Source organism: Brienomyrus brachyistius, chromosome 6, assembly GCF_023856365.1.
Source record: "Brienomyrus brachyistius isolate T26 chromosome 6, BBRACH_0.4, whole genome shotgun sequence".
In the NCBI taxonomy this organism is placed as follows: Eukaryota; Metazoa; Chordata; class Actinopteri; order Osteoglossiformes; family Mormyridae; genus Brienomyrus; species Brienomyrus brachyistius.
The window spans coordinates 29,721,009-29,793,097 of NC_064538.1; the positions used below are offsets into that span (position 1 = coordinate 29,721,009).

At 40.7% G+C, this 72,089-nt stretch overlaps 1 protein-coding gene across 3 annotated transcripts; it reads right to left on the reverse strand.

Annotated features, from left to right (window-relative positions):
• Nucleotides 1-1,290: 1,290 nt before the first annotated feature.
• On the reverse strand, nt 1,291-56,732 carry LOC125744405 (neural cell adhesion molecule L1-like protein). 3 transcript variants are annotated; one of them, XM_049016172.1, is made up of 28 exons: nt 56,586-56,667; nt 41,638-41,729; nt 41,369-41,424; nt 23,120-23,275; nt 22,114-22,222; nt 21,728-21,918; nt 21,095-21,217; nt 20,368-20,538; nt 20,146-20,184; nt 19,757-19,868; nt 19,456-19,637; nt 18,875-19,006; nt 18,623-18,763; nt 17,391-17,502; nt 16,049-16,218; nt 15,702-15,861; nt 15,375-15,499; nt 14,302-14,403; nt 13,967-14,164; nt 11,727-11,797; nt 11,041-11,263; nt 10,462-10,577; nt 10,146-10,350; nt 9,925-10,047; nt 8,996-9,175; nt 5,320-5,451; nt 4,194-4,260; nt 1,291-2,407 (listed from the first exon to the last, which is right to left on the reverse strand). In XM_049016172.1, the coding sequence occupies exons 4-28, from the start codon at nt 23,259-23,261 to the stop codon at nt 2,131-2,133; spliced, it is 3,603 nt and encodes a 1,200-aa protein (XP_048872129.1). In that variant the 5' UTR covers nt 23,262-23,275; nt 41,369-41,424; nt 41,638-41,729; nt 56,586-56,667; the 3' UTR covers nt 1,291-2,130. The 3 variants fall into 3 exon arrangements, with proteins under 3 accessions (XP_048872129.1, XP_048872128.1, XP_048872127.1); XM_049016171.1 differs by lacking the exon at nt 41,638-41,729 and having other exon boundaries at nt 56,586-56,664; XM_049016170.1 differs by lacking the exons at nt 41,369-41,424; nt 41,638-41,729 and having other exon boundaries at nt 56,586-56,732.
• Between the last annotated feature and the right edge of the window lie 15,357 nt (nt 56,733-72,089).

Sequence of the window (72,089 nt, forward strand, 5' to 3'; positions counted from 1 at the left end):
GATGTTAAATGTTCAATACAGTTAAACCTATTATCCTGTTGTATTTCAATTATGTTAATCTGAAATTTATCTTTTAAATCTAAAATTTATCTTCATTAAAAAGTACAAATTCATTCTGAAAAGGCACAAATAACCAACATTTTATTTGGCTTCTTACTGAAATCTTTTTATATCTTAATTTTATTTTATTTATTGCATTGCGTTGTTTGCATCAATTAATGTTTTGTAAAAGTAAAGGATCATAATTTTCAAGTGTTTTGTCATTTGCACATTAGCAAAGGTGTAAAGTTAAGATTGCATTCCAAATGGGTTATGTTGTCTGAGCACATAGATTCACCGATATCCGTCGCTGTAGCCCCATTGCCAATGTCCTCTTTGTGATATCATTTTAGAGGACAAAATTTTTTAAAAACCCATTAGGCCAGAAAGTAGATAGATGAAGCTGAGCTGATTACTGGTCTCTGGGTATCTGAATGTTACAACATTGCCGAGAGGCTGTCCCATATCAAAAGGTCTCTGCATATTAATGGTCGGCTCAGAATACACCCATAACATTATTACCTTCGTAGGAATGTCTTGCTTTGAGGTAATATTTGACCACCTTTAATAAAGTCTTTTCCCCCGATAAAAGGATCATATTATTAAGACGCTGAGCATCTGAAGCAGCTTCTCGGTTGCGACAGCATCAGAGATTTATGACGTGGATAGATTCTCGTTTATCTTCCACTTTTAAAAACAGCCCATCCCATAGTGACAGTAAGGTAAGGTTTCACCAGGCACTCAAGACAAATGGGCTTGCATGCATGATTTATAACACACAGGAGAGCTACGGGTGGGACCATTCTCACATCTCACGCTGGAATTAGTGAATATTACCTTGTATTTTTCTGTGACCTATTCCTTTGACACCCCACTGTTCATTTCTTATTTTGCAGTTTGGGAAGGTGGTTTGGGAAAATGTTTAACAGAGCATTTCACAACATATCTAAACTTGATGTTACAAAATTAAAATAAACGTTCATGTTCAAAACATTACACGCGTGTATTAATGTAACTAATATTATGTAACTAAGGCAACACTCAACACACATTACCCAACGTTACAAGGATCTTCTTTAAAAGCACCATCACCAGAATCCTGTAGATACATTCCAGCCATAAATATGACTGTTTAGCTGTATGCAGGCTTTTTATTCAGCTATTAATAAATGAGCATTGTTTTTGGAAATGTGGAAGGAAAATATAAACATGATATGACAAAACCAAAACTAAGGTATTGGTGACACACAGTTAACATTTTATATTAGGTGCATTTTTATTGTATAAAACTGGTGAACATAAATTGGCAGATGTGAATTTTTATTGTCACTAACAAAGAAGATTGTTTAATTCCACATTTTTCTCTTTTCAACCAAGAAATAAATTTATCTTAAAACATACATTCCAAAATTGGAAATTACAATGACATATAAATATAATTTACATTTAATAAAATATGAAGAAATACTGATGAGAATTTTAAGTTTTTATATCCTCCAAAAATGAGAGCCTAAATAATATTTATGTTCCTGAGATTTAGGAAATTATTACGCAATTGGCAAATTCTACTTAATTAAAAATTATAAAAATAAATGTGATCTTCTCTCTTTGTTTTCTTTATTGCGGTAAGGGTTTATCTTGGAAAAAATATATAAAATGCATTTCAGTACTATAACTATACCATCCATTTAACATTTTGTTTGTTGTTATGAGTCTGATTCATACTTTTTTACAATTCTCTTTTATATTTACATTACTGCAAAAAACCTTAGTGTGAATAGTGGAGGTTTGTGAGCTTCAAATGAAAAAAGTCGCAATTCAGTGTTCTGAAACCTATACAATCAGTTTAAACTGCATATAATTCGCACCTTAGACCTAGGTGACGTGAAAATGCAATTGGTATTCTGTTATGGAAGGTAAAACAAAACTCATTGTTTCACACCTGGATTTTTCTGTACTAAGAGCTGTAGGAGATGTGCTGTGTTTGTGCATTACAAGGCACCAGCAGGCCGTACAGTATTGAGATGACAGTACAGCTGATAGGTGCTATGTAAAACTGGACTTCACGCAAATTCACTTGCCGCTTTTTCCTTAACAAGCATCGTTCCTTGTGTCGCACTTTGGAGCTGTTCCATGAACTCCGCGGGGTCTCAAGTCTTTGTAGCATGAATATTCACCAACGAAGGAGCCGTCCTCACCGAAACGGTCATCGTCATCCCAGCAGTCATCCAGGCTCTCGCTGCAGTCCTCCAGGCTCTCTCCGCAGTCCATCAAGCTATCCCTGCCGTCCTCCAGGCTCTCTGCCATTGCTTTTCCATTCTGGTTGATGTATCTCAAGCTGTCCTGGAGGAGCCTTCTCTCGGTGTCACTGTTCAATAGAGGGGAGCACTTGCCATTACTTCAGCACACCACCGACAATGCTAGCGCACCAATACTCAGTACACTGATTACTGCAAAAAACAGGGCCTGCTGTTGTTTTCTTTTGTTTTTTTTTTTGCAGCTGAGCTGGCAGATGTTTTTGAGTTGAAGGGTCTGGTTCCAGTAATGGGAAAGGAGCAAATGGCACCCACCCACCAGACATCTGGCATGTCAGTGCTCTAAGTCTCACAGGCATGGCTGCACACAAATACTGCACATTACAACTGACATGCCCACTGACGCTTGGGAGATGACAAGGTCCTGCTATCTTAGGGAATTTTGGCCACATTTTTCACATGGCTGATTTTAGGTTAGAGAAACCCAGAAATTCACAAAGCAACGTGGAATTAAACATTACAAATGGACAAGAACAACCCCCCCCTGCATTCCAAATTTATTGATTATACAGACTACTTTTTGAAATTATTTACTCCTCTAAATTCATGTAAAGGTTTTATTTTTCTTGCATTTCTGTTTTCCTTCCTTTAAGAAGGTGATGTGACATGAGTCGAACATTGCTGTAACGCAACTTGACATTTATGCAGGTTAAAATAAATCCCATCCAGCCTGTCATGCCCGGCTCGTCCGCTCCTCGTGTGTGCCACGCCCCCTGCTTACCCACATGTGCTTCCCCGATTGTACCCATCTGTGTCTGCTTATTTTGATTAGTCACGTCCTATTTAAGTCCTGGTCTTACCTGTTCCCCTGGTCCGTCATTGTGGTCTTTCTGCGTCTGATGTTCCCTGCTCCCAGTTCCCAAATTAAAACCCCTAGTTTGCCCTGATTCCGACCTGTTTCCCTGTTCCTTACCCGCCTACCCGCACGATCTCTGCTGTGCCTGCCTGCGATCGTGACACATCCATTTTCCAAACCGCTTATCCTACTGGGTTGCAGGGAGTCCGGAACCCATCCTGGAAGCAATGGGCACGAGCCAGGGAACAACCCAGGATGGGGGGCCAGCCCATCGCAGGACACACTCACACACCATTCACTCTCACACGCACACCTATGGGCAATTTAGTAACTCCAATTAGTCTCAGCATGTTTTTGGACTGTGGGGGGAAACCGGAGTACCCGGAGGAAACCCCATGACGACATGGGGAGAACATGCAAACTCCGCACACATGTGTCCCAGGCGGAGACTCAAACCCGGGTCCCAGAGGTGTGAGGCAACAGTGCTAACCACTGCACCACCATGCCGCCCCAAAACAAATCCTATATATTTCACATTGAAAAAGTATCATCTAATTTTTCCATTTTTGCTTACTTTTGTATCCTGTAGGGGGTACCACAGTAAATTAAAACGAACCACAGTAAATTTACCAGACTGACCACTATACGTTCAATTTTAGACATTAGCATTTGCCAAGAAAAAAAAACAAAATGCAAAAATGTGCTTTTGGCCAGACCCACACCTCCGGCCACTACACCCTGACGCAGCACACTTTCCATGCTAAAAAGATGGATGGCACATCCTCTGCTCTGCAACAAAAATTAAATGTAACACTTTTGCACACTGTGGGCAGTCACACCAATTACTTTATCATCTACATCTGGATTTTTCACTTAGGTTCACGACGGGGATGCCGACTTCCTCACAGAGGTCAGCCAATACGGCAACATTGTCATATGCTTAACGTATCGATCTCCGTACATTGTACATGTACAAAACAGAGAAAAGAGAGTCTGAATGTACAGGTGATCGGTGTCTATATATGCGGAAGAGCAGCGTGTACCTGTATCCATAAGAGCCATTCTTATTCTGGGGCTGCTGGTATGAACGGAGATCCTCATTCTCCTTAACTGCAGAGAAGGTAAAAGTGAAAACCTTTACACTTTCACCATAGTGATACATAATGTTTACATATTGTTTGTATCTAAGTCAACTTTAACTTAAATATCTTTTCCCACATGGGTCCCAGTCTGTTGCATTTTAGTATAATCGAGGGATGTAACGGTACCGTTTGCCCACGGTTTGGTATATATATCGTGGTTTTGGGGTAGCAGTAAGATTTATGTATCCTTATATTTCAGAAAAAATAACATCTTACATTATACTATGAACTCTTTATTTTTCCAAATAACCGCATGTTTAGCTTGATCGCAACATTTACTCAACCAAGGTTTACTTAATGGTATTCGGTTATATTATTGGACTGTGTGGTGCGGTCCCGACGGTTTGATACGTCCACATAAACAGAGTATCACAATATGCCTGTCTTTTTCCTATACATACAGGCACGAATATGAGATGGTGTTTTTTCCTATATATATATATATATATAAATTGGGTCGTCTTGTTTTCGAGGGCTAGAATTTAAATGTCATTACATAACAGCAGATGGCGCACCGCACAGTTCAATAAAACATGCCGAACCATGGGCAAACGGTATAGTTACACCCTTAGTATAATCCTGTTCAGTTTCAGTTGATCCACTGTGAAAAGGTGCCCATAAAGTACTCTCAATTTGAATAAGATAAGATCGCCGGGGGAAATTGTTAAAAATTATCTTTGAATTAGAAGAAAATGGCTTTGCGTGAAAAAGAAAGGCCAGCAAAACCACAAGCAGAATTCAGCGGAGAGGAACTATTCAGTGGTATGTATCAGTGGAACATGTGATTGCGATGGCCTCCCCTGCCTTCCCTGCATGCCACCACTCCCACCCCCCGGTGCTTCTACGCGCCCAGACGAGAAACACAAAGGCCCAGGAAATGCTGCAGGCTGAGAACAAGGAGGCATGTCGTTCATCATGGACAGGATGTGGGGGAATCTTCAGGCAAACAGACTCGTGACCCCCGCATTCCTCTGCGTACTGATGATTGGATGGGCTGGCCTCACGCAAAAAGGGGGCGGGGCCTCACCTGAATACTTTCCCGCTTTATTCCTCTTGATGAAGCAGGCAATCAGAACAACAAATGTGAAGACCACGGCAGCACACATGCTCCCGATAACCCACTGGTGTGTGAGCTCCGACCTGGCAGCACCTAATGAACCTGTTAAAAAGGACAAATTTTCTGGCAACCATTTACAATAGACAGACACATGTGGGGTGGCGGGGGGGGGGGGGGGGGGGGGAAAGCCTATGACAGGCAGTATAGGGTACAAAGGAAAGGATGCTACTCCATAACAGGGCACAGACTGACACTGTGGAATTTAATGATAAATCCTTTATTAGCCATTTACAGAAGTACACTTGAATTCTTCTCCTCACTGACCCCATCGTGCTCTCCATAGCTTGGTGGTCACAGTGCAGGCTAAACCAACATGGAGTGCCTCTGGAGATGGGGATAAGGGCCTTGCTCATAGACTCACTGATATGTGACTGTTCTACTGAGGCCAGGGCTTGAACCAGCAATCATTAGATGACGGATGCAGAGACTTAGCCCACTGAGCCACACGCCACCCTCATTTAGAAATGCCATTTCACCAAACTGCAGGTCTCTGATCTAGGTGAGTTAACCAGAGCACCTGGGGAGAAGTCACACAATACAGGGAAACCAGAGAAGCTCCATATGTGCTGACTTGAGAAGGGATACAAACCCACAATCCATGAACCATGAGGAAACAGAGAAACTCAGTGAGCTACTGTATAACTGAAGAACTTCAGGAGGCCTCTCTGGAGGATAATAACACTGCTTTTTGCACACTGAAAATAGGCTTCTAGGTGCATTGCAGACTTCTTTATAAGATGTTGGGGAAGACTCATTAATGACATGATGACAGCACTAACAAAGGCCTCATTAACAGAGGAGCCGAACTGCTTACACTGGTAACTGTGATTCACTTCATAATTAATATTCCATAACAAAAAGTCAGGAATTTTCTCTTCAATCTAATTTACTTGCCTCTTTTTCTGGGTTTTTCGGGGGAACGTCTCATGAAATCTCCTACCTAACTATCGAAGAACGCGTTATTGCTTAAACTGCATCATTTATCAAATTGCGTAAATTTGTGGGGGGGGGTTCTGGCTGATTGCTAAGTCGGTGCCCCCTCTAAAAGTTTTTTTAACCTTATAAATATGTATGAGTCTTGTCAGCAGATTATGGAAACTCTGAGAATGGCAGCCTCCGGCAGCTGGCCTGAGGAAGGGAGGGATTGGTGGTGGATCAGTACAGTGGATGACATGTGATTCCCTCTGACGGGGGCATAGCTGCATGCTCTGCCCAAACTCGGGACTCAGTCAGTCCCCAACATCCCAGGTCTGCTGTCAATAAAGTGTTGATATGACAAGAGCTACAACTCCAACAGGGAAGAACAAATCAGGAGTCAATGTGCCTGCCGATCCCTCAAAAATCCCATGGCGCCTCCTTTATCCCAATGAAGCTTGCAGGTAGGAAATCTGAATGGCATAAGAACATATTTGTTGTCTTTCTGGAATCTCATGGTGTTTACCAAAAAATCTATAATATACTTGGGTTTATTCAAGTAAAACTTTTTTTACTAATATGACGTTTTTATAAAGTTTCAATATAAATTTGTGCAGTTTTACAGAAATAAAAATGGCCACACCTGGGGGAGGTACAAAAAAAACCAGCATCCTGCATTTTCTCCAAGGTAATCTTGCATCGTTATAAGAAATCCTTACCAAAGGTGCAACAGAGATAAGTTTAAAGTTATCATAATTATTTGTGAGACATCACAAATTTGTGAGCTATACACAATTACTATAACAAAAATTGAACAGACAATAGTTAAAATGCTACTAAGATATCAAAAAATAATAATTATGATATAATCTCCTCTGCCTATTTAAACATTTATATTCACTGAAAAATAACTTCTCTGCAGTTTTCAAGTGCATAAGCAACATATTCAGAGAAGCACATTATTAAATGTGTTCAGTTGGTTACAAAGAGGCCATGTCTTCAGTTGGACGCGCCAAACGGTTACTCACTGCTCTGCTTTATGAGAACAGTCCACTCTGCATGGCTCAACAAATCTGCTGAAAACACCCATCAATCTCAGTGCCAAACTCTGCCAAAACAACTGTCAGCTTATCAAATCATTCCATGCGTAAAATCAATTTCTACAAAGTGAATGTTTTTACGTTTTTTATGGTTTTCAGGGTCTTAATCATGCTCAACTGCTGCAGAACAGAAGACCAGTCAACTGCGATCTACAGGGGTATTGATAATACATGAAAGTGTTACATTGATGTCGTGGTCGCCCTATTCTATCCAAAAAATCTCGACTATGTTGTTCTCTATTAACTTATTTTTCCATAATAATCTAGACTGGGAAGGTCTGGAAAAGACTTATCAGAGTGAAAATGGGATGAAAGTGATGCTACATTCACAGCTGTTTGAGGTCTCTATCCGTTTCATCATAATGCAACAATTCTGAGCAGCACTGGGGACTTTTAAAAACATCCCAGCTTATAAATACAGATTAATCAGGATCCTCTGGGATGTTGCCTCATTCTGATGAGAGACATCATATTTTCTAAATAAATATAAAAAATATGTGGGCTGGGAATAAAACCGAAGTTTGTGGCATATATTCTGAAGTGTTTAATTCATAAAGAGCTGGTAAGCTTTGAATTGTATGGATACATTCGTAGCATGACATTTCAACAAAAAGGGCGATTCTGATTTCTGTGTATCTATAAACCCACTTGATGCAATGCGCATCCTGAATGAAGCTCTCATACATTGTAGCAATTTTCTTTAGATCTTTTGTCATCCATGGCTTTATGAAGAAATATAAAACCTTCTACCTGAATTACTGACTCAGCGCAGATGATAGTTTACCTAAGTACAACATCAGAAAAAATAACCTCTCTAACATCACCTCAAACTCATTTGGTGTCTGAAACAATGTCCTTGCAGCTATCTCAGCTAATAAATATTTTCTCAGGTCATACTTGTGGCTTAGCTTAATGCCAACAATTAAATCAGCTGGTCTTATTTACCAATCAAGACTAAACATTGCAAACAAGTTCACTATGCTGACTGCACTGAATGGAATATAATCCATAGACTGATCTACTGCAGTCAGTGGAATGTATACCTGCCACATAAAGGTAAGTGTCCTTTGCCCCCTGCTATCAGTGGAATGTATACCTGCCACATAAAGGTGTGTCCTTTGCCCCCTGCTATCAGTGGAATGTATACCTGCTACATACAGGTAAGTGTCCTTTGCCTCCTGCTATCAGTGGAATGTATACCTGCCACATAAAGGTAAGTGTCCTTTGCCCCCTGCTATCAGTGGAATGTATACCTGCCACATACAGGTAAGTGTCCTTTGCCCCCTGCTATCAGTGGAATGTATACCTGCCACATAAAGGTAAGTGTCCTTTGCCCCCTGCTATCAGTGGAATGTATACCTGTCACATAAAGGTAAGTGTCCTTTGCCCCCTGCTATCAGTGGAATGTATACCTACTACATACAGGTAAGTGTCCTTTGCCCCCTGCTATCAGTGGAATGTATACCTGCCACATATTGGTAAGCGTCCCTTGACCCCTATTTTTAGTGTATACCTGTGCCCTGCTGCCCCAACCAAACTGTATCATGATCTTCCTTCCTCAGCCCACTCACTTGCTTCAGGAATGGTCTGTCCATCTTCTCTGATCGCCGGACCACAACCTGCCCGCGAGCAGGCACTCAGGAAGAACTCATACTTGCTGACCGCCTCCAGGTCCCTCACAACCCACTTGGCGCTATCCGGCCCACTGATATTCACGGAGCGTGGGCTCAACGAGCCCGTGATGTTGTCACCTGTAACACAGAACATTGCAGACCATCATAAATCACGAGAGCAAGGTGAGAAGAGCACCATGAGTAGTGGGTAGCTTAAACAGAGGGAATTCAACATATACAGCGGCAGCTGGCATCTGGAGTCGCGGTGGGGGTGGGGGGGGGGGGACAGGTTGGAGTCACAGTGTAGCAGCATCTGAGATAAAGCATTACACTGTGGCAGTGTGATTAGCCTTCCGTGTTTTAGTGCAAATCTCTGGGACGTCAAGTTCTCAAGGCGCCTCCCAGCAGTTCTCAAAGGCCGGCTTCAGCCTTTGAAAAGATTCATGCGCTTGGTTCCAGAGGCTCTAACGAGTCCCACAGTGACGGATGTAGGCATCACTCTTAACATTTAATGCCTGGCCATCTTCTAGGATGCTGAAAAAATGTGAGGGTGTTTTTTTAAAGAAGAAGAAGAACATAAAAAATCTGCTGGAAATGTGTAATCGTTGAGGATGAAAAGTAAGAGAGTTTGGTGCTAAAGCTAAACCTGACTTGCATTTTTCCATGTTCCCTATGGCGACAACTGTAATTTTCCTGCAGAATTCTGCTAATTTAAATACCCTTGGGATTGCTATGCCAGGTACTAGACTTATTGGCCGTGAGAACAGCACCACCCAGTGGACAAACTTATAAGACTAATGTTTTAAACCACCTCTCTTTTGGCTCAAATGCATATAGGATACAGCAGTCTCAGAGGAAATGGCTTGAAAAGGAATGTGTATACTTACTTATCTGGTACTGAAGAAGATAGCCAGTGAGAATACCATTGGCTTTCAGAGGGGGTACCCAGACCAGTGTGATGGAGTTTGACTGGGCATTCGTTGCTTTCAGTATGGATATTTTTCCTGGAACTACAAAATAATAAGCTTCTTAAGTGTGGCCATATTGATGCTACTGCTAAGTCTAATCCAGTCTGTGCCAGAGGTTCTGTCCCCTGGCCAGTGCTCACCTCCCTCTGGTGTCCTGAAGGTGACAGGGTTACTGCCAGGGCCACTGCCTCGCCCATTGAAAACACTGACTGTTAGGTTATACTCAGAGTAAGGGATCACGCTGGGGATCAGGGTCTGGTTGCCGTCTCCATATACTGTCAGGGACTGTTTGTCTTTCAGGGTGTGGTCCATATTCAGGAGGTCCAGCAGCCTTCTTATGTGAATCTGAGAAGGCAAAAAGACACCATAAAGATGTAGTAATGGACACAGGCAATTGAGATAAGGAGGCACTGTACATGCCTGTGAAGCAGGGGGCGCTGCAATGCAGACACTTACCAAATATCCTCGCAGATGCCCTCGCAGGTGGTGCTGGGGAACGGGTGCCCAGGTGACGCGGATAAGGGTGCTACTCATCACCTCGACAGCCACAACATCTGGGGCTGCTGTAGGTACTGTGAGAGCAAGCAAGTCACAAGCGGGCGCCATTAACTCCATCCAAGCCACATTTCTGGTGAAGAGTTTAAGGTTACCTTCTATGGCAAGGACCACCTATTCTCAACAAACTACCTAAGAAGTTCTTCGACAGCAATTGTTATACAGATAGTTAATAGCATATGTTCAGTGTGATATGTAGTATTTGATGACTCTTCCAGGGCACACAGTATCTCCTGTTGAAAAACACTGTTCCAATCAATGTCACCTGATGGAAACACCCAAACTAAAGCAGTGGTAGAAGGAGACAACATTTTCCACACTGCAACCTGTTGTTCAGAAGGATTGTCACTGTAAAATGAAATGAATCTCTGCAGGGGGCAATTACGCGAGCTGGATAGAACTGACACGGTGCCTTCTTCCAAAGCATAGAATAAGCTTTCCACAAGATCCCACATTTATCATAAATCAGTGAATACTCACTGTCTTCCCCTGAGTACAGCGTAAAGACTTTGGGCTCCGGCGCCCAGCCAAGGGCATTTCTGGCCTGGACCTTGACCTCATACGGCACAAATGTTGGGGTGTTCTTGACAATGATATGATTCCTCTTCACTGTGTGTTCTTGCCAGTGCTTCTCTACACCCTGTCGTCTGTAGCTGACCTTGTACTCCAGACCAGGCCCATTATATTCTATTGGTAATAATGGCTGTAAGTAGCGGGAAAAACACAGAAAGTAATTTAAATGCATGTTTCATGTGGAAAATGTCACCAGAACAAAGGGCAGCGATTGTGAGCATCATTCTGCCTCATGTGCCATCAATCCCCCAACTGCGCTACCTGTGCTCCGTTCCATCTATACAAAGAGGAGAACAAAACTCTCCTGTTTTTCCACACTACCTCCAGTTTACATCTGTATAATATTTTGTAAGAGTAATTCTCCTCTACTTCTGCTGTTAAGTCTAAGCACCATGAAATATGACTGACCAAGAAACTGAGCTGTTCTAGTTAAAACTGACCTAATTTATAGTTTTCTACTTTTCTAGATTACCTGAAAGTGTCAAAAGTCAAAGAATAAAACAAGGTACTAAAAAATCTCAGGAATACTCTGATTCTTGTGAAATATTTAAATCCTAAGATTTAGTAAGTAACACAGCAATTCAAATCCTTACCTCCCAATGAATACTCATTTCTTGTGGTGAATTTCCTTCACTTTTTATAGCTTTCGGATTCTTGTCTGGAGCTATTAGCAAACAGGAAAAAAAAATTCTATTGTTTAATGTGCTGCATGTTGTGAATAATGGAATTACTGTACGAGCAAAGGAATCAATCAGGAAATAAAATGAAAATATAAATAATTCTCATGGCATTCAGATAGCCAGAGGATTTGCAATTTATGTTAATTTTAGAGATTTTCTTTTTCCTCATGGAATGATAGAATTAAAATGCCGTAACTATGTAATTTGTGTTATTTTGATAACCACATAATTTAAAGAAAAGCTTCACAATAAGTGCATGGCGTTATTTTAAAATAGTGTAGTTAAAGTAGGGCTGGACGATTTATCGATTTCAAATCGAAATCGCGATTTGAAACAATGTGATTAGCAAATCCCAAAGGCTGCGATTGAGGATATACATTATACAGCACGTTGGGCCCTGGGATTAAAACAGCTGTGAGAATAGATTTACAAATTCATGCCGTGCTCCCTGTGTGACAGATATTCTCACCAATCACGAGCGCCGAGCGTCTCGCGTGCCAGTTATGCTCACCAATCAGAAGTGGCCCAAGAAGACTGTGTATAGGCCCACAAACAACAAACACTTGAAACCCAAGGAAAATGTTACATTCGCGGTGCGGAAAAATACTGATTCCACTACTGAGATATAAGTGAATTGCCTTCCTATTTCATGGTCCAAGATTATTTCAGAAAGCTCCTATCATACCTATAATACAGTCGTGTTATGTCATATGATTTTGTGCTTATTAATTTAAGTATTTCCAAAGATTAATAATAATCCCACAACAGTGATAAAATAAAAGCCTTGCTTTAACATAAATACTCAAGGAATAGATCACTTTAATCGATATTACAGTTGGTTATGGGCACGCGGTCTTATTTAAAAAAGATACAAAAAGAGACGCATATAATGTTTATTCATTCGTTTTGTATTTATCCGAGTAACAAAGCAAAGGAATGATAAGCCACTCCAGTCGCATTTTACTTCTCATTTCAAATAAAATGCAGGGTTGGCAACTTTGGTCAGCTGCATAGCGTGAGATGTTCTGTTCTCTGTTCTGCACATACATTTACATGTATGTAAGTTGTATTACCTTGTAAATAGTCTGTAGGGTTTGCAAACTGCTGTAACGTTTTTGATGCAGCTAATTTTAAGTTCAGAATGGAATATAGATTTGCCGTAAGATTTCTTGCATGAGAGTCTTTGACAACCAAAGAGTTTGCAACCCTGAACACGTACATTTTTTTGTTTCACCTGAATTGATTTGTATAGAAAATAAATAACAGTATACAGTTGTTAAAAAGCAGAAACTTCGACCAACATGAAATCACCAATAAACGACTTCTATTTATTCAGCATTTTATAAAATATATACTACGTTTAAAAATTTCCAGCTTTGCGGTTTCAGGACAGAACAGCCACTCTGTTATGAACATTACGGCTTTTTAAGTGTAGTTAGCTGCTGTTACTAACACTAATCAGGGACGGATTATGGGTTGTGTGGGCCCCTGGGCAAAACGTTTGCGAGGGCCCCCCCCACCACCAGCACCACCACCACAACCACCACAATTCAAGGGCCCTTGGCAGCCAAACGCCCTCCCTATAGGGTCGAGGGCCCTTGTAGGCAGAGGATCAAAGAATGTAGGCCCTCTAAAATAGACAAACGAAAATACATTGTTGATAAGAGTTGCAAATTGTTTTGGGCTAGGGGCCCCACGGGCCCCCTGCACCCCAAGGGCCCCTGGGCAGTGGCCCCGCTGGCCCGGTCCGTAATCCGTCCCTGACACTAATAACACATTAGCGAAAACAAAAGGGCTGCATACACCGAAGTAGTTCTTGCTTGTTCATTGGCTGGGAAATGGCGGTTCTAGTGTTATTAGGGGTAATCAGCTTGACATTAAAAAATTAAATCGCAAATCAAATCGCAATCGCAATGTCTGTCAGAAAAATCGTGATTAGATATTTTCCCGAAATCCTGCAGCCCTACTTTAAAGTTGCATAAAACAAGAAACCACTGTGTTAAATTATTGAGAGGCACAGATACTTTGAGTCAGACTAAATTGATTTTGAAACCGCATAATGTTACTGCGGTGATGGAGTGATAATGAAGGAGGGATAAATGGAGTGACAAAGGAGAAGGCGTGAGATGAGTGGACGGAGACGGGAGCCACACCTGACGGGGGGGTCACGTATCTTTCAGTGGGCTCGCTGGGCGCACCCCTCCCGACAGCGCTGACTGCAGACACTCGGAAGCGGTAGTCCAGGTATCCATGTAGCTGCAGCCTGGCTGAGGTGTGGTTCCCCGCCACTCTGCTCAGCTCTTTCCACCTGCCTGGTTCCCACTGGCTTTCCTCATACTCAATGATAAAATCTGCCCAGAAAAAAATGCAAGGTCCAAAGTCTTGTACACAACAGGCTTTTGGCTGCCCCATACAGCGATCAACATACAGAGACACAGAGCTTTGGTCACAGCGATGCATGTCCAGAAAAAGGAGACATGTCTCTTACCAGTTATGGTGGTGTTGCGGTCATCCCCAGGAACCCAATACAATTTTACACTTCGATTCTGGTGTTCTGCAAGGACGAGGACTAATGGCTTACTGGGGACATCTGAGAAAAAATGATGGTAACTTAAAACTCACAATCAGAACACCACTGCCACGTCAACACACAATGGTATGCTATTTAAAAATATAATGATACAAATAATGGCTTGTTTCAAGGGCTATGATTCTTTATTTAGCAGATTCCTTTTTTCTAAAGTGGAATATAAGTGACAAAAAGCTTGAGGTCAGACAGCAGGGTCAGCCAGTGTTCCTGGAGTGTTTGGGATTATGGACCCAACGGTAATATTATAACTTGGTCAGACATGGGATTTGAACCCATGACCTTTCAGGTTTGGACACAGACTCCCCTGCATTATGGATAATGACAGCTTTGACTGTCTAAACCAAGGTACCCCAATCGCTGTCCTGGAGGGCCAGTCTGCAACACAATTTGCAGATTTCCTTGCTCAAACATACCTACATGCCAATTAGTTGCTGGGATGTTGTGGATTGGCCTTCTAACACTGGAACTAAGGAAGCCTGATTTAATCCAAGTGTACATTACCATTTTAATTGCCTCAGTCTGGGAACAGCATGTGGATTTTGTCAAATGTTCATACATACACAACATTTTTTAACATAAACAATGTATTTTAGTAAATGAATAAATTCTATGTTTCACTGCGGCTGTAACAAATTTATTTACATTTATGAACCGATTGACCAAACACACTATTAACTGAAAAATCTGTGTATAGTTCATCTTGCTTTGTATATAAGCTCAGCTGTATTGTGCTATTTTCCAAGCAAAAATACAGCTACAACCCAGCAGTTTGTTTACTGAAACTGGGTCAAGCACAGAGCAGTCAGGTGCCTCATGACCTCAGTATTGCTGAGCAGGGTTGCCACCTGCCCCTTATAATACAGCATCATCCCGTATAACACAGGACGCAGCAGTTTATTTCCCAATGCAGGACATTCCCGTATTATAAGGGACTGCTGGCAACCCTAGTGCAGAGTGAGCAAATAACTCACCCAGTACTGTGAGGTGGGCCATTGCCCGGTCCTGGTCCAAGCCAGTCCGGGCCACGCATGCATAAAAGCCTTGGTCACTGTGACTCACATTGACAATCCGAAGGACTCCGCCCTCCACAATGTATCTGCCCAGAATCATAAAATCATTCATTGTGAAGTAACTCATAAATACATATCTGACACCCACTTATACAGCTCGAACTACTCCACAATTATTGTAAGTTTATCAGCATTCCTGTATAATTGAATTACCGTCCTCCATTATGTAAGGTATGCTACTGAAATGCCGACCCCATGTTAATTACGCATGTTTCTAGGCCACCTTACCTAGGATTCTCAGTAATACTGAGGGATGTTCCTCCTTTTTCCCAGTGTATCGCAAAGTCACGCCTGAGAGACTTGTCATACTCTGCCTGGCAGGTGAAGTTTGCCGTCGCCCCCTTAAGAACTTGCAAATCCTGTGGTGGTTCCATAATTTTGGTTGGATCTTACAGAAGGGAAATAAGCAGAGGAAATACTTCACTGAAAAGACAGCAAAACCGCCTCGGCAGAAATGTGAACTTCTGAACCTACTTTCATCGTAATTCAGACAGAAAATATTTCTGATGTTTGCGTCGCAGGGAAAACATTTAAAGCACCATGTCCTCATATCCAGTTTATACATGAATTTGTACCTTTTATGTGCAGTGTAGCAGAAATTGAGGCTCTCCCCTCAGAGTTTGAGGCAAAGCAGCTGAACATCCCAGAGTCTGTCTTCTGAACAGAATGGATGTACAACGATCCATCTTTCTGAATGGAGAATCGCTCTCCCTCCACAGAATTAATCCTTTCTTTGTCTTTAGTCCTGTTGGTCAGAGCAGGCATTCTAGTGAACCTTAGCTTCCAACGTCTTTGGATGTAGTAATTGTTACATAGTCACCCAGGGCTTATGCACTACATGATAAGCAAAAAAAAAGCTATTTGAAAATTACTAGACATCCTGATATAGGTTGTTGCCCCAAGGCTGTGGAATGATCTTCCCCCACCACTGTGTTTTGCAGACTCTGTTGAAGGTTTTAAAGGGCAGCTTGTGGTTTTATGAAATCAAGTTTTGATATGTATTGTGTGTCAAAGGCTACGTTCACACTGCCAGCCACATCGTTCAATTCCGATTTTTTGCTCAGATCGGATTTGTCTATCTTGACGGTTCACATTCATGACTACAAGTGACCTGTATCTGACTGTAATGTGAACGCATCAGTCCTCTGAAACGTCACGCATGCGCACATTGATACATTTTTACACGGGTCAACTGCGTCACCAACAACAAAAAGTGTAATATCCGTGGGATGACTCATGACGACAATGGAGGTGTTAGCAGCTCACGCATGTATTGCACTTTGCTCTGGAGGGCGACAAACAGTGTACATGAGCAGGTTGAAAAGGAGAAAAAAAGTCAGTCGGTTAGCTTTTTCTGTTATTGCAGTTATTTCTGGAACTGCAGTACCAAGAGATGTGTTGGTACGAGCCTGCCGGTGCAGGCTGATGATGTCAGCACATGCATATAAGCAAAAAGCCACATGAATTCCGATTTGAGCGTTCAATTCAGGTCACATGGCTGCGAATCGGATATGTATCCGATTTAGTACCACATATGAAAGTGACACAAATCTGATTTGAAAAGATCATATTTGCGTGTCCACACAGCCCTGAAAAGATCAGATCTGTGTCACATTAAGGCAAAAAATCCGATTTGAGTCACTTCAGCATGGCAGTGTGAACATAGCCTAATTTTAACTTGTGTATTTTAATATTGTTGTTTGGATTTTTGTTTTATGTTTTTTCTGCATGTTAGTCTTGTACAGATGCTCGGTAAATAAACTCTACAGTCCTAAGTAAGCCGGCAATTTATCTGTGCATCTGGAATGTTGACATGGTTCACAGAACTGGTAGAGAAGCCCACCAAGTGATGTCAGAAAGGGGAGGAGCCTGGGCCTTCGGGTCATCCTTGACTGAAGGGAAGGCTGGGTTACCCACCAGGAGATTGCAGAAGGTGGTGAGCTGAAGGTCTTGCAGTGCAGGAACACTGTTGCTCCCATCATAGCTGCATACTCTTGCTTGTCTTCTGTCAGGATCATGGGGGCGAGGTCTGCAGTGAGAAAGCTGAGTTAATCCAAGCATCGTGGGCTTGACTAACTCTAACCCCGCAATCATCTTACCATTTGACCCACTGGGTGACATGGGTGGCCACCTAGGGTGCCATCTTAGGAAACCTCCAATGCCACCCCCAACCCCCCCAAACAAGGAGAGTGCCAGGCATTTGTAGGAGGGGGGCAATGAAGTTTAAGGGTAGACATTAATCCAATTACTGAATCGTATATCATTTGCTAAAAATAAAAAAATACTTTAAGGAGCATCTCTGTGTTGGTACTATCACGCTAGAATCATGCAGGATTGTTGCACCTGGGCAGCAATCCGCAGCTGACTGTACCGACTAGTTGCGCTCACTACACTGCAAAGAATGGTTGCACCAACTGCACTCCACTGACCGGCTACTCCGACTGCACTGCACCAACTGTCAGCACTGACCTGCTGCATTGGCTGTACTGCACCGACCAGTTGCACCAACTGTACTGCACCGACACTCAGCACTCATTCTACAAACTAGCAGCTGTTTGCCATCCTTTATCAATTACATGTCAGCTTGTTTCTCCCCACTACCCTTACCACAGAATGAATCAAGGATGAAAACAGCTGGCAGCGCAGAAGTGCACACAATGGCCCCAGGTTTGTGAAAGACACACTGAAAGAAACTGATTCACTTCATTCATTTCAGTGCAGGCTGAGATCATGACTGAGGCACAATTACAGAAGATAAGTGTAGTGCTATCTGAGAAGGCAGGATAGGGATTTAGAATATGCCGTGGGGTTCCTGCGATAGGCTATAAGCACCATAACAACCTTGTACTGGATAAGCAGTTGAGAGAGGGTGAAATGTACATTTGTACCAGCCAATTCTGTTGCTTTGTGTTTTTATTTCTAAAGAATGCCAATGTATCAATACTGTGCTCACCATCCATTAAAAATGAATCACGAAACAGTTGTATGAGATGTTTACTTGTTATGGAAAGAGACTTTTAAAATATGAAAAAAAGTTTCAGATTCAGCTAATAATTATAAATATAGAGCTGTAAAGTGTGTAAAATGATCTGAATAAATGCATGTGCTAAGTAACAGAATGATGTAATTTCCATAATGCGGTTACTCACTCAGGACCATGACGTTTGCGTTGGCTAGGATGGTCCCGTGCCTGTTGGAAGCTTGACACTGATAGACGGCACTATCCTGTGGTTTGACGTGGTGCAAGAGCAACTCGCCATTCAAAATCTGCCTGTGGGACGCTGGTAGATCTGAAAGAATGGATTCAGCCGTTTAGCTTCGCACCAGCTTACAGACAGGGGTTCTGGGAGACTTTTCAGGAGAAGCAGATGCCTTAAAGGAGCGAGCGCCTCTCTCGGTACCTTCGAGGATGTGTCCGTTCATCATCCAGGTGATGGTTGGTGGGGGCTTGCCAGTGGCGGAGCATGAAAGCCGCACATCGGACCCAGGCGTACCTAACACATTTTCGGGTTTCTGCACCCAGCGGGGTGGCTCTTGAGACAAGACAAACAAAATCAATAAACATTATACTCTATCCTAGTAGTAGAAGAATGACCCGTATTCCCAGCTTGGGGAAGTTTTGCTTACAAAAAGTTGTTCTGAAGGCAGAAAGAACACTGATTGGTTTAGAGAGATAACCATGCTGGGTCCAAGCAACTAAAGAAGGTGGGACCAAGACATCTGATTGGTTGGTCCCGCCTCCTCTAGTTGCTTGGACCCACCTCCTCTACAGTCTAAGGGGAGGAGCTGCAACCTTTTATTTTGTGATGTGAGAGTTTTAACTTTCGGTAAAAATACGTTGCTTCAATTAATGTATAACTGTGAATTTGGGTAAGCAGTAACTTACCCAATTACAAAATGTCACTTGTTGTCTAATGTTGATTGCTGCTGTAAAAACGTGTCTTTATAAATATATGCAAACTGTTGGTAACTAGTTCCTCACCTTCCACTATCACGTGAAACACATGGGTGGTGTTTCCTGCGGAGTTCCCCGCCACACACATATATGTCCCATCGTCTTCTGCGCTCACTCCGGATATCGTGAGGCGCTTTCCATAGTTCAGCAGCTGAGCGTAGGGTGGCAGTGTGTCTTCCAGTTTTGCCCAGTGAATCACGGGAGTTGGACTTTGTGTGATCCAAATAAGAAAGCATATATTCTACTGATAATGCTATTTTTACCTTAGTTTCTCCTCATACTTCTCACATAGTATCCTGCCCGGTGATTATATGAGTAAGATACTCACAGCCCCTCTGCTATGCACTCTAGGTGCAGATCGTCCCCATCAGCCAGCCGTACCACTGTCTGAGCACTAGGGGGAGACATCAGCCTGGGTTTCCTCGGTAGGGTTGCGCTACCTTTAAGGTGGATAAAAGGTTCTTTGATAAAAATGGTTTTGGATAAACCACTAACCAATGGATTTATCCAGAAAATGTATTTTAAAACTATTAAATGAAGGGAATCTAATAAAAACACCTTTCTGGCCAACATTTTTGTTGTTTCAGTTAATTCAGTTTTTAGTTTAAGGGGTGTAATCACAGTACTTGTAACTACCAGTTCTTAACTTGAATGCACATTGCATAGATTAATGATGTAATTGAAGTTTAGAAAGAGTAACAGGGACAATTCACTTACTGACAGCTGCTGTCTTGTCTGAGTCATTTGTAGACTTTGCTGGGAAAGAAAGAGAACGTATATAACAAAGAAGAATAAATCAATATAATAAACATAATATAAATTACGGAGATCAAAAATTACCAATAACACTGGTAAAATGCATTGAAAAGAATGAAATGTCACACTAGCATAATGAGAATGACACAGTGAAGGGAAGTGCCAGTCGCGTGCATTCCGTACCACTTACGACCACCACAGTCATGGCAGTCTTCTGGACTATAGTGCGTATGTTGGGGAAGAAAGCAAAGCAGCAATAATCTCGGCGACTGTCCTTCTCCACGGCGTTGGAGAAGTAAAGGTTCCCATCCAGGCCGACGGACACCCGCTCGTCCTGTTCAATGTGCTTCAGATCTGACGGCAGCACATGGAGGGAACTTTCAGTTCACAGTTCAGATGTACATGGCAAAGTGAGCAGGCACCGCGTCGTTGTTAAAAACGGAGAAGGTCCTTTAGCACAGGGCCGCAGTGTGTCTTCCAGTTCTGTCCAGTAAACCACTGAGTCGTACTTTGTTTTTTTACAGTAAACTATATCAGCTCATTATTTTCACGTAAGTGCCTCCATTGATGTGTCTTTCAAAGATACATTTGGTGAAGCTGTATGTGACTACATAGCTGATATGACCTTGCTTGCATTCTTGGACTGGGGGGGGGGTCAAATTCTTAACTCTAACTGATCAAGACTGTTGATAACTTGTTTTGTTTTTAATGTTTGTCATATCACCAAGTCATATACCTTTGAAGATATCATTCCAGGAAATTACATAGATTCAACATAGTAACACTGTTCACGCTAAAATACCATCAACTGAAATCGAACACAAACTTGCTAACACTCTACAGTATGTACTGCTCCCGTAGTCATTTCTACAATAACTGAAGTAATTCTGAATGTTAGGGTCTCACTCACCTACAGTCATCCAGTAGATATCTCTGGGGGGTATTCCTGTAGGAGGGTTGCATTCCAAGACAATGGGCTGGCCCTCATCCACCACAATGGGTTTGATGGTTTCTTTGGGGAATTTTGGAACATCTATCCATGTAAATGAAGAACAAGGATTTTTGTTTGTTTGCATTAATAAGGGCAGGGGTGTAACAGAGACCCGATGTGGCACACAAATCCGGTCCTAGTGTCTGTGATTTGTCTGAATTGATTCAAAACAGCCAATCTGGCTCAAATTTAATAGAAAATCAGCCAAAACCAAAAAAGCTATCAAAAATCAATATACCTATGGTGTCATTATTACTACATGTTACTGTAAAATAGTTTATGATAAGATCTTATCATTTACTTCAGTTAATCTATTTAGTTGTAGTGTACTGTATATATAGAAAACTGTATTATTACAGATGATCCCAGTTTTTATTAAAAGCTGTCTGGAGATAAGCTGCCACTGGCTTCCTTGTACGACCTATAAGTGGTGAGCAAAATGAAATCATATCTTATGAGAAATCTAATGTGATGTGATGTGTGAAAGAGGGAATGCACCCTGCGACTTGTATGGAAGATTTGAAACGAAAGACTGAACAGTTCATTCCTCACTGGGCACTATGAAGTCTGTCTCCTCGGTTACTGCCATCCCAAGCTTGTTTGAGGCAAGGCAGCGATATCTCCCTCCGTAATGAGTGATGTTTTTGCCATTGGGGATGACGAAGGTCCCAGAATTCTCCTCTTTCATCAGCCGGTGATCCTGGTGTGGGTTGAACCTCTGTCCATTTTTTGTCCAGTGGTATCTGGTAGAGGGAGTGAGATCATCGACTATATTCCTGAACGTGACACAAACCAGACTAATGGCACATTCCTACAGGGCAATGGACGTGGATATATCAATAATAAGATTTAAGATTTAATGTTTTAAGCAAGAGCCAGGCTCAGGGTCGGTCAAAAAGAGAGCTGCCCGCTGAGGAGATGCTCCTCGCCGCACTCACTCTGGTGCTGGGTTTCCTCTGGCCTCACACTGCAGGGTGAAGTTGTCCTCAAGTGGAAAGGCGATGAGGAAGCTTGGCGACTGCTTTGTGATGGTGGGCGGCTGTTCAACTGCAGTGCGAAAAAACAAAAATGAAAACAGCTCCTCATTTCTCCATACTGCTTTAGAAACAGAATTATATCGTAATTAAATACAATTATATGTACATGTAAATTTTACATTATGCAGTGATGAAAGATAAGGCATTTCCTATGTGCTGCAGCCAATTCTTTTCAACTTTGTGATTAAAGTTAAGCGAATCGACGGTTAGCTTTTTGTACATTTTGTCTCTAGTAGCATCTGTTTCAGGCCTGGTGACCCTTTCTCTGAAGACTACCATCTGTGATGCCCCCCAGCACCTTACTAGTGTGATGAGACATAGCCTCAAAATGACGTATCCTGATGGGTAACATCTTGACCGAAGTTACGGAAGAAAATAATCATTTTTGGGAGGCGCAGGGGGCCACAGATTTTGGTTCCCCACTCCCTAGGTGTGAAGTCTGCATTTTCTCCCCAAATTTCATACAGGTGCTCTACTTTTCTCCCACAGCTGTGTCTGTGAATGTTTGTGTGCATGTGTCCTGCAGTGGACTGGCACCCTCTCCATGGTTTTAGTCCAGCCTTGTTCCCTAAGCTACTGAAGAACTTAGTACCCGATAAAATATTTTAAAAAAAATCACATGCACTATGTTTCAAAGTGTATTTTTCAGTATTTTGTCATCTATAATGAAATGAAGCAAATAACTGCTTTATTGGTTTGGCAGAGACTACAAAAAAATAAAAATATGCATGTTTTACAACTTAACGGCAAAATTATTAATGAGTCAAAAGAACATTAACAAGCAGTATGTAATCAATGAAATAAGGTCAGGCCTTACGAAAACAGATACACATTACTGATTCTGAGTTAGATTTCAGTTAAAATGAGTCAGTTCCAGAAAGTTGGGTTAGTGTTTAGCTCAGCTTACTCTCGAGTGGGATTTCCAGGCTGCACACACTGAGGCACACGGTGAGAATGACAGCTACACCTAGAATCCAAGGGGACCCCATGGGGCGGCTGCCGACGGAGCTGACGAGCTCTTTGGAAAACGTGACACGCGACGGCACCATCCCACTCACAGAACCTGCAAAAGCAGCAGACGCACAGCTGTCAGTGCAAACACCTCACACAGTGAGTAATAGATGCCCCTGAAGACTCTTTGTCTCAACGAATCTAATCATGTTCCTTTGAGGCTTTTAATATGATATTTTACTGTTGTAAAGCGAATGGATTCCCCAAGAAAAATCAGACCATATGTGTTGTGCATTCGCACACGTAACTGACATGCAGTTTGTCTGACAAATACATCCTTAGGACATGGAAGAAAATCACACCCTAAAACATTCTCGCTTAACCAGCAACTATGAATAGCCTATTAGTAGTATGCAACCAACATAGCTCCATACTTCCAACAATTCAGAAGCAGTACTACTACTTCCTCGATTCCCACCACCACCACTACTACTGCTATATCACTCATGCTAATCAGGTTTGTAGCTATTCATGTTTGGATTCTATCAGTATTCGAGGCAAAGAAGTTGGCATGTATGAGATGTGAGGGACGGGAACGCAGAGCGGTTCACAGGTAGAATTATAATTTAATTATATAGAAACTAAAAGGCAAATAAAAGGCAGAGTAGGTTAATTATAGAGTACACACACACATACACACACACACACACACACACACACACACACACGCATGTCGGGTAAACATTTATTTATGGGGACCGCTCATTCATTTCTATGGGAAAAATGCTAACGCTAACTACGACAACCTTAACCCCTACCCAGCTCTAACCACAACCATAAGTAACCAAGCAAAATACTTTGCATTTTTAGTTTTTTCAATGCAGTCACAGTTTTTTATTAAATTGAGTTTATCTGTATGGGGACTGAAAAAAATGTCCCCACAAAGCCAAAATTACAGGCTATTTTCACATGGTGGAGACATTTGGGGACACTCGCAAACAGGGCAATTTAATGATAATTCATAAATCAACTAAACTACATGTTTTTATACTGCAAAAGGAAACTGCATTCCATAGAGATAACATGGAGGATTATTTTTTACTAATGTAAATCTACATATATTACTACTACTACTACTACTACTACTACTACTACTACTACTAAGTTTTGTGCTATATGTGAGGTTAAAAAATTCTCAGCTAACCACATGGACGGCCCCACGCCCATCGGTCTGTCCCAGCCAGACCACGTAGCATGGATGTGTCACGTGTGATGTGGGCTTCTGCAGAAGCAGTGAAATCCAACACCCTGGCTGACAGAGGCCAAGGCTAGACTGATGAGCGGTTCTTGCACATCTTCATTTTCCTGAACCATTCCAACTCTATCCAGGAGTAATAAGGTCAAAAACCAGCAGACACACCCTGACTCTTTGGCCTTATGCTAAAAGCAGGCTGCCACATCCTAGCTGTCATCCAGAGGAATTGTTTATCAAGTAGCGTTGCAAAAATGTGAGATTTTCAAATACACCAAACTTATTTCAGTTCAGAGTGAACCAAAATACCATAACACTGTGCAGCAACAATTTCAACTAATGAAAATATAAAGTAATATTGCAGATATAGTATATTTAGGTAATAGTGTTGAGCCAAAAACTGTAAATTAACAACCGGAGTGACCACTTAACCCTCGGGAGTCTGAGGCCCAACACACTACAAATGCTTCTATCAAGCACAAACCCAGCAGCAATAATCCGAGACCATTTAGAATGTCATTCTTTTAGTTTTTGTTTAAACAATCCTATGACAGACATCCTATGACAGTACCACGCTTGAATTCACTGATCTTTTCAGAACAACCCATTATTTCACAAATGTTTGTAATCCTGACTGCATGGCTAGGTGCTTGATTTTATATACCTGTGGCAATAGGTCTGAATGAAACTCCTAAATTCAATGATTAAGAGGTGTATTCTAATATTTTTTCCCACATATAACGTATAATTTATTTTTCTTAATGAACTGACCCCTCCCCCAAAACCCCAGCATTCCACAGCCTGGTGGAAGAGTAGAAACACTTGTCTATGCAACAACCCCGTTTCTGATCCAAGTGAAATCCACAAAAACAGATATAAAGAGACTAATGGCAAACATCGGCAGGTGATGCCCCTTCTGAGAACTACTAATCTGCTCTGTCTATGCTGTCAACACATCACATCCTTTCATGTGGTCCCGGCTCAGCAATTTGCCTCATTAGACACGCCGAAATGTAAGGCACCTCCCCATTCGGCAAGTCGAAAGAAACATTTCAAAGCATCACGTCAACAGTGGAAATGCACAAGCACACAAGAAAACTGACCTTTATATCACCTCCTCAATGCATTAATTCCACAAGCCAAAAAGTCAAACACAAGACCTTCAGAGTTAAACTTTTTTGTCCTGTGCCACCATGACAAAGGTCGATCTGGACAGTGATCTGACTGCAACAAGATGGTTTATTCAGATCAGGCAGCAGCCGTCAGAATCCCTCACAGTCAAAGTACTACAGCCGTGCAACGTGCTACCTGTAATGTCGAATAAGGGCATTTATAAATGACTCCAACCACGGATGGGAAGAGAATACTCTGCTAACCTTAGTTATCTTGATAAGAATATGTAGAAAAAAACAGTTTATATAAGAGGAGTTATATTTTATGTTGTACAATTAATCTACAACAACAACAAAACATCATCTCAAAGCGCTTTACAGCATCCGCACCCAAAGCCCCCAGTGAGCAAGCCAAAGGTGAAATCTAAATAAAGTATCTAAAAAGTATCTAAATAAAGTATCTAATAAAGTATAATTTATTTCCCGTTCTCTGTTTATTTGTGAGACTTTATGAAATACTAGGTTAAAATATTTAAGCTGCAGGGAGAAAACACTGGGAACATCTTTATTGTGGTTACCGGCCAGTTCCAACAGTTATGGATCTTATAGTTCTTAACAGTTCTTGATTCTTATAGTTTTAATTACTAGCTTTAAATATGATAGAATAATCAGTTTTATTGCTACAGTTAGATCCGTAAGTATTTGGACACTTATGCAATTTTTGTCATTTTCTCGCTGTATATCACTCCAATGGATTTGAAATTAAGCAATCAAGATGTGAGGGAAGTATAGATTTTCTGCTTTAATTTAGGGGGTTCAACAAAGGTATTAAAGTAAGCTGTCAGAAATTACAGCTATTTTTCACAAAGTAACTGGACAAAGTCATATAATATAATTTATATATATTTATATATAAATATATAGTTTTAACACCTGGATGAAGCCAATGACTGCCTGAAGTCTGGAACCCACGGACATCACCAAAGCCTGACTTTCCTCCCTCGAGATGCTTAGCCAGGCCTTCACTGCTGCCGCATTCACTGCTGCTTGTTTATTAGTCTGATTTCTCAAAGCTCAATGCAATACCTTTGTTAAACCCCTTAAATTAAAGCTGAATGTCTATACTTCCATCACATCTTGATTGCTTAATTTCAAATCCATTCTAATGGTACAGTATACAGAGAAAAGATTATAAAAATTGCAAAAATGTCCAAATACTTATGCACCTAACTGTATTAAAATTGGAGTTGGGGGTAACTGTTAAATCCATATCCATTATCAAAAACTCCTTCCTCAGTTAGGGGTAAAGTAACCTGAACCCTTTGTAGGAAGCACAGGGTGTAAGAGAGGACACACCCTGAATAGGATTTCAGGTCAACACGAGTCATGCACACATACTAATTTTCATACCCCAACCGTAATTCAGTCATCAGTTCACCTCAACAAAATGTTTCTGGTCTATGGAATGAAACTGAGGCGCCTGGAGGAAACCTACAACAACAAAAATGAAGAAAAACATCCAAATTCCACAAACACAGTCGGAAGCTGTAGCGCTGTTCCGTGTTAAAGTACAACCTCATCAAGTACAGATCACTTCCCTATTGGCCAGAATTAACTTCATTTTCATGCACGCCTGCATGCAGACATCTTAATTGTTCCACCATCACGTCTGAGTAGTTGAAGAGGCCCAGAAGAGCAGACAGAGACGGATGGAGGGCAGGCGCCCAGAGAATAGCGGTGAAGCTGGAACAGGGATGAAGACGGATGACAGAGGATCAACAGGGAATCCCCGATCAATGTCTGTGGGGATTGACCAATCATGTTCATGCTTGGAATGTGTGTGTGGGTTGTCGTGCGCGTGTGCGCTCACAAGGCAAGCCCTGGTTCATGGTTTTTGATGACATGCTAGTACTTCCACACTTTAGTGCAGTGGGCTGCTAACAGACAACATAAAATACAACACAGTTGAACAGCACCCACACAATTGTCCTGGATGGCCATTAAACAGACTGTTTTCTTAAATCAAAATACGAAATTATTGTATGTTCTCACACTGAGAAGGCAGCAGGAACACAGCCACATTCTCCTGAATCTAAACCCATGTGGACTTGCTGTATTTCTGTAATCATCGCAGACGTCTTTAATCCTAAAACAGCAGCCCAGGGTATAATGAATCTGGGCCTGTGGAGATGGGTGTCCTTTTCAATTTGAGCTAAAGCAGTCAGGTTTCTGGCAAGTTCCTTGTAGGAATTGACTGCCGCTCCTCTTTTGAACAGGCAAAGCTCCGCTACAGTGAGAGAAGTAGAAGGGGCATAAAAAAAGCAACGCCCCCCTGCCAAATATAAGACAACTCCCAGGCCACGGAGGTGGTGCAGAATGAAGTCAAACACTAAATGATTTAGCAGTAGTGGATGGTGATGAACACCATGAGGAAGCAGACTGCCATTGTTTAATTGAGGCAAGATATACATATAAATTTTAAAACTTGTTCTCTAAGCTATAACAGCTTATCTAGGCAATATCTATCTAAGCATGTTTGACAAATAGGTGCATAAATCATGCCTTTTCTCACCACTAGTTGCGTAAATGCAAACACTGTATTTGACAAAGCAGAAACACCTACGTTCAGCTGTAAACATTGTGTCAAAAACAAAAATGTCTGTGTAGAAGCATCTCTGAAGAAATTATATTGAAAAACACTGAATATCTGTCTGGCAATCTTTATATCATTACTGTTTTACCTATTTTTATTTTATATTATTTTCTATTTTATTACAATTATTTTTTTTCTGTTTTATTTTCTATTACTTTTATTTTCCGTTTTCTGTTTCATTGCTATAGATTTGCATTGCTTTAGATTTCTTTTCAAAATGGTCAGACCTTTTGATGAGTTTCTAAAATTTAAATTTATTCTAATTAGACCCATTGCAGGAAGTTTTCAATCTGCATATAATTAGCAGGAACATTTTGCAATTCCATCGTCCTTTAACTTAGGAATGTTCAACCTGGAGCAGCAGCAGGAGGTACATTGAAAGGTTTTGCAAATTGACGAAATGCTGGTGCAATAAAAGAGAAAAAAAAACAATAAAGTCAGGTCAGTAGGTCTTAGATACTTATGTGATCATACATTATGGGGGGGGGGGGGGGGTCCAGCTCTGGTCTGTTTCTTTTGGGGGGCCGAGGTTGAAGAAAAGTTGAAACCCTCTGCTATAAATAATTCAATTTGCTGAATTTCTTGGAAAAATTCATTTTGAATTTCATTACAAATATGTCTGTTTTACAGTTCCAGTTATGTTCTGAGAATATTCTGGCCATGATGAGTTGAGAATCTTGAAACTTCACCTATAGTTACCATTAAGCACCATGTCTTTATTTTAATTAACATTCTTGCTGCTGTCATGCTATTATTATCTTATTCAGCAGACATTCTTAGCCCACATGTCTCCAAGTCCTTTTGTGTAGCTGTGTTTTTTCCTTTTCTTCACATAATTATGTTATTTCCTCTAAAAAGGACTAAAATGCCGGAAAATCAAGATCTGCAGGTTGTTTAGACTTAATGTCACACACAAAGGTGACGCGTATGCACATGTCTTAACAGGGTCAGAGGCCCTGCCCCAAAAGGCAAAGTTTTTTTTTTTTTTTCCAGTCACCATTCTAAAGGATTGAGTGGCAAGCACAGAGGAATGAAGACAGATGAATGCCTTATTGATGCCCTTCACAAATTCAGTCACAAGATGTACTCTCCCCTTGTTTACCGTATGTTTGAAGGCCCGGGGGCAGGGAGCTAGAAGCTACGGTGAACAGAGTAACCCAGACTTTGAACCTCCCCAGCCTGTTATGTCCAGTATCTGCTATCCGCAATTTGGTATCTGTGACATAAAAAGCATCCTCCATGCTCATGGGCTCTTGCCGGGAGCATTAGCTGGCTGATGTTACTGAACACAAGGCGGCACTTCAACAATCACTGATATCACTGCTGGCTGTAGATGCAGAAAGGTCGTATCGCCGTGTGTGTAGCTGCATCAAACACAATTTGCAGCATTCCCCGAGATTCACTGTGAACGTCCTAAGTGAAGAGATGCTGTCAGTTTATTTTTGCTTTGATGAAAAACAAACCAAAAATCAGTTTCAGGGCAATGGAGCACCTTTGAAAATCTAGATCACATAAGAGCACCAGACATGCAGTACAAAAATAGTTTGGATTGACTGCTATTTCGGTAGCTACAAGAGGAAAAAAACAAGTTGAGCCTTTTCCAGTATCACCTTATCAGCTGCTCAGTTCCTAAGCAGATCTGATAAGTACAAACACAAGCCTATGGGATTAAAAGTGCTCAAATTCTTGTTTTACAAATCACCATTGATATAATCTTCCTTTAAAATAAAGGAATCACTACAGAACCTCAAAACAAGCATACAAACACAACACAGAGAAATCAAAATTTTCATCAAAATCTCATTGCATGATAATTCAAGCATGCCAATATTAATTACCTAAGTATGTTTATGCTATTTAGAATAAACCGTACACATATATATCTTTAGTAATGTACAGATATTTAGCACCTTATCACAATACCCTCTGTCTTTTGCTTTTACCTTTATACTCCCAAACTTGACCTGTGCTTTAACCCCATCACGTGACTGGAAAGGGAGAAAATCTAATCATTAAATAAAAGAAAAATATTTATTTTTAATATTACAAAGATTTCAGAACATGGAACTCTTATTTAAACATTAAACCAAAACCCAATAATTAAATGTGTGGAATCAATATACGCCCTCCGTTGGATGAAAAATGAGAGCAACTTATTTATTATTATTGCATATTAAATGTTCTTCTGATTAACTTTCATACTGAACAAACTTGGTTGCTATTTTAAGGTTCACAAGGGAAGCACTTTTCTTTCAAAGGACATTAAAGGTCACACTGTCTCTACGGTATTAGAATACATCAAACCATCGAACAGCTTTTTGCGGAACAGCATCTTAGTGAGAGAGCAATAACATTGAATAAGATTCCGTTTGGTAGAAGTCCAGTGATTTCTGATTTTTAATCTTTTCGCTAGTTAAGATCCTGTTTTCTGGAAGAATATGACAAACATTTGTTTTTCGGTGTTCATCAATATCAGTGTTGCATGTTAGGCACATGCAGCTGGCACATAGCAAGGCCCGTGGTAGTTAGCTGGGCTGAGGTTAGGCTTGGGTGGTATCGAATTTTTCATATTGTCATACGTTATGCCTTGGAATATGGCATTTTCAAAAGCAACGCTGTTTTGCAATACTGTTCCATCATTCTGAATTCTTGGCGTCCAGGGTGGTGGGCTCATATACAGTACAGACATTATCAATATATTTCACTAAGACAATTTAGCAAGCTTTGCAGTTTCAACGATTGATCCTTTTCAAATTTATCGCCTATCCTTTTGGATGAGCTCTGCATGTGCTCTCCAAGCCAATCCTAATTCTTTTTTTGTCCTTGCTCTCAGACTCATAAACAGTATGGTGCATATCTGATACATTTTACAAAAAATGAGTGAGGATGAGAATGACGAATAAGAACCCGTCATGAAAAGACATTTGCCTTCTGCTGTACAGAAATATTCTGGATTCCATACAGACAATATTGAAGAAAAGTGATTTGTCGGCACTGTGGCAACACCAACACCTTATTTAACAGACTCTGTTGGTAGATGAGTTCTGTTTGGCTAAAGTTTATTTTGAATATATATTTAACCCACTTGTTGCTTTATAAATATTGCAAAAAGAATCATATTATGATACTTGAAAATTATGCAACATGCACACCCTAGTTCCTCTTTCAAATATTCATACACACATGCACATACACACAAACAGATCCAAGCATGCAGACTGTCACTGGGTTACACACTGTAACACCCAGAGTATCTCTCTTTGCCCCAAACACTCTATACACATAGATCAAACATGTCAGTACTTCCGTGATTCAAACTAATGCACCATGGGTCAGAATACTGATTAGAGGCGAAGCAGCTCATGGACTGGTGCAAGGGCAACAATCTGTCTCGCAGAACACTTGATTTAGGCAGGCCCACTTCCCATTGTTCATCGGGGAATCTGCGGTGGAGAATCAGGAGCACCAAATTCTTTGGACTGCACCTGGCAGAAGACCTTTCCTGGACCCTCCACATCACTAGATCAAGAGGGCACAACAGCTACTCCACTTCCTGAGGCTCCCGTGGAGTGCAAGACTTCCATTCCCCATCCTCATCACGATCTATAAGGACACACCACAGGGAGTGTTCTGACCAGCTCCGTCCCTGGTTTGAGAAATCCAAGACCACGAGTTCCTGTAGTAGATCACCGAAAAACATTATCTTGTATTCTCTCCTCTGCATCAAGTAAGTTGTCAGCCCAGGGGACAGAGATGACAGAAATGGTTAGTGATATTTTATTTATTTATAAACCACGCTCCCCATGACCCACTGAAAAAGGTCTTGCAACCCACCAAGTGAGACGCCACCCTTCCAGCACACATATTATCTGTTTCTTACCACCTCAGTTGAAACAATCTACTCCTTTCAAAAAAAGAAAAACTAACTACCCAATGAAAAATATGAAAGAAGTATTCAAATAAGTATTAGTAAGTCTGTGGAAATAAAACAACAAACAAACAAACAAATTTATTTTTATATAGCGCATTATCACAACATTACATTGTCTCAAAGCGCTTTACAGCATCCTCACCCAAAGCCCCCAGTGAGTAAGCCATAGGCGACAGTGGCAAGGAAAAACTCCCTAGAAGGAAGAAACCTTGGGAGGGACCAGACTCAAAGGGGGAGCCCATCCTCCAGGGGCCGGCAGGGATAGTCAAATAGAGAGATGGTTAAGTGCCAGAGATGGGCCAAGTCACATTGTCCCAATCATAAGATTTGGGCAATAACTGGAGAGCAAGGAAGATGATAAGCCAATGCCGAAGCCGAGTCTTCTTCCAATCGCCAGGCAACCAGAGGTAAGGCAGCGGGTCATACATGGAAGTTCAGAATGGCGTAAAAGTACATAAAAGTACTTTGAAAACATGTAATAAAAGTACATGTGAATTGATAAATAATTTTTTGTGAAATCTGGAACGGAATAGGAACAAACTCCTGGATGCCTGGAAATGAGAGAGAACCTGTAATCACTCTGCCTCCGTAAAAAGTTTCAGAATTGCAACTGAAATTAAATCTACTTTTAGACTTTCTATTCAAACCTTTCCCATGTTGCATGAAAAATGCTGTAAAGAATTAATCAGTTTCTATGATTTCTCTTATTTTAACTCAAACATGCACTCAAGTCTTTTTATTAGATGACACATTCCATTACCGTTATTTCATACTGTTACATTGTATCTCAAATAAAAATTTATATACTGGACTCTATACACCATACTCTGCTATTGTCATGACCTGCGTGTGCAGTCCTCGTGTGCCACGCCCCCGATCATCCACGTGTGTTTCCCCGATTGTGCCCAGCTATTTTCCATTGGTCTGTGTATTTAGCCCACGTCTGAGTCCGTATTCCCCAGATCTGTCATTGATGTTGTGTGCCGTGTTCCCTCATCTGCTCTTCAATAAACCCTCGTATCCTGACTCCTCGCCTGCCTGCCTCGTCCTTCCCTGCTTCCTGCCTGCCCGTCTGCCACCGAATGTAACAGGTGTAGTATATTTCACTAAACACTATATAGAAAAAGACCGGAGGCCTCTCTTGCCAATAGAAAATAAGGGGTATTGTTCTAAAGGAACTAGCATTGTGTCTCAGTGAAAGTGCCGTAATCTCCGATAATGTATGACTGCAATTAAATAAAAAAAAAAAACTTCCTAGAACTTCGCTTGCCCAGTTCATTTTATCTGGCCATTACATTTTCTGCATAAAACCGATTTCTAATCTAAATGGTTAATTATCTGATTGTGTATTGATCTAAAGCCTTGCACATGCATTACATGTAGTTGAAGTATAAAATATTCACTGGGTCTGACCTTTGTTTGCTTTGCTTGACTCTTTGGCTGGAATCTCAGCAATGAATGGACCAATGAAGGACCAATATAGGAACAAGTACAGAAACAGCTGCTCATAAAATACGAAGCTCATCCGAAAGCACCTGAGATTTCGGTGAAAATCAAGACTGTGCATCTTACGCATGTTAAACACTCCAGGCTCTGGCATTCAGTCCAGACTTGTTATGCCATTTTACTGATGACTGCAAGAATAAACTTGTTTATGAATGTTTATGTATGGCCACTTTCTTCTCAGAATTTTCCCAGAAAATGTTTATCATACAAAGGTGTATTTTGCCACAGGGAAATTTCACACAGGTATAATTAGTGTCTACTGTCCATCTCACAACTAGTTGCTATTTTGCTTCTTACATCTTAATTGTAACTCATTTTAACTTTAGGCAGAGTAATGCTATGATTTGACTATTGTACTTGTGCCTTAAGGCAGACATGTCAGAGACCTCACAATAAAAAACACTCTCAGATCTTGGCATCAGGAACACAGTTCATTAACATTTGCAATTTCACGGGACACATGCCTTAAATGTGGCCTCTAAGAAGCTGTATGCAGTCATCTTATAACCTATTAATCTACTGAATAACTTCTATTCATTTCCCAAAAGCATTTAGAGAGAGCTTGAGTGTCTCTCTGATCCAAGCAAAACTGACAGCTTCTCCCCACCTCCTGCTAAATCCTGAATTCCTGAAAACACCCCACCTAAACATACTTTGAAATACCTATTTTTGACATCAGGCAAATGTCCGGGACAAGTCCTTATAGGGCTATTTTGCTTTTCAGACATACAACTGATCTTTTTTATCACAAAATGTATCGAGCAAGTAATTTCAGGGCACATTTGAATATTATAAAATGGCTGTCTAATAAATAAGCTTCTGAATTGCCACATTACATTTTTCATGAAATGTGTGTGGGGTCATGGGAACAATTGATCATTTGCATCTGCATTTTTTCTTACATTATCTTATCTTATCCATCCATCCATCTATCCATCCATCCATCCATTTTCCTTATCCTACTGGGTCGCGGGGGGTCCGGAGCCTATTCTGGAAGCTATTTTATCTTATATGACTGCTTATTGCAGTTTTTTTAAATATATTTGTACTTCTTGAGCAGCATGCACGTAATAGCCCAGTGCAAACTTCCTAGTATTCTTTAAAAAGGCAGTTTTTCTGACCTCTAACAAAGCTATGATTTTACCAAGACATTCCTCAGCAACGTCCACTCTTGTATGACAACTACACTAACATTCAAGAATTTAAAATACATAAAAATAGAATTTCAAAACACTATGATGAAGAAAGTGATTTGTGATCTGAAAGAATTCATAAGCAATAAAGCAGATACCGATTGGCCAAGTTACAAGGTTTATGCATCATAACCATAATTCACTACTCAAAGCACTTGAAAAACCCTGAGTGGTTATGCTGTCTAATGTTTATATTCATGTTTATAAAAAACACACACGCGCACACACACGACCATGCGCACACACACACGCACACTTACGCACACGCGCAGACACACACACACACACACACACACGCGCCTAAAAACCACTGTGCTACTGCAGTTATTCAACCAAAAGCCCTGGAGGTGTTAAAAGCACAAGAGATTAAAACAACAGACAGAGTTCCTCATAACCTGAAAAGCTATTTTGAAAAGGAAATCAACAATAATGCACATATCCAATGAAATTCCAACACTACATAAATCAAACACTAGGGCTTGTAAGTGAAACAGCTGCATCATGCAGCAATAGGAGTACACTACAGTGTAAGTCTTGTTTTAAATACCAGGTAACAGGTATCTTCTCACCTGTGCTCTCCCCTCTAGCTACAGGATCTTAATTCATTCTCATCTCACCTTTCTGACATTTTTTTCTGTCTGACGATTATGTACCAGCAGCCATTAATCTTACACTGGGTGCTCAATGCTCAGGCTCCGTCGTCCCACTTTGCTGACAGAACTGTAGCCTGTAGTTTGCAGTAAATAAGTCTCAAAATGTAGCCAAGCAGAAGCACATGCATGCTCCAGTGCCAATAAAGAGAACAAAAAATGTTAAGCATCTCAGATTTCTAAAAGAAGATTAGAGCCAAACAAAGTATTACACAGATGCTGTCACAACACACGTGTTTAATTATGCCTCTCGTCTCCTCTTGCTCAGTTTTCAGATCAGCATTATTCACATAAAAAATCCAATATACTGTTAAAGTTAACCACTAGTGTAGCACAGTGTTTAGTATTGGGGGAGGGACTTAATAATTTAGTTACAAAGGTCTTATTATTAGGAGGGATGAATGAAGCCAAATTGAATATTGCAGAAGGAGGAGGGCACCCCCCCCAATTCCTACGCTCCTAGCCTTAACATATTTTCACTGTCACCTGACTATTTCCCCACATGGCATACCTGGAAAAATACAGTACAGCTGGCATAAGTCATATACTATATGCTTACATATACATATACTATACTATATGAACTATAGTATAGTATAAATACATATACTATATTATATGAACAACACAGAATGGACTCCAATCTGGACTCTGCCTCCAGTTACCGTCATGGACATCGGTGCTTATATTTTGTTTGGAGGGGTATGATCTGAGTTATTTTACATAAATTTTCCCTTTACCTCACTGAGGTTATGTTAAGGCATTGTTAGGTCTGGGGCTATTTCAGTGTCCCATCTGTGGAACATGGCAACGCATTAAATGACTCACTCATGTCTTGTGTATGTATTTTTTCTAGGTAATGCATTTTCAGATACTTAATAACTCCCCCCCCCCCCTTGAAGCCATGGGTCATTTTGTCATTAAGTGGAAATTCTGAGTAAGAACACTGTACATACATGGCTGGCCTTGCAGGATCATGCATTCATGTTGGGGCACTCTGAGTAATTCACATTTCTCTACATGTGCATGGATTCAATTCGGTTACGCTGTTTTAGGAATTATGGGAGAAAAAACAACCACAGGGTCCAAGATCATTATTTTTTACTAAAGACATCTGGTACTAATTTGAATAAGTTTGAAAGGCCAGAGAATTGAATGATATTAATGAACGTATGGCATCACCACACTGGGAGCCATTAGTTGTAGCACAACAAATGATCACAGTTTTGTCAAGGAATGCATTATCCTCATCTGTACATAGCAGCATCATAGTTTCGCTGAGTATTCTGTACTCATTGCATATACACCCTATAACTCTTTCTATTTGTATTCTCAAGCGTGCCACCTGACGAGTTCGCTCAACATCCCATTCACCTGCCTGACAGTGGCCTTTGGTAAATGTAGGACTCCTTTGTTCTGCATAAATAAACCCTACACTGTCTTTAATGTCAAATCAATGGTCAGTCAAAACTAGCTCACAAGGCAGTAGGCCTCTGTTCTCTGTTTGTCACTTGCCCATCCACCCCACCCTTTGGAAATAAAACAGATTTGCTCCCTGTGGTATAATGCTAACTAAATATTTTTTGTATGACTGTGTTCTAGCTGTGAGATTTGATGATCTGTCAATGAATATTTAAAAACAGTCTAAAAGAAGATTACAAAAGGCCTCTACAAACTGATGAGGCATGAATCCTTGCAAATACTCTCTCTGGCTGGTGCACCAAAGCATTACATGTACTTGTGCATACAAGGTGTTAGTGATGTCTGTGAATGTTGTGGATGCTGTCGTTCTGTTTATGTTGAAGAGGTGAGCTAAGTGTTGAATAAATCTCAGACGTATGAGCAAGACAAGCAGCATTTGGAAAGGATTCTGCTTCAACCAACAAGTTGAGCATAAAGAGTCACAGTCACAGATACTCAACATGTTGGTTGAAACAAAATCCTGATTTGGATTTTTACTTTCTGAACCTGAACTGTCCGCCTTTGCTCATTGATAGCTGCAAACATGGAAGACCAGTGTAAAATTTTACTCTCAGTTCATCTCTAAGGAACTGTTGATTCATCTCCCTCCTACTAATTTCACTCTTCAGTTGCTGCATCTCCTTTATGTGAATAGCAGGTGGTTGATTTCTGATTGCCTTGACTTGCAAAAGTTACATTCACCCATCTCTGCAGTGTTGGCTTCATCTTGCTCTTGCTCTGTCTCTGTCCCATGTTCATTCTCCTGGGCTGACAGTGTGTCTTCTGGCTGCTATGGCAACATCATTGCAGCCTCTTATTTCTTTGCTGGGATTAATACCACAATACAATACATCAGTCACATGGCACCCATCCTCTGTTCGGGCATCTTGCCGTTACACCTACAGGAACTCTTGTGACATCGCATTCTAAATCCAAAGGCATTAATATGGAGTTTCCTCTTTGCAACTATAAAAGTTCCCACTTTTCTGGGAAAGCTTTCCACAAGATTTTGGTGTGTCTGTGGGAATTTTTGCCCATTCATCCAGAACAGCCTTCAAGAGGTCAGTAACTGATGTTTGACGTTAGGGCCTGGCTCACAATCTCCATTCTAGTTCATCCCAAAGGTGTTTGATGGGGTTGAGGTCAGGTTGTTCCACACCAAACTTTGTGTACTGGGGCAGAGTCAGGCTGAAACAGAAAAGGGCTTTCCCAAAACTGTTCCCAGAATGCTGGAAGCACAGAATTGTCCAAACTGTCTGGGTATGAAGCCTTAACACTGTATCTAAAGGGCCCAGCCCAACCCCTGAAAAACAACCCCATACCATTACCCATCCTCCACCAAATGCAGTCAGGCAGGTAACATTCCCCTGGTGTCCACCAAACCCAGACTCATCCATCAGTCTGCCACACATTGCATGGTTTTTCACTCCACAGAACACGTTTCCACTGCTTCAGAATCCAGGAGCAACATGCTTTACACCACTCCACTCGACGCTTGGCATTGTGCTTGGTGATGAGAGGCTTGCATGCAGCTGCTTAGCCAGGGAGGCCCATTCCATGAAGTTCCCAGTACACAGTTTCTGTGTTGGGGTTAATGCCAGATGCAGTTCAGAACTCTGCCACTGCTGAGTCAGGCAATGGTGACTTTTACACACTATATGCCCTCAGCACTCGGCAACGCAGCTCTGTTGCTTTACGTGGTCTGCCACTTCAAGGCTGTTGTTCCTAAACACTTACACTTTGCAATAACACAGTACCACTTACAGTTGACCATGTAATATCCAGAAGGCAAAAAAAAAAAATCACAAACTGACTTTGCAAAGGTGGCATCCAGTGACAGTATCTGATTTGAATTCAATGAGCTTTTCAGAATGACCCATTCTTTCACAAATGTTTGTAAACCTGCCAGCATGGCTAAGTGCTTGATTTTATACACACATACACACACACACACACACACACACACACACACACACACACACACACACACACACAGGTTTGTAATTATATCTTTGTGGGGACTCTCCATTCATTTATATGGGAAAAACTCTAATCCCAATATGACAATCTTAACCCCTATACAGCCCTAACCTTAACCATAAGTAACCAAACACTTTAGTTTTTTGATTGCATTCACAGATCTTTTTAAGGACCTGAAAAATAACAGGTTTTTATTACATTTTGGGGGACATTTGGTCTCCACTATGTAATATAAACGTAATCCACACAGACACACATTCTGAACATCTAAACTTGTTATTCTGTATTTCAAAGGGATGCAGCATCTTCTTATTGTGACAGAGAAATACTGGAACTAAATTGTCTGGGCTTTACAATGCACACCAGAAGTTCTTTGTGAGTTTGGATTCCTTCACGCTGCCTGTTACACTTGTGCTTGCACGCAGGTACATCAGCACGCCTCCACTCAGGAAGCATCATATTTCCTTCATGAAAATATTTAAGGCCTCACTTTTGCTTGAGGGGTAGGAGGAGCTTATCTTTTGATTGTCAGGACAACAGCTCCCACATGATGAACGATTGTTATTAGAAGATGTCACATGAATCGCAGGAGTGCCGCATTAGTGATTTGTGAGATGGCAGATAATAAACAAACAGACAAACAAATAACAGACAGATAGATATAAAGCATATATTTGTATATGAACATTTACCCAAACTTCCACCAAAAAAACAAATCATAGCATTATAAATTTTTCTAATGTGCGTGTATACAAGAATTGTGATTGGAGGTGGGGCAGTTCTAGTATATACAGCTCCATCCATCCATCCATCCATCCAGCGTATTCTGGGCAATGTCATGGAGCCTATTCCAGGCAGGACAGGTCACTAGACACCCAGGCCATTGCAGGCCACATACACACTATGGGCACACCAAACATACACACTGGAAATTCCCACTGACTAAACTGCTGCCTTTTGCCTGCACGTCGACCTTCTCATGACACAGGGAGAATTTGCAAGCTCTATACACACAGCATGATGACAGTGCGCAATGCTGGAGGTGAGGCTTCTGGTCTGTGCTACCCTATGCAATTCCAGTATGCTGTTTCAGATGACTATGCAGAATTCACAATGACTGAGACATACACTGGTTTACGTAACCTGCCATCTTGAATAATATATATTCTTCTATCGGGTCTCTTCCCTAAGGACATAAACTTAGCTGAAAACCGAAATCAGAGAAATATATGTCTTAAGTATGTTTGTTTTGACATTTCACCGACATTTTTTCAGAGGTTATTAAAGCAAAGTTCTCCCATCCATCAATAGACTGTGTGTGTTGTCTTACCTGATACAGTCAGTTACTCTGCAGAAACTAAAGGTGCCAGCAAAGATCCTGAACTGAATATAAGGTCTACCTGCCTAAGGTGTAAAGATTAAGTCAACAAACTGAGTAACTTCCACAATATCACCACCCCCAACTCCACCCCCCCCCCCACCAGGAAAAGATTATTTAATGGTGACTGATTGTTGGTCTGTACATCTATATTGTAGGATGTGGCAAAACAATACAGTGAAATACGTGCAGCTCACAGGTCAGCATTCATATTTTCTCTGACACCATATCAGACAGCTTCCTCAAAGGCTTGTGCTTATTGTCATACGTGGGTGAAAGAAAGAAAGAAAGAAAGAAAGAAAGAAAGAAAGAAAGAAAGAAAGAAAGAAAGAAAGAAAGAAAGAAAGAATCACAAAAAACCCTTACAGGGTTTCTTAAGCATGCGGACATTCAGCATGCATTAACATCAGCAAAGCGTAACCCAGAGGGGGGGGGGTATTTTCATGCACTGAAATCTACATAGAACTCCACTCAACTACAGCAAATTCGCAACTTTAAAATTAAAAAGAAAATTCTGATTATTCCTTCAGGCTATCGCATTAAGAAGCGGGTGATTAATAGAAAGCTTTTCAAGCTACACAGAAATTCTCGATTATCATTATGCCCCCAAGGGGAAAATTAAGATTGACATGTTATTCTGAGAAATCGTGAGACAGAAATTGTTTAGAAGTGTAATTCCTTTAAGAGATCTCAGTGTGACCTGTTCTTTTTGGACATAGTCCAGTTTGTTCTTGTCAAGTACCAAGATGACACAGCAATGCAGTTGCTAATCAAGATTGACATAAACATTCTTAAATCTAAATTTATTTTTCCAAAAAACACAATGTGGTGTTAACTTTAGCACAATGAATGCAAAGAATAATTTCTACTTGAATGATATTTGCAATTGCCCGACCAATGAAAAAGATTAAATAAATCAGACAAATGTTTGAGCTTTGAAGTGCTGATCCAGGAGTCTACACCTACCCAAATACTTATTGTTTACCAGCAATGTGTTCTAGGCAACAGTGCTGTTTAAACATGAAAAAAGCAGAGCAGAGAAATTCTCACGATTATGCCATAACATGCAATTAAACATAAATCACTTACCGTAAATGTCAAGATGCTGAAATCTGCTGAATGAGTTTGCCAATATGTGCAGTACCCTGTGAACACAACACCTCCCCTTTAAGTTGTATCTACTTAGGTAGGACAGCCAGAGGAAAAGGCAACTGAGAGGAAAACAGCTGTCATTAAAAACGGAAAATTGTTCACACACCAGTTTCCTTGAAGATTTGGATTTAATGGGGAAAATCATTCTTTGCTTTCTAAATCAGGAATTCTGTCCATCTGCCACAGCACCATCATGCTTGTTATACCTTTCTGTGTTTGAGTTCCTGGTCCTTATAAAGCAGGGGTGGGGAGCCTGGAGGGCCGGTGTCGGTGCGGGTTTTTCGGATGACCTCTCAACCTGCCAATAATAAACCAGAGGTTCTCAACTCCGGTCCTGGGGACCCACTGTTATTGGCTGACTGAGATTACCCCAAAAACGCGCACCCACACCAGCCCTCCATGGAACAGGTTACCCACCCCTGTAATAAAGCATAAATTTATAATCATCTCCTTAAGCTACAAGTGAAGTAGCTCGATCTTGAGAACAGAAAAGTACAGTTTTGCTTGTCAGTCTGCATTCATTTGAAGAAATGTTGGGCTTCATTACCCATTCAAGCAGCTACTCACTCATCACAAGCAGGTTATTCTTCATTTCTGGCTTATCTATTTCACTGATTGTTGGTTTGTTCAGGGGATGAGTGTGAAAGAGACAGGGAAAGGGTGGGAAATCGGGGCGAAGGAAACTAGAGAACATCCTTACTCAATGTTTTCTTTTCTGTTTTCATTTAAATGAGAAGATTGCCCCTGGAACGTGTCCAGGCAGCAGAGAGCTCACAAGGCCATATATGAGAATAGACAGGAAGCACTGTGCTGAGGTGGGGCTCTCAGTAAGCATGTCCCAGTTCAGTGAGAGAATGATTTCCCCAGCGAAAAAAGGCAGGCTTATCAGAGTGTCCATCCCATACAGAGCATGCCCTTCAGAGCAGTGAGCGCTGGCTCCCCGGGTCTCTGGCCTAATCAGCTTGCTGCCCTCATTCTTTTGGCGGATATGAAAGCTATGTGGGTGACGGTCCAGAACTTGCTGTTACCTAATGCGATACAATATTAAAAATACAGTAAAATCAATAGTATAATATTAGGAATTAGTGGTGTTCTGTTATGTTGACGGGCAGCTAGGAGGGCTCTGTAGACATGAAGCTGGAAATCATTATACTGGATCATGATGATGGAAGAGGGGGAGAGGTACGGTGGGCCAGAAGTACAAAACATATCAAGAAAACGCAAAAACCAGTTATAATGATACCACATAAATATACGGTACCAGTAAAAGGTTTGGACATGCCAAGCTGTCTGCAAAGGAGAGTAGTGTTCATATGACCTGGTCACCTGACCTTAACCCCTGCAGAAATGGTTTTGGAGGAGTTTGACCAGAGAGTGAAGGAAAAGAGACCAATGAATGCTCAGCATACAGTATATGCGGGACCCCCCTTCAGGACAGTTGGAAAAGCTTCCAAAGAGGCCACCTCATGAAACTGGTTTTGAGAAGAAAGTAGGATCAGCCAGTCGCTGATGCACTTGGGTTAAGGGTCTTGCTGTATACGAGCTACTCAGAAAAGCATTTGTATAATGATTTGTCTTTTTTATTTTTATTTTTTTTCTTAAATGTTTTTATGTTTCTTAAAGCACTCTGTTTTGCACAAAGGTGATTCCAGGCTAGTTCACTTATTAGGCAGAATCCAGATGAATGAAATAAACAGTTGCGGATGAGCTTGTGGGACTTACTCAACACTGATTTCCAATGCCAAGGATAAAATGCATTCGCAAAAGTCACTCGTGCTCTTTCTGGTGTTAAATCGTATCTCTCACATGCCCTTAAAAAGTGTTCAGCCACTTATGAGCCTTCCAGCAGTGACACGGTGACAGAGTCCAGGCATTCTCAGACATACAGGGGGAAACTATCAGGTCGACAAGGGGCCAGAACAGGACTATGAAAACCATCCCTGTCTCAGAACCTTCTAGTTAAAAGACACATTTCTCCAAGACCCCTGCTCTGAATAATCGCTCTTCTTTCCATTTTATATTCAAATGCAGCTGGACTGGATTGGGAATTTATAAAGGAAGGACTCAGGGTAATGGCAGTTTAATGGTCACATATAAGCATAGTGGTTCTGAAGCTGTACTCTTTTGTTATTATTTTACAAAATACAACTAAACATTACTTTCCCACTCTTTTCTGTTCTTACATGTGCATGATGAAGTTCTCAGTGTCAGTTATCTATAAATTATATATATATATAAAAATATCCTTCAATATAAAAATCAATAATGCCAGTCCATCACAGGGCACAGGGCAGAGGGCGGGGGCACACGCTGAATGTGAGGCCAGTCCATCACAGGGCAGAGGGCAGGGGCACTCCCTGAATGTGAGGCCAGTCCATCACAGGGCACAGGGCAGAGGGCAGGGGCACTCCCTGAATGTGAGGCCAGTCCATCACAGGGCACAGGGCAGAGGGCAGAGGGCAGGGGCACTCCCTGAATGTGAGGCCAGTCCATCACAGGGCACAGGGCAGAGGGCAGAGGGCAGGGGCACTCCCTGAATGTGAGGCCAGTCCATCACAGGGCACAGGGCAGAGGGCGGGGGCACACCCTGAATGTGAGGCCAGTCCATCACAGGGCACAGGGCAGAGGGCAGGGGCACTCACTCAATGTGATGCCAGTCCATCACAGGGCACAGGGCAGAGGGTAGGGGCACACATTCAATTTGATGCAAATCCATCATAGGGCACAGAATTACATGCAAACACATAATATTGGCAATTTATAAGCATCAGTTCACCAAACTGCAATTATTTGCCTCAGAAAACGTTTGAACTATTGGAAACCAAAATGACATGGGGAAACTCCACGCACAACAAGTGTGAAGTGACAGAAGTACCCTACCGTCACACCATGTGCTTATATAAATACCCATGACTGTATCCAGTGTGTCCCTGTATAACTGGCTATGGAAGATGGATGGATGAATTTAAAAATAACTATTAACAGTGAAAACCAATGACGTGCAATTCACTGAAGCAGCACAGAGTGGGCGGCAGAGAAAATCTGACCTCGGACAGAGTCATGCAGAAAATCACTGGGAATCCCTCTTTGTCTGTAACAGGGTCAATGACGGGACGCTAATTTCTGTGTGCCCATATGGTTTAGTTCAATTTAAAAGCTTTAAAATTTGATAATAAACTTGCAAATTACTTGCATACATTCTTTTATTGCTGACATAGTCTAAATTCTAGGTTTAATCAATTTGAGAGAATATTTGAGGAATGATGGCAAAAATGTAAATGTGGTGTAACCATAAAAACTTCATACCTAATACTAAAACTAATATTAAATACTAAGACTAATACTAAAAAGTACAAAAAAAAGTGATAATCTAAGCAAAACACAAGTTTGATACTTACTAGTTTACTATAATCTTACATTAGAACTATTTAATAGAAAATAAAAGTAACAGAACACCATTGCCTGAATATTATAATTAATTTGGGGATTGACGTTAGTCAGGGTCAAGGTGGCATAACCAACATTCAAGGAGCCACTATGTACATATATACAGCCATGGAAGAAAATTAACAGACCACAGCACAATTTTTGTTACATTAATTTCTCAATTTATGGGTGTGCGTTGGTGAGAAATATATATGTACATATTTTGCAACACGCAGCCTGGTTCTTCCTTGTTTATCATTAATGAAGCTTCTTCTTGGCTTTATGGGACTTCAGTCCTGCTTCCAGGAGCCTGATATGATCCTATCCTAGCAGAGCACTTCACACCTGCACTTAATGTCTCCCATTCCTTTTGAAGGTCACTTGATGTTATCCTCCAATTCAATAAATGAACAGTCATCTCTGGCATTAGAAAGTCGCTTCCACCCTTAATCTGGCCATTTCCCCAGCCTTCTGCCAGCACGACCGTGATTAGACCAGGATTTAAAAATGGAGATTTGTTTAAAAATATAGAGTAGTATCTTAATTTTTTGTATAGCTGTATATGTAATTTTATAATGTAGCGGAATGAAGTGGGTGAACAGTGACTGCAGCTTTAAAAGGCCTAAAAATCCAATAATACAGATGCCACTTTTAAGCAAGGAAAATTTGGCTTATCACAGAGCACGAATGAACACTGATCCAGCTGCACACAGACAGCCTTAACCCCCACCCAGCCCTAACCATAACCATAAGTGACCAAACTAGATACAAGAGATTTTGCATTTTTCGTTTTTTCATTGCAGTCACGGATTTTTATAAAATAGGGTTTTCCCTTTTGGGGACACAGGAATACCTGGACCACATACATGCACACACATACACACATATTCTGGTGTGATACATCTGCAACAGATTTCTGCAACCTAACACAAAACCTCTTCTCAACATCTACTGATTGTCAGCAAGTTCATTCTGGACAGATATGAAAGGAAGTCTTTCATAGGACAGGTCATCCAGGTGACAGGTGAAGGAGTGGGAAGTGCGCTGCATGCAACAGCTGGGTGGGGAGAATGTTTTCACCTGGCCTCATGCACCTGACCTCCTGTTCTATTCTATTATGAGTCCGATGTTCTGCACATAATCTCTAAGCCCGACCCTTTGATCTGGCGTCATTCAAAATTCATGACGTACGACTGTAAACATTCGCAAGCACACACAGCCTGAAAAGTCTATTCTGTCATACTGGCACGCTTTTAGACAGGAAAAGAACTTCACTGGAAACATGTCAAAGCACACACGTGACCTTAAACACACATGCTTGCCCCACCCCCAAACACACATACACACGCATAATTTTAAAAGACGCGTTTTTGCCATGATTTGCTGTTGCTAGATATTTTTTTCTGAACGGAATTTCAACAAAAGACATGAATTCACAATTCTTACTGTTAGATGTTTTTCTACATTGAAATAAAAGTCCGGATGGCCTTGTTGACTGTCATGCTTGATTTTCAGTGTCACTTTCTTCAACAAACAATGGCCTTTGACTGTAAAAGCAACATGGTTCAGGTGCTGTAACTGGTTTGTTTCAACTGGCCTAACCAGTATTTTTCATGAAATATGATTTTTTTTTACTGTTTATATATAATTTGTCAAAGGTACTTCACAAAACAAGTATTTTCAGCATATGTCCCGCTCAATATTGCAAACATTAACACAATTTAATTTTAGAGATAATCCTGATAAAATCTGTTTAGATTGCATGCTATTGATCCCTGTGGGGAAATCCTTTTTCTCCACCCTCCTCTTGGTCCTTGGCGGTTACAGCAAGCTTGGCAGTGAAGGGCAGCCACGCACTGCAGCACTCAGGGACCTGGAGGTTAAGGGCCTTGCACCGAGGCTGGGCTCAAACCAGTGATGCCCAATCACAAACACAGAGGCTCAGCTCACTGAGCCACATGCTGGCCCCATGTGAAACTGTCACATGACATTGTTAACTAAGTATTTTAATGTGTACACTTCTCTACACTCTAGGTGGATAAAATATTTTATATTTCTCTCTTTGTTCTAGTTACACCGTTTCCGGTTTCAGGCACATGTAACCTTTTGTAAAAAAAATATGCAAATGTCAGGTCAAATTACATGAAACCAGCATGAATACAAAATGTACATTTTAACAAATCTGATAAAGCTTTTAAAACAAACTTTTAAAAGATTTTTGAATTGCTCATCTTGCCGACCCTTATTTGTCACTGACCCAATTATGGCATAAAAAGACACCCTCTGCCTCTATCCTCTGCCTCTATCCTCTACCTCTATCCTCTGCCTCTACCCTCTGCCTCTACTCCCTGCCTCTACCCTCTGCCTCTACACTCTGCCTCTACCCTCTGCCTCTACTCTCTGCCTCTACCCTCTGCCTCTACTCTCTGCCTCTACCCTCTGCAGTGGGATGGTAACCAAAGTAATTGCTGGTCGAAACAGCTTAAGACCTTTCACAAGCAACAGTATCAAGAAATGACAGCACAAAAGCATAAAGGCATGATGTTGCCCAGTGCGACTCTGGACAGAGCTGCTTATACCAGCATTGCAATAATAAATTAGGAATTTCTAAAAGTACGTAGAACATACTTGTCTAGAGTCAAGTGAGGTGCATTGTAGGTTGACAGAACTGTAGATGTCTATTTTGACTATTATCTTTCCAGTGATAGGTAAACGTTAAAAATTGGCCCGGTACGCAACAACCAAATTAATTCTTGTTATTGAGTAATCTGGATAATCTATAATGCATTAGACATGCTTCAGTAGAGCTGCATACAGTCAATAATTAACTTATTTTCCCAAAGCTGTAATTAGCCCTATATAATTACTGAAATAATTCAAAGGCTAAACCAATTAACTTTGACTTCATGAGTAAGTCATATGCAAGAACATCAGCCTTACATACTGTGAATCACTGTAAATATTTTACTGTTAAGTGTCTTAACATTTAAATGTAAGTTCCCATAGACAGACTTATATCCTAATCATAATTCAGCAGTTTAGAAAAGGAGTTGCTAAATCCAAATTAGAGGGTATACATGCCCAAGTAAATACTATTATATCCCCCACAATCACAGAAAACAAGTAAGAAAAATAAGTAATCATTTCATTTTAATCTTTAGTGCTGGGTTAAAGTACACAAACATCGCCAACCCCAGCCACTACATTTCCCATAATACCCCTCTATCCCATTATGAAAAAAGACATAGGCAGTTTGAAAACTAACCTCTATGAAGATGGACGTATCCAAATATTTAATAGGAGTTAAACGACGTAGCAGAAAAGGTAATGCTAACACAAACATTAATGCTAGCTAGGTAGCTTTACATCTAGGCCAAGTCAAGAGGCTCACCATTACAAAATGTACATGGACCCATTAAATTAAAAGAATTAAGTTAACACCAAAAGCTTCATTGGACATTTCATTTTCACATAAAAAGGCATTCAACTTCTTTTTATTTATGTAGTAAATTGCACAGAAAAAAAATGTGTGACACTGGAATTATTTTTATTTATTTGCACACTGTATATAAATGGGGTCTAGCTCCTCTCAAAGGCAGGCTATGGAAAGGTTAATGTATGGGCGCCATGTGTTAAACGTTTTTTAAACACATGTAAGCCAAAACCACAAGACAACTCACACATTGTACATAAAGACATTATATTTACGTTAACAAGCCTAAATCTCCAGTGATTAAACATTCCTGTTTCATTTCTGTTTATGTTCTATGTCTGGAATTTTAAATAACATTAGTTAAGGTTAAAGATATTAACAGTGGATTGATTTACTACTGTGGTTCACCTGGCTGGCATTATGTGGGCAGTTGCAAAAAGTTGATCAACACCTTTCAGGCCAATCATATTCGAGAATTCAAGGGTGTCATCATCGCAAAGAGATAGGGGACACCAATTATACTGGCTACAAGCATTCTGGATGCATTTTTGGTCAATGATGCTGTGAAAAGTAAACAGAATAAGCACAGTGAGAGAACATTACCTATATTTCAATTTTTCATTGTTGTAATCCATGACAGTGAGACTTTAGTTAGGCAGATGAGGTGCTGCTTCTCAATATATACCCATAACACATGCACATAAAGATAGATTTTAAAATTGTTATGCATGTAGTGCACCACATACATAATGACTAGCGAACTAAGTATTTGCACTGTGCCCCCTTAATTTTATGTGTCCCAGTACAACCTACAACCTATAAACACCCCAACTTCAGCATGGCGTAAAACTGTGCATGGCACAATACCTGTGACTAAGAGCTCTAAATGTTAAAGCATGTAATGGCAGAAGTGCAAATAAATTCTCTGAGCTCAGAAAAGTGGGATTGTTTGACTGACCTTTCTGTAAAGACCACACCCTTCCGAAGAGTGGAGAGAAAGAGAAGCGAACACACATACTTCTCAAGCTCAGTGCTCAGAATCACTTGTCCTGTCTTGTTTTGAAGCAGATAGATGGCATGTGAGACACCTTCAAGAACCGGTGCTTGCCTACCACAATGAGAATAATATCCATCCATCCATTTTCCAAACCACTTATCCTACTGGGTTGCGGGGGTCCGGAGCCTATGCCGGAAGCAATTGGCACGAGGCAGGGAACAACCCAGGATGGGGGGCCAGCCCATCGCAGGGCACACTCACACACCAGTCACTCACACATGCACTCCTACGGGCAATTTAGCAACTCCAATTAGCCTCAGCATGTTTTTGGACTGTGAGGGGAAACCGGAGTACCCGGAGGAAACCCCAGGACGACATGGGGAGAACATGCAAACTCCACACACATGTGACCCAGGGGGAGACTCAAACCCAGGTCCCAGCAGTGTGAGGCAACAGTGCTAACCACTGCACCACCATGCCTCAGAATAATATTCTAACACAAAAATACCTATGAATTACATATAGTTAAAATATAAAATGAAAGTCTAGGGTTCTCTATAAGAACTCTATATTCCTCATCTATGGTTGCATACAGATTGTAGTGCAGTGACTGAGGCGTCAGGAACTTACAAAGGCAGAAATATGTGTGGACTGTCGGAGGAATTTTTGACTTAACTCATCTACAGTGCCCAGAGGTAGCATACTCAGGAGAACGTGATCCAGTCGACCTGCTATTGCTTGCCCTGAAAACAACATGCCTGTCAATATTGACTCAGCAGTCAAGTCATCGGAAGAAGCTTTGCTACACTTTACTCGGTAGCCAGTTAATTAGGAGAACCTGCTTGTTAGCACAGTTTTGTCTTCCAAACAACAAATCATGTGGTTGGAATCAAATATACAAAGCACACTGCCGGGGTTGAGAGACTCAGTTTCTGCGTAGCTACAGTAAGTATTATGGCTAAGGTCTATGATCTGAATGATTTTTAATGTTCGGTCATACGGTGGTTTTCAGTACAGTATCTGGAGTTTACTGAGAATGCTTAAATAAACATCAGGCAGCAGCATCAAGTTATGTGGGCAAAAGCACCTTGTTAGTGAATGAGTTCAGAGGAGGATGGCCAGACTTGTTAAAGCTAACAGGAAGGCCATAAGGGCAAAACAGCAGCTTAGGACAAGTGTTGTGCCAAGGCTTTCTAGACACACAATCCAACTACCCCTGAGGAGCTTCTGAAGGCAAAATGAGTCCAATCCAGTACTAGTTATATGCACCTAATAAAGTGGCCACGATATATAGTGTTATGCAAAAGTTTTGGCACCCCTGATAATTTTCATGCCTTTTCTTTATGTATCACTGGTTGTTTGGATCAGCAATTTCAGCTAAATATACCATATAGCAGACGAACACAGTGATGTTTCAAAGTGAAATTAAGTTTATAGGATTTACAGAAAGTGTGCAAAAGCGATGCACACTTTCTGTAAATCCTATAAACTTCATTTCACTTTTGAAATATCACTGTGTTCGTGTGCTATATGACATTTTTAACTGAAATTGCTGATCCAAACAACCAGTGATTCATAAAGAAAAAGTATGAAAATTGACAGAGTTCAGATCCAGATATACTGTGCGAAGTACAAATCTGCATTTTGGTTAGCTCACTTTTGCAATTTGCAAGTAAATGTAAAGCAAAAATTAAATAGCCTTTTCTGTTCCATTTTCACTGGACCACTCGTGCTTTTCTAGTGAAAAGGTTTGTGCAACTATTTTCTCACACCCCTTGAATATCTGTCGCTGTAATCTCCTCTGTGAGATGATGTTATGTGAAGAAAAATATATATGTTCGTTATATGTGTATTTTGGTTGGCTGAGAGTGAACAAATATTTCAAAATATTTGCAACTTATCTAGGGCTTGCAGCAATTTTTAAATATGTCCCTGACAGCCAAATAATCAACTGTGACCTCTAAACACCCGTTGCATTAACTCCAGTTGATATCAGACTCGTATGCATTCCAGCTATCCATCAACCTACCCATCCCTTTCCAGCAGACCATCTACTGAGTAAAGGATGCAGTGACGCACACAGGTCATCTCGCTATACGTTCCACCTCACTGTTCAGATCATTTTAAATGGTAAAGATACTGCGTATGCTGCATGAATGCAGGGGCACCTCAGGCTAATGTTTGCATATTAGAAGGATAATGAAAGGTGGGACCGTGTGAACAAGCCTGAGAACCAGAACTACAGAAAGAAGTGGGGCATATTTCAACATCTCAGAGAGGCTGCAAATGCAAAGATACAGTGGCACACTGCCCTGATGATTCAGACAGCTTGGCAGCTCTGCGCAGCTTCATACAGCAGAGCTGGGTGCAGCAGATCCCCCCCCCTCCCCTCCGGTTCACGATAAAGGAGGTGTGACCTAATTCCTGACAATCTGAAAGCCTAGGTGCCAGGTGCCAGAACATACAAACACGTAGCAAAAATATTATTACAAATATCAGGGAAGACTTACTGTATCAGTGGCCTCCCTGAATGTCTACCCTACATCTGCTACTGTCCCAATAAGAACGCTGCTTTGTTTTGTTTTTCACAAATGTCCATATACCTGCGCAATGATGACTTTACTAATGTTATTTGACATTGCCTCTGTATCACAGCTGAGTATAAACTTTTTTTATAATTTCATTTGGGCTGGGATTTTATTAATTATTTGTATTAGTATTTTATTAATTGTTAGTATTACTGCAGTGTGTCCCACATATGTAACCATTCGCACAAAAGGCATGGGTTGTTCTCAAAGGTGAGACTTGCTTTGGTACAAAGAGTGGATGAGAGGAGAGAATTAGGGAGTATTTGGGAGTAGAGTGGAGACATGTTTAACAAAACTATTAAGGAGAAAGGATGCTGGACAGCCATTTAAACAATCGATACGATAGCCTGACTTTAAATTTCAGCCCGAAGTTCGGATAGGCCTAGGGTAGCCTATGCGCCTTACTCTGCCCTGACACTAAGGTTAATCTTGAATTTTTACGTACATTCATTTCATTGTGTTCACACCACATCTGTTCATAATTTGTCTACCACTCTAGCGGTATAATATGAAAAACATGACACATATGTAATGCTAGTGTTGTATGTTTGTTGCATTTTCTTCTTCTGTTACGGTACTTTGTGCCGGTTCCCTTGGTAATGAAATAACCGATAGCCTATCACTATTTGAGTATGCAAAGAAAGCTGGTTAGCCTGATGTCATAAAGAAGGAATAGTCCTTTATAGCCCGGACGGGGGTGGGGGTGGGGCAACTTTGTCTATCCTGAAAAACTGACATGTTGCTATAATTTAGATGATCATATAATCTGATATCCATAAATGTAACTTCTGTTAAATCTGTCTTCATGGGGCCCCAATCTTTCGGGGAACTTGTGTGGCTGCCTATCCTTGCCTTATGGTATGTCCCTGTGCTCAGGGAAAAAGGACACACAAGTAAACTAAAAGTGAGTTGGGTCAAGAAAAGGGAACAACTAGTCAAGTGTCATGCCCGGCTCGTACGATCCTCATGTGTGCCACGCCCCCCTGATTATCTACGTGTGCTTCCCTGATTGTACCCAGCTGTACCCTGTTGTCTTGCCTATTTCAGTCCATGTCTTGCCTTAGTTCTTTGTCCGTCATTGATGTTTGATGTCAGTCGGTGTCAGATGTGCCCTGCTATTCGTTTCCCCGATCCCTTTAATAAATCCCCGTTTTTCCCCGACTTGCCTGCTTCCTGCCCGTCTGCCTGCCCGTGCGCATTACCCAGCGATCGTGACATCAAGGAGTCTGGGTCCATTTACTAGGAATGGGACATAACTCATTTTTTAAATTTATTTAGGTTTTTTTTTTTTTTTGTGCCTGGAAATAATGTCATACAGATTTAAATACACTGCAGTCTAGGCAGCCCAGACTTTGCACATATCTTGCTTGCTTTAGTTTTTCAAAATGTGTTACTGAATAACAAATAAAAAGGATGATGTTTAGTAGAGTCATTGTCTTTAGCCTTGGGATAAAGTCTATAAATGTCTGGGACTCTACTGGTGGGATGTGATACCCTTCATTCACAAGAAACTCCATCACTTCGTGTTTTGTTAAATGCTGATAGAAAAGACATCTGAAATACCATTTCATAATCAACCATAAGTGTTTAACTCAGTTGAATACTGGTGGCCAGGGTTACCATAGCATATGGCTTACATTTTTTATGGTCATACAACTCTTAATTTACTACCCATGCTTTATGAAAGGAGTAACTGCCATCCCGAAAGGTTTTATGTACAGCAGAGTGAAAATGCTGTGTCACAGGATGAATGTGATCGCTCGCTCGACATGTCTTTGAGCGCCATATACCACTCCCTCTGGGGGGACAGTTGAACATAACCAGGGTCATTAAAATGCATCCCATACCATGTAAACCCCCCAGAACCGTACAGCACCTGCACTTTCATCCGAGTTTTTTTCCCCATTGCTTAGTAACCCACTGCTAAGGGAATTGTTTGATAAAGTAAGAAGTTTCCAGACTGTGTCTTGATCATATCTTCTTGCAAAGTTTGTCTATTTTGCCTCAAACCAATACATGGACATTGTGGACAAGAAAACTTGTTTCATCTATGGTTGTTTCAGATTCACGACACAATTCATGTCTTTCTCTGTTTTTCACCCACACTCGGTGCCACTATCACTTCAGCATGGCTCTTCCTGCAACATCAACACATTGAGCTGTCTTCATCACCGTCTCAAACTTCCTCTCAAATACGTGCCTTCAGTCACCCCTCTCTGAGAGAAATGCTAAGAATGATGTTTGGTCTGCTATGTACAGTAGCAGCAAGGAAATTCATTTGTTTTAACTATTTTACACCATGACTTTCACATAGCTAAGACCATGTTTTGTGAGATAAGACCTGCTGTTTTATGAATCATGGCTTCAGGGCTTACATAAAGAGCATGTGTAGTATGCACATAACTTTTGAGGGTTCTCTTTTGTGTTTAAACTTTATTTATCTTCTCTTCCATAATTATGCAGTTTCCTGTACACCACACTGAAGAGTTCTGTATCAATGCCATTTAGCCCGACGTCTAACAAACTAGTTTTGATCAATAGCTCAGTCAAGACTAATTAATAAATCATTGAGTTTATCCTATCCAGTATGAACATATAAATATGCAAATCTTATACATGTTTCTGAAAATGTGCATACTGAATGCCATATCAAGTGTTTACATTTAGCAGCTATTGGTGAAGCACATCAGCTGAATAAATGAACATGTGTGATTGTGAATAATTTCCATTTGCAAGTCTACTACACCCTAGATCAGAGTTTCCCAACCCAGTCCTAGGGGAACCCTGGACAGTCCATGTTTTTGCTTCCACTCAGCTCCTAGTGCACCTGTACCAGGTATTAGGTGTTCCTGATTGGCTGGGAGCTGAGAGGAAGTAAAAACATGGACTGTCCGGGGTTCCCCGATGACTGGATTGGGAAACACTGCCCTAGAGTCACTATGCTATTTCCCATTCACAAGACATCTTGCTAACTTGGTTAAGGTAATTCAGTTGTTCTCAAAGTCGGTCCCCAGGCCCCACTGCCCTGCTTGTTTTCCAGACATCCCTGCTCTACACACTGCTAATTACCTGGATCAGGTGTGTTCAGTCAATCAGAAGCTGAAAGACAGCTGGGACTTGTGTGTGGGGAAGGGATAGCAGGAAAACAAGTAGGGCAGTGGGGCCCGAGGACCGACTTTGAGAACCACTGAGGTAATTGCTGTACCCACTTGTTACATTCATGGCTATGGGGGTCTGTAGCCTATTCCAAAAGCTTCAGGCAGAAGGCAGGGAACAACGCAGGATAGGGCACCAACCTATTACAAGGCACACTCATCATTCACACCTACCAGCAATTCTGTGACTCCAGTTCACCTCAGCATGTTTTTGGACTGGATGGGGAAATCAGAGTAGTACAAGGAAACCCCATGATGGCACAAGTAGAACATGCAAACTCCACATACGCACAGGCATGATGGAGACTCGAACCCTAGTCCCAGAGGTGTGAGATACTGTAACAGTGCTATTCACTGTGCTGCCAAACCAGCCAATTGGTCCATTACCATCTGCCGTTATATACTAATTAACAAAGTTGCATGTCCTACACTTATGCATATTCATATGTTGCAAAGTTACATATATACAACTAATAAGAAAAACGCATGACTTCTTCGCAGGATTTAAAGTAAAACAAAATACGAAATTTGCCTACCTTTCTCCTCTTTACAATCCTACTGCCTAGGGTTTTCTCTGATATATCTGCTCTCTGTTTTCCTAATGATTTAGAGAACTCTGCTTGAGGAAAATGTTAACTGATGATAGTTATACAACAATAATCGTAAATTTCTCTTAACGTGTATCCTGACTTTTTCATCAGATAACATCGCGATGCGCCACAACCCGCCTTCCTTTGCCAGCGCACTTATCTATTATTAGTTTCTCAGACATTCGTTTCTTTGGTTTGCAGGTTGGTTTCTGTTAGGGGGAATTAAAGGGGAAAATGCACACATTTTATCAAGCATGAATTGAGTTTGTCGTTCAAGATCCTGTTATTTTAAAAAAAAAACAGCCGCAGTTTCATTAATTAAACCACATTTTGTAAACAAATCAATGAATGACGAAACAAACAAGCAAAAAACAAAAACAAGCAAAACAAAACCAGCGAACAAGAGCTCAAAACTTTTCTTTACAAATCTTTCAGTGCAAATTTAGTGATTATATCTTCAATACAATTACCATAACCATATATATATATAACATAAACTACGCTTCAACTCTTACCTTGAGCAATACGCCTGTTTTGTTTCGGCAAAGAATATTTTGGTACTGTTCGCATTGGAATATATATTTTATTCGTCGTAATAGTACACTTTGATTAATCGTTCTAAATTGCAATTATAAAAATAAATGTTAAACTGACTTAAAATAACCGCAAAAATGCCACATGGGTCCATCTAGAAATTTAACTACGTTCTACTGATATCTGGCAATAAGAATGCAAATCCCTGATATAACTGATATCGGGTTTAATGTACAGTTCTATACGACTAAACCAGAAAAAATGAAATACATTGCACTGTTTCAAAGTTAAACAAACTGGAAAAAAAACTGAAAAAAGTTCAACTAAAACAAGCAAAATCAGAGACAGTTAAGATGAATGTTTTTCCTGCAAACTGGATGCAGCAAGATGAATAAATGCATCTATAAAAAGTTTAACAGACAGTTACTTACGGGACTTGATCTGTTCCCCAGCGGTCCCCGAGATCACGCCTGACGCTTTTACTTCGCTGTACTTCACCTTAGGGCAGCGCGTCTCTTAAGGGGAGGGAAAAGGCACCGTGACGCATTTTACTTCAAACGCCACAGGCCATGTAGTGAATTAACGAGAACAAAGCGGAGGAAGATGTTTCCTGACGCACTGAATAACTACCCCTCTGGTGAAACACCAAGGCAGTTTTGGTCCTCAGTGATTCTATTGGATGTATACGTTTCCTGGTCAGTGGGCAAGAAGAATAAACTGTATATGTACAATACTGTGAGTGTATGTACAGGTATGTGACAAATTTGTTGCATTACATATTTGGGTAAGACTTTATTGGCATAGTCTGCCTACAGAGGGCATACAGAGTATTTGTAACATTTCGACAATTTATTAGTTGAGATTCAACAATTAATATAACATTGGTTGAGTGAGTCAAATGCAATTAAATTATTCTAAAAATATGTATGTTCATGAATCGTTACATGTACTCTATATACTGTGTATCCTGTTAAACATCTACAGACACAGTGAAACAGCTGAATTGTTGAATCTCAACTTAGTTGTTGAAAAGTGTTAAGGTGTTACCCAGATCTCCTGTACTCCATATAAAAAGTAAAATATGAAATGAATGTGGAATTAATTTATTTATCTGTGATATTTGTATGGATATTAACATTATGCATTAAAACAACTTCACATGCAGTGACTAACGTAATAGATGAGCATAAGAATCAGGACCAGTGGCCTTCCAGTGCTTGTAATCCTCTAGATGTTTCCTGTGACAGTGACACTCACACTATAAAGAGCGGTGACAGTTAGGACACAGCTACATTTTTTTAAAAGCACTTTTGAAGTCCTTTACTTTCATTTGAAATAGTACAGAACATAAAAGTATCATCAGAGGAAGTAGTGAAGACCCACTAATGGACTGGGACACATGCAGGGTGCTCTCTGCTTTTTGGGAAAATACCCAACCTCAACAGATAAAACTGCTCAGGATAAACTGTCAGAAGATTGAAGGGTGGGTGCAAGTGGTATGACACTTGGAATGAAGAAGATGTCTATAAGCACAAAAAGAACTGGAGGTGTGAGGGTAACGTGCGGGGAACAGATCATCCACAAAAAAAATGATTTCAATGGATTTTAAAATATTTTTAATAAGAAAAATAGCATGACCCCTATTAATGGAAAAACCTATGGAGAGTGCCTTTACAAACCTGTCGGTGATTACAGCTGCACTACAGGGTGTGACGTTTAATGAATACCAGATTAAAAGCAGTGGAATATGCAAGGAAATACTATGATGAGCGATATGAGGTGTTATGGAACAAGGTTTTACGAACCAACAACAAGAAGTTTCTATTTAGTCATTATCAGGCTAAAGCGTGGAGGTGGTTACTTCTGGAACAGGCTCAATGGCCGTTATCGATGACTAAACTTAATATAACTGCAGTAGGATGAATTTGGAGATAAACACGTCTTGCTGATGATTCTAAGAAATAAATACCACCTGATTTAGCGGGGTGGCACTACACAATGAGGGTAAAAAATAGTGCACAATTAACACAAGGGAAATTTATATATGACCAGTATGGGCTTCAGGATGACTGTGATATTGCACTGAATTGGCAGTTATACAAAAGAGATGGATGGATACTGTCCCAGGGCTCCAAAAATGTCATTATCAAGTAAAATCAAGAACAGCTTAACTGTGGAAAGAACTTTATATTATGGGGTATTTCTGGAGAAAAAACAGCTGTCGATGACATCAGAGAATTTATTAAGACTCTTTGTATAGCTAAACACTACACACTTGTGGATGAAGCCTACCTTGTTGATGTAATTTAAATCTTGGCAGAGAACTGCCAAGATATCTCTAAAGACTATTAAGGGTGCGGTAATACGTAAGTTGGAATGGTTTTCTCCAACATTCTCGAAAATACATTCCTAGACAAACAATATGTGAATCAATATTGACAAAAAATCTAACAGAGGGTGCATAGGGGTGTGGAATCAGCAGGAATGTAGCTTGAGCTTGTTGTGCTTTGAAATCTATAACAATGACTTTGCAGTGTTTCTAGAACTATCTTATGGTCCTGACTAGAGATGGCACCAATTCAGTACCCACTATCAGTATAGGGCTGATACCAGCAAAAAATTCTGGATTGAATATCAGGGGGTGGGTGAGTAAGAAACTGGTTTGATTTTCTATCAGAGATACAGTACTGTGCAAAAGTCTTAGGCAGGCAAAGAAAATGATGTTTAGAATATCCTCGTGTTGGTGTAAAACTATGATATTATGCCTGTCAAAGTGTGTCAGCTTAGCCATTTCAGAACCTCTGCTAAAATCATCCTAGTATTTGCAGTGACCGTCCAGTGCAGCCATGTATTGTTTGACTTGGCCACTAGCACACCTCATACAGCTAGTCAAACTATCACTAACTTTTTAAACCAATATATTTAATTATTTAATTGAACTGTTGGTGAAATTTAACAAAATTATGGAACGGTTGAGGTGCCCCTGAGGAGAAGTTTGGGAACTGAAGCGGTGTTCATCTAGCCATCCAACTAGATGTCAGTAACTTTTTAGAAAACAGAAGAAATTATTACTAGTTATTATTGTGTTACTAGTTATTATTGTGTCCTGTTTGCACATGTTCTAATGTTAAATTGTGTTTTTTATTCTAAGCCAAAGTACACTTGCAACCTAGATAAACAGCTTTAAACATTTCTTTGGACTGCCTAAGACTTTTGCGTAGTACTGTAGGTCTAGCAGGAAAAACTGAGAAAATGTGACATACCATAAAAAATAGTGAGGGTTATGTGATGGCTTAGCAATGCATGTGCATCGAATCTGTCATGTGGGCTGTGTGGAAAGACCGTAGCTGTACTTTATGCTGAAGGAAGCAAAAAGCAAAACTGCAGAGTCAGACTGGTGCTGATTTTACTTAAGCCTGAATGCAGTAAAATTTATACAAATTATATTCTTCAGGCTTGTATTCTTTTTAAGAAAAAAATTCTGTTCATCTTTGTGAAAGTTGTTACTGAATAAAACAAGAAGAAGCAGACTTCTGTAAATCCTGTTGGTCGTGGGTTTCCTCCAGTAGCGTGGTTTGAGTAACATGACCAATATATTTCCCTATTATTAGCATACTCAAATAATGCCGCTACAACACTAAATGCAGATAGTTTGCCAGGTTAATTCAAATATATTGATATGTAAATATTTCATGTTTCATAGTTGATAAAGGGGAAAAATATAGGATCGGTATTGGCAGATACTCAAAATTTTTATACCAGACTCAGGATCAGACCAGAAATAATGACATTGTGCCATCTATAGTCCTGATCTCATTTTGCACCAGGGTCACGCCCATTCATGAACAAACTCAGCAATTTCTATTCAAATCAGGAAATAGAATTGGAGGAAAAATCCCACAAGAAGTAGAACTGGAATTGAATTAGAATTTCTGGAAGTTTAATTGAATTCAATGAACTTCTGTGCAGTTCTATGTATTGTGAGTTTCTAGCATATATCTCAGATTACAAGTAGTGATATACATTTACGTTCCTTAATATATAATTAAATATTTAAAGTACCTTTTAAGTAGTTCATGTTGTTCAGTAAATGAGGAATAATTAATGACCAGTATAACTGTAGAACTGACACACTTGAAGTCCATGCCATGATGTAGTCTACACCTGTAACAGAAATATTTTGACACTTACAGTATAAATGCAAGCTACTACATGAAGTGGAGAAAGTGTTTACTACCTTTCATTCATATAATTACACTTATTTTTTCACCAAACCATCATTACCTGTTCAGTTCTCACATTGCTAAGATTATACCTGCCAGGCATACATATCTTGTCAAGAACACTGAAACTGTGTGCTATGGGTGCTAATGAGGCGGGAATGGCTAGGTACAGTATATTGATGCATGTTTGGCCAAATAAGGGAACTAGTTCAGGCAGTGTTTAAGTACTACAGAACATCAACTTCTCATTGTGGTATGGTACATGTAGATTCAAGGAACTTGTTACTTCATGAGGTACTGGTAACTGTGTGTTTGTGGACAGAGAAAGGATCTTGTTTGTCATTATTTGCTTGATATTGTCTCTTTCTCTACCCATATACCATGGGTTCAGTGTGCCAGCCAGCTGAAACCGCTCAGTATCTTAAAACATAGCCAGCCCCTTTCTCAATTGAAGACGTCATTGTCCTGACCATTTCTCTCGGTTTCATGATTGCCACACAGCAAAGATCTCTCATGGAATGACATTACTCACAGTCACAAATTCATCAGCTGGGCATCGATCTGTTGCTTCGTCAGAAGACTCTAGTGTCTCACAAAGTTCTCTGATTAACTTGATGTTATTAGCTGTGAACTGAACTGGGGCTTGAAGTTCTGACATAACATATGAGGGTAAATGAAGAAATGACCTCATCATATTTAGCTGGCTGTTCAGTCCAGTTGCATTTGTCGCTCGCAATTTAGATGGCCCTTAAGGATTTCCAGCACCTTTTCTGTTCTGTGGTAAAATGACGTAAGCCTCTGAACTTCCATCTATCCATTGTCCAAATCGCTTATCCTCCTGGGTCGCGGGGGGTCCAGAGCCTATCCCGGAAGCTACGGGCACGAGGCAGGAAACAACCCAGGACGGGGGGGGCGGAAATAATAGGGGGGCCTCTGAGAACTCAAATAGACCAGGGGGCTCTATTTGACAGGCCCTCCATCACAGGGTCCTCTTAACTTTGCCATCACAAAGTTTAGTGAAACCACTTGTTGCAGTGCATCACAAATAGAGCCCCCTGGGCTATTTGAGTTGTCAGAGGCCCCCCTATTATTTGTCAGCCTGGGGCAGTGACAGTAAAAGCTGGTGGGAGGGGGCTGGGGGTGTGGATGGTAAAAGTTGTTGACTGAGGGGGGCAGGGGTAAAAATTTATTGAACAAGGTTAGAGAGTTATTTTTAAGGGAGACTCAAAGATTTAAGCCCAAGTAAGCCTGTGTGTTAAGAAACAGCTCATCATGGATCACAAGCTGGCCAGTGTGAATAAAGAAAAGAATTCAATTCATCACATATACTGATCTACAGAAGATCATCCCCCTTACTTCATCATTATCATCTGTGCCACTGTCAAGAACATCATCTGCTGGGAAAAGAGTAAATTCTGTCACCACGTTTGCAGTGTTATCACTCATAATGACAGAGAATTTGCTGCTGGTGTTGAAGATGGCAATGGTATTCTCCATCCATCCATCCATCCATCCATCCATCCATTTTTCAAACCACTTATCCTACTGGGTCGGAGGGGGTCCGGAGCCTATCCCGGAAGCAATGGGCATGAAGCAGGGAACAACCCAGGATGGGGGACCAGCCCATCGCAGGGCACACTCACACACCATTCACTCTCACACCTTTGGGCAGTTTAGCAAGTCCAATTAGCCTCAGCATGTTTTTGGACTGTGGGGGGAAACCAGAGTACCTGGAGGAAACCCCATGACGACATGGGGAGAACATGCAAATTCCACACACATGTGACCCAGGCAGAGACTCGAACCCGGGTCCCAGAGGTGTGAGGCAACAGTGCTAACCACTGCACCACCATGCCGCCCCCCAATGGTATTCTCATATTTCTGAAAAAAAAAAATCTACTGTGTGTTTTCCCTTAAAACTTTCACAAATTAACATTACTGTGTGAATTGTGAAATCCAGAATGAAATGACCAGTTATACCCCAAAATGACTGCATATCCCTGCTGGAACACATGTCTGCAGACATATGTACTGAGTTTTCTGCATATGGAGTCTCAAGTCATCCCTGAATATTTGCTGAGGAATAAGCTTTTTACTCAAGTGCTTGTAGCTTGCCAAGGTAAGTCAGGGTTCGGCTAAGGAGAGAATATCGCAAAGGTTTTCAGTGTTTCATCATATATTCCACAATGTAATCTGTAAGCTCCAGCTGATGACTTGGTGGCTGGCCATGTATTAGTCATTGTTCTGTGCATGATACTGCTGAAAAGATGGAACACAACTCAAATGTTCAGTGAAATGATCCAAGTTTGGCAAATATCTCATGGCAAATATCAGAGATGCAACATGAAAAAAAAAAAATCGACTGACGCCAGTTTCACGTCATTCTCAAGTGTATCCTAATACCCACAATGATATGAATTACATGCTCTAGTATCATATTCTAGTTCATCTGCAAACAATTTGATTTACTGGTTCAAATGACTATATCCAAAAGCAGTAGAAAAGTTGCCTTTTAAAGTTGGATGTTGCTTGGTTGGATGCATTATCAGGTATATACAATGTTTGCAGACTGCTTCCCTGATGTTGTTTGAACCCATTCACCAAAATCATCCTTCACTGAGGTATTTCCAGGCCTTTTAGAGCTTCCATCCATTTCCATTTTAATTGGTATGCCAGCTCTCTATGTTAATATATCAGTTCAGGATTCACACTCAAATCAGGTTCTCAAAACAGCCCAAGGTCATGCACAAATAGTAATCCAGTTGTCGATAAAAATCAAATCAAATTCAGTTTCACAACTAAAGCAACAATTTCACAATTTCAACACAACCCCGGTTGGCTTTTCTAAAGGAAAATACTGTGTGGGCTCTGGAAAATGTATTTTTACTTCAAAACTACAGAATTATTTTGGAAAATAGTTGTGCAGCGTGCACAATGCACAGATTCATATTTTCATAAGACTGAGTCCATTCATATGTGGGCTTGAGACCGGACTTGAGTAACATAACTCTGATTAAAATAGTTTAAAAAGTCAATGAGTCAATGATGATTAGCCATATGAGGTGTGCTAGTGGTCGAGTCAAAAAAATTCATGGGTATATTGGATGGTTGAGGCTAATCCTGGGGTGACTTTAGGAAAGGTTTTGAAAGGCATCCAGTAACATTGTAGTTTTACACCAGCAATATAACTTACACATCATTTAAGACTTTTGCACAGTACTAAACATTACATGTATAGTATTTGTCTGTATTTGTCTTGGAATTTAATGGAATTCAATTCTGTTTACTGTAACTCTAACTCTAAAAACTGAATTGGAATTTACCATGCATTCTCAACTCAATTTATACATGACTCCAGCTCTGTTTTATACAGGACTGAAGTTAGATTCTGGTCTGTGTCAGGCTAACAGAGGACATTCATCCATCCATCCATTTTCCAAACCACTTATCCTTCTGGGTCGTGGGGGGTCTGAAATCCTGTGAGCTATGGGCATGAGGCAGGGAGCAATCCAGGATGGGGGGCAAGCCCATCGCAGGGCACACGCACACACCATTTACTCACACATGCACTTCTACGGGCAACTTAGCAATTAGTCTCAGCATGTCTTGTGGGGGGAAACCAGACAGAGATACTGTGGGGGGAAACCGGAGTACCTGGAGGTAACCCCACGACGACACGGGGAGAACATGCAAACTCCGCACACATGTAACCCAGGCAGAGACTCAAACCCAGATCCCAGAGGTGTGAGGCAGCAGTGCTAACCACTGCACCACCATGCCGCTCAACAGAGGGCATATATACACTAAATGGACTTTGGAAGGAAACCCACACAACAGGAGCAAATTGCAAGGTCCATACACACAGAGGACATGGGATTCAAACCCCCAATTCCAGAAGCATGAGGCAACAGTGGTATACACTGAGTCGCCATGCCAGCTGAAAGGAGAAGATGCACATCAAAGGATCGTATTTTCAGAAAGGTAGCTTGTGCCTTACAATATGGAATGTGCTACTATTGTTTCAGGCTATCATTATAAGAACATGCTGTAGGCGATACAAATATTATTCTAAATAAATACTTACTTTGTAATTTGTATTTTTTGGTTACTCCAGCCCATCCTGCTATACTGAAGTGAGGTCAGAAAGACGAAAAGGAAAAAGTTGCTGAAATGTTACATGCACACATCTGTAAAGCCTGTTGGAGTGATCCAAGTACGTTGCTAATGGTCTTGTTCCATTTCTGTTGCATGTAGGATTGTCTCCTGGGTGTCTTACTCTCACTCAAAACCTAGCACCTGGATCCCCAGCAAAATTGCTTTGGTGGCAGAAGAAGAATAGAAAACTACATGTATGTGCATGGAGTAATTATTGGATAAGTCAGGAGTGTCAAACTCCAGTCCTGGGGGGCCTGAGCCCAGTGTAGCTTAGTTTTTTCCCTGTTCCACCACAAATGATTCAGCTCATGAGCTGTGCTGTAATTAGCACAAGGAGTTGAATCAGGTGTGTTACATGAGGGGAAACTCAAAAATATGCAGGGCTCCGGCTTCCAGGACTGGAGTTTGACACCCCTGGGCTAAGTTAAAATCTTATAACTGAATTTATTCTCCAAAGTTGGGATGCTAATTATCTCTCCCACATATATCTTCATTATTTAACTCTACTAAACTTTAACTTGACTTTTATCTATGTTAATAGGCATTTCATTTTGTGGTTTCATAGCCCTACTCCAGCTCTCTTTATTTAGCATTTGTATATTTTTCCTATGTTTGAGCAGTCTGCTTAGAATTTTGGCTTCCCTCCCTAACCCAAACACACGTATTCAGTTGAATCGGCATGTTGTTTGATTACGTGCCTTGTAGTTAACTGGCATCATGCCCAAACCCTTTGCTTCTTTGCATAAGCTTCCTTGCATAGACTTTCTTGCATAAGCTTCCTTGCATAGATTTTCTTGCATAGGCTTTCTTGCACAAGCTTCCTGGCATAGGCTTCCTTGAATAGGCTTCCTTCCATAAGTTTCCTTGCATAGACTTTCTTACATTGGCTTCCTTCCACAAGCTTCCTTGCATAAGCTTCCTTGCATAGGCTTCCTTCCACAAGCTTCCTTGCATAGATTTTCTTGCATAGGCTTTCTTACATAAGCTGCCTTGCATAGGTTTCATTGCATAGGCTTCCTTCCATAAGGTTCCTTGCATAGAATTTCTTGCATAGGCTTCCTTACATAAGCTTCCTTGCATAGACATTCTTACATAGGCTTCCTTGCATGGGCTTTCTTGCAAAAGCTTCCTTGCATAGATTTTCTTGCATAGGCTTCCTTCCATAAACTTCCTTGCATAGACTTCCTTACATAGGCTTTCTTGCATAAACTCAGTATCCCCTTTCGGTGGTACGTAATATTGCTGAATGTCAAACTATATTAAGTTATTTGTTTATTCATTTTTTTATATTACAACAGATGCAGAGAGTTAGTTTGAACTAACTTGCAGGTCTTCAGTCAATCTTAGTAAGTAGTCTAAGTATTAACTATTAAAATGTTGCACAATGCTCCATTGAAAGACCACACGTAAAAAATTAATACTCTGCATCCATTTCTTCTGCAACACATTTTCTGGGGACACAATAGATTTTAGTAGTCATGTTTGTGAAATATAATTATGACATAAATGGCACATATGGCTTTAAATTGCGCATCTAGCAAAATTAAGTTAACTCTGAACTGTGTTTTCTGCTAATCGCTGAATTGGGTCATGCTTCTGTCTGACTACATATGCAGGATATTTACTCCAATATTTACACAAAAACAAAATACTGTGACTCAGACGGAACTAGTTCTTCAAATAATGTCAAGATGTTTAGATAGATTTCACTGTGGCTGTCCCCTTGTGCCTGCAATAGACGTTCAGTCACGCAGAGCAGCTGTGGTCTAGATTTCAGCTCAGGAGAGTCACTAATCACTCTTGCATTAACATTAATGTTATTTCAAATAGGAAGAGTCAGATTAAGTCACAGGAATGGTGGCCCTGTTGGATTCTCTGCCCTGCTGATCTTAATCACAATCTTATAGTGAGGGATATTTCACAGAAATTGCCACAGACATTGAACATTTTTTTCTTTCTTAGGCTATTGATTGTTGAGTAAATTCTTATGTATAAGTCTGCTGGCTTCCTTTTCTATTTAGCCTAGAGCATAAAAGGCTTTGGTTTGCACCCCACCCATCTCAGGAAGAAAAGAGCAACATAACTCCGGCCTCCGTCCTACAGAAAGGCGGAGGAGCTTTCAACACTTCTCACCTGCAGCATGAATACCTACAAAGGGGCTCAAATAGCAAAATAACAGAATGCATGGTTAGTTTTATTGATATAAGCAAGCAGAAACCAATCCAAAAGACTCCTAGACTCTGGTGCCATTTGCTTCTAAGATGCAAACTATTCCAGAGTGCTAAATGGAGGCCATAAGGTGAACAATCCAGCGATGCTGCTTGGTCAAAACATTCCATTTATGTCTGTCTACAAAGTCCTTAAAAAGCTTTTCAGTGCAACAATAAAATCCGTGGATGTTACAGGCCTATTTATGATTAAACAAGGTTTTATGTGAAATTTGAAACTATGACTCCTCAGTTAAAGTACAATCAGCAGAACATGTATTAATACCATTAATGTTGTTTGAACAACTGGGCCTTGGTGGGTCATCTTTCGAATATATCACCATCTGCAGTCTGTCTTCCACCATCTTCTAGATGCTCTTTCCAATTCCAGCTCTATGAAAATAACAGCATCATTTGTATCTTATATCTTGCTTACCAGTTCTCTCTGTCATCAGTTGCTGCAGGCACCTGCTTCATATTCAAACAAAAGGCTTGGTTAAGTCGCAGGGAGCAGGGAGTTTCTCCGATTCAAGGGAAACACTGACATTAAATTTACAAATTTATCAGAATTCTGTCAGATCTGAGACCCAGTGAGGTTTAAGATCAGAGGACATCGCCTTCAGTCACCTTTCATCAGTTTTTAAATTAATATTTGAAGGAAAACTAAATTTTTGATTTGTTCGGGGGGGGGGGGGGGGGGGGGGGAGGAGAGACCAACACAAATATTCCACTTTTTTGGCATTTCTGGTTTGTCATTTTTTAGTTAGATAGCTAATGTAAAATACAGTGTCCAGCTATCATCGAGCTAGTGAGCATGTCTGGTAGGTCATACTGTACCAGTCTCCACTCTTACTCTGCAGCACGCCTTGGGTCTGTCCCTTTTAATCCAAACCCTAGCATGGAGGGGATTGTTTGCTTCAGTCTAGAACTCCTGACAGGGCCTCCTTTGGTAAAGAAGTTTAGTGGGTGGGTGGGGGGGGACTATGATGTAACAAACCTCCTTGAAAGATACGGGCGACCTGCTGAGACTCGGTGCACAATGGCAACATGGAGAAATCTTGTAAGCCCAGTTATATTTGTAATTATAGCTTGCATTGAACATAGTTATAGCAAAGGAATGATCCCTGGATTTGCTGACTTGTAGGAATATACCCACATAGATTTCTATCACAGGATTTGTAGTTGAGGTTCATCGCCTGCTGAAATACTTTCTCCAGACTTATTTGGGTAGTAAGTGCATTTGTGCTCAGAACAAAAACACAATTTAGCATTAGAACATGCAAATGCAAATAAAGAATAACACAACAAAAACAAGGAAGAATTTATTCTGTTCTCCAAAATATTGCTGTCTATTTGGACAGGTAGATGAACACCGCTCCAGTTCCCAAACCTCTCTTAATTCCATGTATTTTTTAAATTTCACCACCAGCTTCCTTAATTCCATCCATTGATCCATTTTCCAAACTGCTTATCCTACTGGGTCGCAGGGCCTATTCTGGAAGCAATGGGCACGAAGCAGGGAACAACCGAGGATGGGGGGCCAGCCCATCGCAGGACACACTCACATACCATTCACTCACACATGCATTCCTATGGGCAATTTAGCAACTCCAATTAGCCTCAGCATGTTTTTGGATTGTGGGGGGAAACCGGAGTACCCGGAGGAAACATGCAAACTCCACACACGTGTGGCCTACGTGAGACTCGAACCTGGGTCCCAGAGGTGTGAGGCAACATTGCTAACCACTGCACCACCATGCCACCCCCGCTCCCTTAATTCATCAATAAAATTATTTTAAAAATAGGTCAATGAGATATTGATTGGCTACATGATGTGTGTTGATGGTCAAATCAAAAAATACATGGGTGCATTTGATAGGCTAGTCGCTGCAAATACTTGGGTGATTTTAGCAGAAATTTTTAAATGTCCAATGTAACACACTATGACAGGTATAATAGCATAGTTTAACATGCAATGTGAAGATTGTTGAAATGCCCTTTTCTTTGGCTATGAAAATCCCAGTAAATCAGCAATTTCTGAAATGCTCATACCAGCCAATCTGGCACCAACAACCACGCCATGTTCAAAGTCACTTAAATCACCTTTCTTCCTCATTCTGGTGTTTGATGTGAGTTTTAACTGAAGCTCCTGTCCTGATTCTACATGATTTTATACATTGTGCTACTGACACATGATTGAGATGCATCAAAGCTAGTACCAATTAATAAGGCACCTATTTCATTTTTCTGTCTCCCAAAAATGCTTTTTTTTCTAGCTAAAGTCAGATTAAGCCACTTTTCTGCAGATATGCAACGGTTCAAATGTATGTAGTCCATATGCACTACAGTCACCTCTCTGCACATTTATATAAAATGATTAAATGTCAGAACAGAGCAGAAAGTCAAAAGAAACATCATATTAATGAAATGAAATCACTCAGCAATCCAACAGGCCTGTAGGCATGAACCAGTCGAACCTATAATGTTTCACTTCAAAGAAAAACAGATTTCGCAACAGATAGCATATCTTTGCGGTGCTTCATAACCACCTTCAGAAGGTACTGTTTTTGGTACTCATCCCTCATGAAAGAACTTTTAAAATTTGTTATAAGTGTGGTCGCTCGTTCAGCAGTATCGTTGAGGACAGCCATGCCCTTGATGGCATTCTTGAACTCCTGGTATGTAGCACCATCCTTGTCAATGAGAGTGAGGAGCTTTTTCTTTTTATTAGCCATTGAAGAGGTGGGGATATGGGCTGCATTCCAGGAACTGAGGAGACATTGCAGCATCACTTTGGCGGCATCTGCCTGTCTATCAGCTTTTTACATTGACCTGGAGAAACTGGTGCCCCTTCCTCTATGCAGGATTCTCGGCTGTGTGATGTTGGAGGGGATTCTGGTAGGACCCTCTTCACAACATTTCAGTTGGATTTAACTTGGCCATTCCATAACCCTCCATTTCATTGTTTTGAGTCACAGCTTTGTAGATTACCTTGTATGTTTGAGGTCATTATGGCAATGTTCACATCACAAGCCTCATTGTACAATTCCGATTTTTATGCTCAGATCAGGTTTGCCTATTTTGATGGCTCACATTTATAACTACATATGACCTGTATTGTATATACTGTAACTGTAATGTGAACGAATCTGTACACCAAAATGGCACACATGTGCAAATTCATACTTTGAAGACAAGGGCCTCATTGAAAGTGCAGTGCATTAATGAACTGACCTCTCGTTATTTAAGTAAAGTGGTTTCTGTATAACTTTTAGCTAATACTTTTATATTTGTGCAATCATGTGTGAGGGGAACCATTTGGCTTTCGTAATGATCTTACATTCGCTCACTTCTATTATGTTGCTTCATGTGTAGCCTGATTTCTTTCCCCCCGATATCTAGTAAATCTTTACAACTTTCCCATCCATCCCGTGACTGTTGTCACAGTTGAGGTTCTCCTCCATTTTTGGTTTGTCATGCTGCCGGTGCTGGTTGATGGCAACATGCATCAGCACACGCATACAGTGAAAAAACCAAATGAATTCCAATCTGAATGTTCTTATTCATATCATGCAGCCACGAATCAGATAAGTATCTGATGTAGGACTACATATGAAAGCGACTCAAATCTGATTTGAAAAGATCAGATTTCTGTGTCCACACAGACCTGAAAACATCAGCTCTGTGTCAAATTAAGGCAAAAAAATCAAGTCAGATTTGAGTCACTTCAACTCAGGAATGTGAACATTGCCTATGATGTTAAAAGACCCACTTCTGCCCCAGCTTCATCTTTTCCCAGAATGATGGACAGATTGCCTCTCAGTCTCCTCAAGCACTCTCTGGGATGACGTTGATTTCTTTATTGGCATTATGGTGGCAAGTTGACCTGACCTAAGGCAGCAGTGCGGCCCCAAACCAACACAATCCCAACTACCAAGTTTAACAATTGCTATGAGGTTCTGTTTCTCAAATTGTGTGCGTTCTTTCACCAAATATGACATCTGTAATTGTGCCCAAACAGAGCCACCTTTGACTCCGCTGTCCAGAATATACTGTTCATGAAGTGTTGTCCCACTGGCTGGTATTTAATTGCAAACTTCAATCTTGAGTCGATGCTCTTTTATGAGAGCAGAGGCTTCTTCCTGGCTGACCTCCCATGAAGGCTAAATTGGTGCAGTCTGTCTTTTTCACAGGGCTTTATATAAGGAAGTCAATGAGTTAGTATTGCCTTTTTAAAAATCGCTAAATAGCCTACTGCATATCTTGTTCATGTTTTTGGCCTTGTTTCATTTCTGAGGTGGATTCTGGGAACGGGTGCTATATTTCAGTACATAAAACACCTATAATCCACATAAAGGAACGATCACAGGGCACCCTCACGCACCATTCACTCACACAGACACCTACAGTATGGGCAATTTGATATGGATGGAAATGATGCTATTTATGAACTGTAAATACCAGACCTTAAAGTATACAGTTTTATTCAGTTATTACAATATGTGTCAATATATTGCATTTTTAACAAAAAAAGTTTCCACTAAGTTCATAATGTAATAACTTGCATGTAATAATTTATTAATAATAAGTTATTACATTATGGGCAGATGGCCTTCTTTACATTATTTTATTTCATTATGTGCAGTTATTTCTGCACCACAGTTATTACATTATGATATTTATCAGGTAATAAGTATTATCTGGTGAACAAGGATAGAAATGGAGTAATGTGACAGATGACCTGGCCCCCACAATCCCCTGATGTTTCAGCCCCTCCATTAGTTGCGGTCTGTGAATATGCTTCAAGACCACAAACAGGAAGAGAGTTGGTGTAAATGTTTATAGAGTCAGCAATGTCTACAAGACTGTGTGAGTCTATTGCTTTTAAACAGTTTTGCAACGCACTCCACCAAGTTTGAAAGACCAAGATTGGCCAGTGTCAACAGTCTAATTTCGGCAAAGATGAACACAGCAATTCAAAAGTATAAGGGAACTGTGGGTGAGGCATTTAACTTTGAGCACTGAAGGATAAAGTAAATGGGGATTGACGGCCTCAGTCATTGTAGTATCTGTACGTTTTTACCACCTGGCCACTGGAAAAACTCACTACGCATTGCTAAATTTGCACGGACTGGGGCATCCTCATGTCAGTGAATCGGTCACATGCTGCATTGATCTGAGTTTAGAAGCATGGGGAATTCCCAAAGACAAAATGTTACTCATTATAACAGAGAGCACTAGTGACATCATCAGGGTCCGGAGCCTATCCCGGAAGCAATGGGCACAAGGCAGGGAACAACCCAGGATAGGGGGCCAGCCCATCGCAGAGCGCCCTCAAACCCCACGACGA

Coding starts and splice junctions, on each gene's coding strand:
- LOC125744405 (XM_049016170.1), bottom strand. CDS start 23,261: ATGGTGCCGTCGCGTGTCACGTTTTCCAAAGAGCTCGTCAGCTCCGTC. Junction 10,578..11,040: donor GCTGTACTCAGGGGAAGACA/GTGAGTATTCAC, acceptor TTGCTCTCACAG/TACCTACAGCAGCCCCAGAT. Junction 10,351..10,461: donor GGCATCTGCGAGGATATTTG/GTAAGTGTCTGC, acceptor TTGCCTTCTCAG/ATTCACATAAGAAGGCTGCT.